Source organism: Thalia democratica, chromosome 5 (assembly GCF_965202585.1).
Source record: "Thalia democratica chromosome 5, ktThaDemo2.hap1.1, whole genome shotgun sequence".
NCBI classification, from domain to species: domain Eukaryota; kingdom Metazoa; phylum Chordata; class Thaliacea; order Salpida; family Salpidae; genus Thalia; species Thalia democratica.
In genome coordinates this window covers 10,707,197-10,779,285 of record NC_139169.1, presented here as the reverse complement: position 1 = coordinate 10,779,285, position 72,089 = coordinate 10,707,197, and positions in this window count along the sequence as shown.

The window sequence follows — 72,089 nt, the reverse complement described above, 5'->3', positions numbered from 1 at the left end:
CTAGTAAAATATCTATATCCAGTTTAAAAATTTAAGTTTTTATTTATAGAAAAAAGATAATAATGTTTAAATTAACAAAGATAATAATGCTTAAAACTAAAAGTTTGTAGTTGAAATACTTCAATAATCGCCACTTGTCTTTAAAAGTAAATGTTATTTCAAACAATTTTTTTTTAAACACTTTTAAATAACATCTCTAATTTTATTTAGTTAAATTATAGCAATTTGATGCTGTTGTCAAACTCAGCACCAAAAGTTCAATAATAAACTTCGTTTAAGGTAAAAGATTAACGAAAATAAGTTACATTAGAAGCTAATGCTTAACCTACAGAAGTCATGCTTTACTGTTCTGTATATTTTACATCTTTAGCACAACTTTATGACGCAAAAACCAGTTTATACTACCAGTGTTAGCATATTAAAAGCTAATCAATAACCTAAATACTTTTAATTTAAAACTAATTTAGTAATATTTTTAAAAATTTGTTTACTAAGCTTTGCTTCTTTATTAGGTTTGATTTGTTACGACAGAATTTAAAATTTTTATTTAAATCACACTCAGATACGTACGTTTTTTATAGCTGAATTGTTTGATATATCAATTTATTTAATTCTTTGGAAGTATCATAACTGAACATACAGCAGAAAAAACATAAATTTATAATAAGCTAACAAATAGCTTTATATTGTACCTTTTTAAACGTCAAAAATAAATCTATAAAGACTTTAAACAAGAAAGTATAAAGTTTTTCTGTACTTTTTAGTTAATAAGATAGTTTTACGTATGTATTTCAAATAACTATGTAAAAAATGTGTTCCGTTTTGTTTAACACTCATAAACTAACTAAAAATCACCTATAAATTCTATTTATTGTACTATTTTTAAAAAGGTCAATTATAGTTGTTTTATTCGCAATAAAATATTTCAAAAAATAAAAACAACCTTACTTAATATAAAGGTAAAACAAATAGTTTGTATAGTTTAGCTGTAAAACTTAAATCAAGTTAAACACAATAAACTTTTTTACTTTGATATGTATATTAGCAAATCAAAATAATTTCGATTTAATTTTTTTTCGAATATGTCATTGACGTAACAATGTTTTTCCAACAATATTATCTCTCTGAGTAATTTGTATAAATTTTATTATTAATAGTAACTAGAAGGTTGATACACTAACCTAATTTAAAGTCGCAACAAAGCGGTTAACTTCATACATATTTCATAAAACCAAAGCTAAATTTACAAATGTGTAATGTTTTTAATAAGTATTTTATAAACATTACGGAAAATACAACATTAGAATACTGTCATGACCTAAGTAAAAATCTTTATTAGTAAAAGAAAACTTAAATTCTATGTTTTGTTAACTAACAGAGATTTAAATTGTGTTTTTATAAACTTAAACTAAATTTTCTTTATCAAACATTATAACAAAAGTTAAAGTATTTTTAATTTTTACTCGTAAACATATTAAACTTAATTATGTACTACTACGTTCAAGATTTCAACGTTATTATTAGAAAACTTGATGTGAAAGTCGATTTGAGGCAACTAACATATCATTTTTTTTAAGGTAAAAGAAAAAATTTTCAAATTTATTTGAGTAATCATTCATTGTTCATACTCAAATGCACAAATATACAGTTATGTAAAACTTAAGTATAATTATAGACACGATGAAATTAAACTTATTTTAATTGATTGTTTTAAAAATTTCAGTAAAAATTATATTATTAGTTTAAATGACATTGTAAAAAATGATATTAACAAATCTTTTAAATTTCGGAAATACGACTAGTTTTCTTAATAGTATTTCTAAAACAAAAATTCCAATATCATTTTTCTATTTGATTTGCTCAGTAGTAATGCTTTTTAAACTAATTGTTTTTAAACTTCTAAAAATTAAAAAACACGTCACTCTGAGCATTTAGTTTTTAGTAAAAATAATCAAGCTCACAAACAAGCGTTGATCTTCTTAAGCGTTTTCATTACTAAGTTTTGTTAGATACAAAATATACAGGTTATCATCTAAGCATTAATCCAAAGTGTGTTTTTATGAGCTCATGGTAGCTGTAATAAATAAAACACCTAGCTCTTCTAGTAATTGAAACTAACTAAGCATAAAATGAACAGGTAATAATATTAACTATACAAGTAGTTTTTAAATAAAAAATTAATTTTTAATAGTAACTTATTTTTTTTAGTTATTAGCTTATATTATACTTTTTAGTTTGTCAAGAAACAAACTAGCTTGGTGATTAAATTTTTATTTTCTTTATGAATAACAATATACTTTATTTTAGACATATTTTTTACGTATCTATAAACCACTATAAATTTCTGCGAAGTGATAAGTTTTTATATATCATTTAAATTAAAAACGCATTTTTTTTAAATGTTTATGTGTTTTTAGAAAACAAACAGTTTTTTTAGTTTTAGTTATGTTATTATTTTTAAGACAATTTTACTTATTCTTCTTACATTTAGTTCTTAATTAACTTTATATTTGTTTTTTATAATTGTTTATAGTTCACTTAATTTTTGCACAGTAAACACACTTATTTTAAATTATAATTTTAAAAAATTTCTTAAAAAGTTAGACGGGTATTTATTGACTGATAAAATTTATAAAAATAGATAAAAAGCTAAAAGTTTTTAACTACATTTTTCTTCTGTTACAAAAGCTTTATTCAACTACAATGTAAGTTAGTGGCAATTTAAAAAGTTAAAGAAAAAATTTAAAAATTATAAATGGTACTAAGATAAACTTTCATATAATTTGCTAAAAAATATTTACGCTTTTCGCTTTTAGCAATTTTCTACATTTTAGAAGGTTTCTAGAATTTTTTTTTTAGTTTTAGTCGTTTTTATTTTTTAAAAGAAAAATTACCATTAAAGTTAAAGATAATTTTTAGAAAAACGTTTTTAATAACTATATTTGTTTATGTAAAGTAATATTGTTTGAAAATTTGTTAAAAAGTTAATGAGTTTTTAATTTCAATTTTCTACTATTTCTTTTTACTATTTAAACAATAAACAACAAAATTAAAACTGAATCTTTAAACATAAATTGTTTTTGACCAGATAAACCGGATAAACTAATAAAAATAATAATTATGTACTAATGCTTATAAATGCTTGTTTAAATTATTTAATTTGTTATTTAACTGATTAAAGATCAGGTCGAAACCACAAAAATTTTTTGAAAAAATCTTTACAACATTTCTTTTGAAAATATATACATAGTTGTGAAAAGAATAAATGATTATTAACATTTTAATGTTTATTAATGTTTTCAGTTACGCGCATTATGTATTAAACAGGCAAAAGTACGTTTAAATAGTTTTTATATTTATATCTCTCTACATTGACTGATTTGATTGTAGTTAAATTTACAGTAATATATATATATATATATATATATACCACAGATGTTCTTGTGTTTTAACTTTATTTCAACTAACGGCGTTTCACAGCTCTCAAATAAATTTAAGAACAGATCTACGGAGTCTATAGAATATTAACACACTTCAGAAAAAAAGCAGAAAAAGTATGTATAATTATGTATAGTGTTTATTATATATAGATCTGTTCCTAAATTTATTTGAGAGCAGTGATACGATGTTAGTTGAAATAAAGTTTTAACACAAAAAAATCTCTGGTATATATTCCGACAAGCTTAGCTTATCAGGATCTCCAGGATTTAACGCCTTTTAACTTACATCTTATATATATTTAAAACTATGAAATTTTACCTTTTCAATATAAAAAAATCTCTTATTTAGACAACAATATTATTACATTTCACCAATTTTACTCATTGCTCAAATTTTACTCAAGTTAGAATTAATACTCATTCAACATGCCTGATTTTTTTGCACTATTTAAAAAAAATTACTGTTAAAAATTTTTAAATAAGTGAATCTTAGTCGAAAAACTTCATAAGTTTTTTTTTGATTTTATGTTTTATTCTTCTTTTGTTTTGAATTTTTTGTAGTATTTTTTTGAAAATTAAAATTTAAGTGATTATCACTAATGATAACCTGATGATCGATAAATATCCTGTCGACTATTGTTTCGAGCTTTGGTTATTATTTCGTGTTCTAAAAACTTCTTCAATAACGACATTAACATATCGGTGTAAAAAAAAAGTAAATGAAGTTTTAAAATCTAAAAGCTAAAAAAAAAGTTTTAAAACATAGATAAATTATTTTGCAAACATTGTTTTTGACAAATTACTTTAGATCAGCCTTTTCCAGGGATAACATTTTAGCAATTATAAATTAAACGTTGTCCTCTATTATAAGAACGAATCAACTTAACATCAAAATATGTAAATGCACAACAACTATATAAAATATTTACTGTTACTGGTTTTCATTTTTTTTAAATACAAACAAGGTTAAAACCAATTTTTATTATAATATAACTTCTTGATTTAATAACATGTTTGTGGTTTTTCACAAATTATCTAAAATACTGTTGCTTATATGGAATACAAATAAATAATATTCATTTTTTATTAATTTGTTACTTTGTAAGCAGTTAATTTTTTAGCATAAACTTCTAATTTCTATTAGCGAGCTGGAAAACCAAACAGACTTAAATTAGATATTCTGAAATTTTATTTATGTATATCTTTTCAACTAATTTTTTATTAATTGGTTATTACATAAAAGCAACAATCATTAATTTGTCTAAGTACAGTGATTTTACGGTTTTTATAATGTAGATATAGTACAACTATAAACTTTTAAAAATGTATCAAAACATATTCACTAATTATAAAAGAAACTATATAAAATTTATTTTGTTAAAAGTTTCAAAAGATATGCATCATTTATTTAAATTAATTCTAGAGTAGTTCTACTATTTTCACATACATACTTGAGATTTAAAGAAAATTATAGTTATATAGTACAAATATTTAATTGAGACAATTAAATTGAGGTTGTTTTATTTAAAGTATATAGTTGATCTTAAATAACATAGACTTTGTTGTTGTTTGTTATAAGAGCTAGAGATAATTTGACTTTAATTATGTTTAACTCATAGTCTTAATTATAAAAATATACTTCACAAATTCAATTTTTTGACGAATAATTTTCAAGTTAGAATTTTCAATTGTATAATACAAAACTTAGATAATTTAATACTAAGATCATTACCTTTATGTTCCGATATATATTTTCGTTCGACGGAATATCTAATCATAATGTATCTAACATATATTTAAATGTAGAAAAGTTATTAAAGTTTTTTTTTATATACTGATATATTCCATAGACTAATTTTTTTAAGTTTAAGAAAAAATTATCAATTTAAAAAACAAAACATGATCTCGTACAAAACAAAAGTAAAGTTATCAAAAAAGCCACAAAAATATAGAACATAATTTTTTTATTTTTGAGTTTTTTGTATAATTATTTTTGAATATATTTCCATCAGAAATAAAACACTAACACCACATTGAAACATTACCACCAGATATATTTGTTTCTTGTATTTGTTTATTTTGTTTTTTGAATCGTTAAAAGCAGTAATGTATCGTTTTTAAAAATACTTTAAGCTCTTGTCTAAAAAGGGTTTTTGAATTAGTAAAATCTAATTAGTTTCTTTATTATTTACTAATTTTATGCAATTAAAAGTAAACTATTTTTTTTATTTATGAAAAAATTAAAGCTAATTAATTTACATCTCTTCCAAGCAGTTTAAAACTACAAATATCCGACTTAAATTTGCCACTGGTCGTTTATTTAGTGGTTTTTTACCATAATTGATTAAGAAACAGTTTTTTAATGAGTCTAAATTCTTTTTTAACTCTTATATCAGTTTTATTTAGTTTTTTAGTAACTTAAAGTTTACCTTTAGTATATTGTTAGTTTGAAATGAAAAAATAGTTTAATAAAAACATATTTTAATACAGTGTCTTTTAATTGTATGTTTTAGACTTAAGCTAGTGAATAATAATATATAAAAAAATATTCATTTTTAGTTGTAAATGGAAGAAATTATCTTAACGCTCAACATTTCTTTTATTAGATTTTTTTAATTATATTTTTGCAGATTTCCAATCCTTTATAAACTTTTTATTCTATACTAATACTTTTTTTTGTTTATAAGTTTTTATAACACTACTGGTTGCACCAGTGTTTTCCAAAAAGGATCATTTGAGCAAATTAGCCAAAAGCTGCTAAAGGGCCAAAGTAGGGTCGTGACTAATAAAGAGACCAAAAGGTTATAATTTGATATTTGAGAGGGTTTTGATGGTTAAAATAAAATAAAATAGTTTAGGCGCATTCGAGATTACTCTTATAACTTATATGAGATACTCTAGGAAGATTGAGTTTTTTTCCGAAAAACGTTAGAATTAATGAAAAAATAAGTAGGGTTTTAGTTGTATATGAAATTTGTGCTTTTGGAAATTTTATTGGTGGGGACTTATATAATTTCTTCGAAATATATTTTCTGATAAAAATATTTGGGATACCCTAGTGTTTATGATAGAACAAAGTTTTGAACCATCTACACAAACTAAAAACTCACTAAGTGTTTTTAATTTAAGTTATTCAAAATAATATAACATTTCAACTAAGATTTTAGATTATAATGTTTTCAAGTGTAAACAAGTTATTTAATTTTTTACCTTTATTTAAAGCATTTATTCAATATGGGTTATAATGTCGGTTTAGAGTACACTACAACCATACCAACAATGCTATGTAGGTTTTGCTTAATTAAAACATCGAGGTATAAGAATATGGTTAACGAGTCTAAAGTATAGAAAAAGCAATAAAGTGCTTATTTGAACTCTATTAAAAAATAAAAATAATATTAATAATAAAAGTGATCCTTTGTGCAACTTTATTTTCGTGCAATTTTGTGCCCTCGTACAAATTAGTCTTCGTGTAAAAGTATCTTCGTACAATTTTTTGCACTCATACTATTTTGTCCCCTCGTGAAATTCTGTACGCTTGTACAAAAAAGTTAGCTACCCCTTATTTTGTGTTTTAAAAAATTTTAAAAACTTACTAACTTATAAAAATATATTCTTTGTTTCTAAACTTTTTTTTAGTTATTGATTTAATATACTTTTTTTTTAAATACATAAATAAAACTTAAGACTACATAAATTTATTTAAAGATTTTGTTAGAATTGAAAAAACATGTTTTCGTGCATTCATTAGTTGCCAATGGTGTAGCGTGGTATTTTGGTCAGGGGGTGCGCAAATATTTTCTCTCGAAAAATCACTTAACTTAAGACTATTGTAATGAGCTTTATAAAGTTCTTTTTATAAGTAGTATAATTTAAATAAAATTAAAAAAGTTCAAAGTCACTGTTCTAAAAAATACTTCTACTACAAAATTAAACAGTTTGAAAAAATATATAAACTTTGAAAGAGTTACTTATACTTAAACAAATAAAAATTAACTAAACAAAATTAGTTTTTACTAGTTATAGTAAACTTTATATCTATAAAAATAATTACATTCATTTTTGAAAATATTTGTTTTATTTACGAAATAATATCAATTTTTTTATTATACAATACAACAAAGATAACAGCACCTCATTGGAAGTTACACATTTTTTTTTTAGCAAAAGAATGTGAAATGTAATAAATAAAATAGATTGCTTGCTTTTTTTATGTAATTTAGGTGTTAATGCTAATAAATTAAATTTGAGTTTTAACAAATTTAAAGCAAGAAGAAGTTAGCTTATTGCTTAATTTAAAACTTCAATAGAATACAAATCAAAAGTTGCCAAAAAAGACACATTAAATGAAAAATTTAAAAGACAAGACATAGTGAAAAACTGTTTTATGACAAATTTGAAACGTGAGACTTAATGACAGTAAAACTGAATATCTAAAAAACAAGAAAAAAATAACATTTTTATTTACAAATTAATAAGTTACAAAACTCTTTTATATTAAAAAAATATTTTATTGCAAGTGAAACGAAAAATAATACTGAAGCTATTGAAGTTTAAGTGCGAACTTTTTTTAATATAAATATATAAATATCATTAACGATAACAATAAAAATATTAGTCAGACAAAGCATAGAACTTGTAAAATGAACTACATTTGGTAAAAATAATTAATGAAAAACATATCATGTCTATATCTATAACATAGCATTTTTATCCTAAGATAAGGTAATTATAAGAAAAATTTTAGTTTTTTCTAGACCTAGTCGAAAACTTAAATGTTTTAATTTTTACCTTTGCATCCTTATCTCTTTAACACTCATAAACTCAGTTATCCTGAGAGTATGAAAACCCTGAAATACTATTTAAAATAATTTGTCACTACAATTTCTGACAATTAAAAATCTTTAATAACTACTAAGGGTTTACATTTCTAAAAACTCATTTAATTTTTAAACATACGAAACACTCATGTAGGTCTATATAAATAATAAATTATATTTTTTTCTCAGTTTATAACTACAATTTTATGTTATACATTTAAGTTAAATAAATGTTTATTTGTATAACTAATGACAATTAAAAAAGTTCAAAACTGTCAGAAAACTAAGTTACACAAATCAGTTTAGGTGAAATTTTATGTAAAAGTTTTTTAGAAACAATTACTCTTAAAAACAGGTTACTAAAAGTTAAAAAAAAAGGTAATAAAAGTTAAATATGCAATACACTTATTAATGAGCAAATGTATTTATCTTCTATAACAACGACGTTTTACGTTTTTAGTATATTTAGCACAATAGAAACTATTTCTCAAAAATTTTCGGTCATCAAAAAATTTTTTTAAGTCATATTGTCAAACCTTTTTGAATCGAGCTAGTTACAACTAATTTACTTTTTCTACTAAGAATTATCAATAAAGGAGAAAAAAGTTGTAAATTGTTTTATGTTACAACATTTAACAAAATTATTAATTCGGTAAATCATGTACATGATATGTGAAAAAATCTTGATGATTATTTGATTATAGAATTTTAATATTCTTAATTACTTCTGGTTTCTTTATTATATTGTAATTTAAACTGTTTTTCTTTAAAATTAGAACTAATTTAAAGCTTAAGTAATAATATTTTTCGTTTTTAATGTTCTAAAGCTAAAACCTAAACTCATTATGATTAGCCTACAAACATTGAAAAGACTTTTAATTTTAATGATGTCACAAGATGTTAAACACAAACATAATTTTCAAAAAATGGTTAATTATCTAACAGTTGAAAGCTTGTACATAGTTTTCTTCAACATAAAGTTTTAAGCTGCACCAAAGCAGCCAATATAAAATTGAAAAAATTTTTTGTGTATTTTTTTTTAATTTTTATCAAGAGGTAAGTCTAATTTACAGTCGTTTATTTTCTTTTTTTACTTATTGAAGCGTTTGTTTAGTTAATGCAGTTTATTACAAATAGAGAGTTTTTATAATAAATAATTAATATGAAAATTTTATAATTATATAAGTGTAAATTACCTACAACCATGAAGTTTTTTAACTATATAGTTCAAAATTATATGTTGTGATGGAAGTAACTAATACCCTTTTTAATTAATATTTCATTAATTTGTCTTATACTAAACGCGTGTTGATTGTAAATCTTGATTGTAGTATCAATTAATGATAGTTTGAACAAATAGTTTATATATGCTATTACACAAATTCTAAAATGCAAAAAATAGAAACAAACATAAATATAAAAATAGTTTAACAAAACAATCTTCTCACTATTTCTTTAATCTAAAACACTAAGGAAACGGGTCGAAATTGCACGAAGACAAAATTGCACAAGGGCACTAAATTACACAAAGACAATTTTTCACAAAGCTTTAATTTTATACGAGTGAAATTTTCGCTAGGAGGGTCATTTTTGCACAAGTGTAGGAAAAAACAGAAAAAAAAAGTTATAAAAAATACAGAAAAAAAAAATAGTTAATAAGAAAATACAAGGAGAAACAAAAAATTACAGACTGAGAGTAAGAGTTAGGGGTAAAATTAATAGTAAAAATAAAAATAAAACTAATAATAACTAACATAATAGTATATAATAACAAGTTAGTTAATAGAAACAAATTGACTGTTATGTTAACTTAAAACAAATTAATTTTAAAATCTTCAGCAACTTTGAGTTTTACTAATGTTTTGTTGACTCTTGGCTTAAAATTACAATCTTAGACAACTCTCTAGTTATAGTTTATTTATTTATAGTTTAGTTATAGGCTAGTTTTATCTTATTAAAACTAGTGTACTGCGTTTTTAACAGTTTTAAATTAAATGTTAAATTAAATAATACATTGATTTAAAACACTCAATTTTTAAATTTAGTATTGAAGCTAATGCTTGTGTGGAAATCAGTGACGTCATTAAAGACAAAAAAATACTTAAACAGGAATATAAACTGTACAAAAATGTTATTTCATAATACTTCATTAATACTACCTAGTCTATTGGTTTGAATAAAGTATTCTGTATAATCATGTATATAAGTTAGCATCTTTTGTTTGTAATACAAAATATAAAAAGAAATGTAATTTATAACTTTAAAAAATAAGTTTTAAATGATGTTGACAACATCTAATGTTTTTACTACTGTAACATAATTAGCTCATTTTAAGTATGTCGAAATAAATTTTAAAGGCTTAACTTTAAATAATTGAAAAAATGCTATCAAACCATGTGTTTACTTTTTCTAAGGTATTTTACAAAAAAAAATTACTTAAATTTTCTTAACTTTTTATTTTATAAATAGCCGAGCACTAGATTAATAACAATGATAAACCATATTACTATAAATTAATTAGATTTAGACTAGATGTACAAAATTAAATGACTCAGCTATAATGGAAGCTATTTCATTTCTTTTTTTATACAAAAACAGAATTGTGTAGATGAAATAAATTTCATTTTAAAGTGTCTTTGTTTAATAAAATTTTGACTAATATTGTGTTATTTGTATTATACTTAGATTAATAATTGCTGTTGCGTTGACTACTACTATAAACTTAAGTTTAAAATTTATTTTGTTATTATTATTGTTTATTATAAAGCTTGTTTTGTTATATTAGAACTAATGTACTGCTTTTTCAACAGTTTTAAATTTTTGGTTGACCGCATCCGTACATTGATGTAGGATACTCAATTTTTATATTTAGTTTTGAAGTTGATGTTTATGTGGAAATCAATGACGTCATTTCAGACAATAATATACTGAATCAGGATTATAAACTGTAAAAAAAATATTTTATAATAATTTATTAATACTACCTAGTCCATTTGTTTCAATAAAATATTCTATATAGTATGTGAATAAGTTAGCTTTTTCTGTTTGTAATACAAAATATAAACAGACATGTAAATTTAAAAGTTTAGAAAGTAAGTTTTAAATTATGTTGACAACATCTAATGTCTATTTTTTTTGTTTACTGCTGTAAAATAATTAGCTCACTTAAAGTAGTTAAATTAAATTTTCAAAGTTTTAATATTAAATCATAGAAAAAGTGCTTTTAAATCATTTGCTTTCTTATTCTTTGGTACTTTACAAAATACATTATTCACTAAACTTTAAAATAAATTATAAAGAACAACAATTATTGCTTAGTTTTACCTTTAACAATTAGTTTTGAGAGTTTTAAAGTAACTTTTACAAAACATGAACGGAGAAGTTAAAACAAAGTATCTTTAACTAGTATTGCTCAGAAAATTTACTTTATACTTTTGTTGTTTCGTTTAAATTAATAATTTTTAAACTTATAGTATCAAATCATAAACTTTAGTTGATTGTTTAATAGTTTATTTACAACCATCTGAATACTACTGTTAATTTTTTTACGATTCTTACCATAGAATAAAAAAAACAACTTTTAAATATTTCTAGAATTCTAACAAACATCTTAATTATTTTTTTTTTGTTCTAAATAACCGAGCTTAAAATGATAACAAGTATTACCCTTATTAGTGTACATTATTTAGAATTAGACCAAATGTACTAAATTTAATGACTTAGTTAGACTATAAGTTGTTTTACTTCTTTTTTTATCTTATTTATTTTATATGGTTTCTTTTTTTTATATAAATACAAAAATAAAACAATTTACATCATATTATAACAATTTTAGTAATAATCAGTTGTATAAATAACATCTACTATTTGAAATATTTGAACATTGTTTTTTAAAATTAAATGATAGAGTAGGAACTAAATTAGTATAAGTCATACTAAATTATTAGTAAAACAAAAGGCATTGAACATTAAACAAAGTAAAAATATTTTGATTCAGAAAAACTTCATACAATTAGAGAAAATCAAAAGTTGCTTAAAACTCAGTTCTAAGATTGGAGATCAAAAACAAATATCGTGTTTAAATAAACGCTGTGTTGTAAACAGTTTAAATTACTTCTTTAAATTCAATTTAAATAGACACCGAAGACATTTATAAAAAGGGTAAACTTAAATGTGTATTAATTGACATTAAGGAAAAGACTTACATTAAAATAAAAGCAATTACCAATGCTGCGATAACATCACCTATAGCCGAACATTACACTAATAACAAGTATTACCCTTTTTTTTATAAAATATTTAGATTAAGACTAAATTAGCTTATTTAAATGACTTAGCTAGAATAAAACCTTTTTCACTTCTTTTTTATATAAACTAGAATTGTGTAGATGAAATAAATTTGATATTAAAGTATCTTTATTTAATAAATTACCTGACTAATATTGTCTTTTTAGTATTGGACTTAGTTTAATAATTGTTGTTGCGTTGACTACTACTGTATACTTTATTTTAAAGTTTTTGTTGTTAAAACTTTCTTTTTAGATTTTAGCTTTTACCAAAATAGTTTATTAGTTAAAGCTAATTGACTTTTTTTGAACAAATGTACTGCGTTTTTAACAGTTTTAAATTTTAAATTGATCACTCCCCGTACATTGAAGTAGGATATTGAATTTTTATATTTAGTTTTAAACTCAATGTTTGTGTTGAAATCAATGACGTCATTAAAAGACAAAAATATATATAAACAGGATTATAAACTGTAGGAAATTTTACTGAATATAATTCTTTACTACTACCTTATCCATTGGTTTAACTAAAATAAGCTGTATAAACATGAATATAAGTTAGGATCTTTAGTTTATAACACATATTATAAACAGACAAGTAAGTTTATAATTGAAAAAAAAATTGAAGTTTTGTTGCCAACACTAGTGTATGATTATTTTAATTTACTTCTGTTAAATAATTAGCGTAGTTAAAGTATGTTGAATTAAGTTCAAAAGCTTTAAACTTTAAGTCATAGAGAAAATTGCTATCCTTTGTTTACATATTCTATTAAATGTATTTACAAGCTATATTATGTCATTAATTTCTTAATAAACTTTAAAAGTACAACAATGTGTTACTTACTTTTACTTTTAAGAATTAAAATCTAGAGTTTTAAAATAACTCTACAAAAAAAAACTTACGACGAAGATAAAACTTAGTTACTTTATTTAGATTTGATTAAATAAAAACAATCTTGGTTTATAATTTTGTTCTTTTATTTAACTCAACAAACTTTGAAGTTGTAATAACAACTCATACAACTTTAGTTGTAGTTGTTAGTTTAATATATTTTTTTAAAACTAGCCGGATAACACTGTTAAACTTTTTACTATTAACCATTATTAACCACAAATATACAAGTTATACTTCAAAATATATTTTAGAATTCTCTCAAACAACTTAGTTAATTATTTTTGATTAATTTTCAAATCTTAAACTAAAACACTGAGTAATTAACTTCTTAATACTTTGAAAATATAAACTGTAAAAGCCTTTTTTTTGATTCTATTAGTTTATGTACAGTTTGCATAAATTTTAAACTAAGTAAGAAGTTAGTTAACAAATTAAAACCTTACCGATTAATTATTTTTATTTCTTTAACTAAATGCTTTCACTTCTTAAACTCTTTGATTTAAAGAGCATCTTACAATTTTTTTATTATTATTTATGTTAACATTGTTAATCCAGTTATTATCTGAACAAATTAGTTTTGCTATCAAAACTTGCTAATACTAAATCTTTCTTCAAAAAGAAATTTTATGACCAGGTTAAAACATAAAAATTTTTTTTTTTTATAAATATAATAAAAAATATTTTTAATTTTATACCAAAACATAAACCTAAATTACTTTACAAAGAAAACTATTGAAAAGTTATGATAAAGTATATGTTTGTAGTCTAATTGTTAATTTTAAAATACTATTACAAAATCTATAACTATAAAAATGTATCTTTACTATTATTTTATTTAGTAGATGTACCAAAATAAAGTAAGTAAAAAAACAAGAATAACGTTAAATATCAAAAAGATATAACGTAGATACATAAAAAAATTTAATAAGTTTCAAAATTATATAGATTTCTTTCCCTCTAATTTATTGAGTCTTTTTTTATTTTGGAAAGGAAGTTAAATACAAAAGAAATCTGTGTTAAATAAATTTGGTATTTGTTAAATTACAAACGGACAAGACGTTCAATGGTATCCAAAAGGTGTTTTACTCGATAACCGTTAGGTTTTTTGTGCAATAGGTCCAAGAACCTAATACTTAAAGCGCTGTTTTTACTTTTTTAACACACAACTAAATAGCTTCAAAAGTATTGTATTAAAATAAAGTTAAATTTAATTTATAATTGTTATTGACAGCACTAAGAATTTTCAACTTAACTCTCAAATTGAAAATTTGTTTATTATTTAGTCGTTTGCTGTAGTTAATGAACCTTCTTTGGTAATTTATTTTTCAAACGCACAAACACGGCTAAACAAACTTTAATTGTTAAATATTAACTCCCACTAAACGTGCGGCAAATGTAATTCCCAAATTAAAGAAACTACTTTTATTACAAACATAATTTTTTTGCAACACTGTTATAGAGATAAGCTTTTTCTGTTAGAAACCTTGAAGTTTTTTTGTTAAGTTATATAGTTAATTTTCTGAACTTAAAACTTTGCTCAATAACAGTTAAGTAGATTTAAGTTTAATTAAAGAATAAAACCGAAACCTGGTAGTAATTAAAATATTCTTACTTGCACTTATTTACAAATAAACTGTACATTCTTGTGAATAAATATCAAATAAAAAAATAATAATAGTATTGTTGCGTTGCTTAGTCGCGACAGAGATTTTTTAAATAAGAACAATAGTCTAAACGATAATAGTATGAATATTTAATAGATATTGAATCTAATAAATGAATAATAGTTTAACAAATAAAAAAAGGACGGTAAAAAAGCTAAGAAAAAGTTTAAAAAGTATAGAATTAATAGTTAAATAAAACAGAAATATTTTAACTTACTATAAACAGCTTTAAAAACTTTGTGTTTAAAATGAGTCTTAACTATAATTTTAAGTATACTACTACTTAAGGCTTATTTTATATACGAGCTAAAAATACAGTTAATATTTCAAATTCAATTTAAATTAAATTTATAACTGTAGAAGATCGTTAAACAGTGTATTTTAAAAAATAGGACAATGCTAAACTTTATTTTAATTTTTTAACGTAAACTTTTGTTAACCTTTAATGTAAGTATCGATTGATATAATCTTATTTTTTTATTTAGTGAGTTTTATTTCGGTTTATTGGAATAATTAATTTTGCATTTAAAAAGATTATAACAATGATTTTATTCAAAAATGCTTTGTGTGATACAAGCTTTTAACTTAGTAATATAACTTTAGTTGTAGTGACGACTTGCGACAAAAAGTTTTACCACCTTTTTATTGATTCGTTTCTATAGTTTAAAATCTTTTTTTTTAATAACTCAAATTTATTTGTTTTTTTAAGTATTTTTTATTGCAACTCAAGTTTCATACTTGTATAGTAATCTTAATTTAATAGTATTAATTCTATTATTTAAATTAAATTCTTAACGACTTTCTAACTATTTAATAACTTCGTTTATAATTACTAAATTATTCTGCCACTTAATCAAGCTTATTTATTGTTGCTTTATCATTTAAAACTTTTGATATTTTATACTTATGTGTATTTAAATAAAAATCTTAAATGTTTTAAGAGATGTAAAAAACCTTGTTAAACACAAAAAAATTTATTATAGTTAAAAAAAAAAGTTTTGTGGGAAATTTTCAATGACGTCATTAACGCCTTTAGAAGATTACTGATTGTATTAAAACTTTTTTGATTGTTGGTTTTAGTAGATTAAATCTATTTTATAATAGTTTAAAAATAATAGAAACCCTAAGTGTGTAAATAGCTAGTGGGTGGGTATTAACACGAAAGATATTACCAATTTTATCAAAGTATTAAAAGCTATTAAACGAATTTAACAAAGATGAGTCAAACATGCACGAATATAATTTTGTTGAGATACACAAATAGTCCCTTTTGCACGAAGCGTAGTTTTAGAACGAGAATAATAAAAAAAAGAAAAAAACAAAATTATTGACCAGGGATAAAAATTAATCAGTTTTATACTTTATAACTAAACATAAATAGATATTGTTTCTATAACGTATATTTCAGCTCTAAATGTATTATTTAACAAAATATATTATAAAAAACGTTTTCTTTTTTTTTTTTATTAACAATAACAGCTTTAGAAATGTATAAAACTGAGATTGTTATTTAATACTAATATTTAAATTAGCCGCTTTAATGTGACTAAAACTTGTTTAACATGATTGAAATAATTGAAACAAAGTTTAAAATAATATAACACATATACTAAAATTATGCATCGTCGGAAAAGCGTTTCACGTCAACAAAAACTTTAAGTAAGGTTTTTTATCAATCTTGTTTTAAAATCATAATAATAACGTAAAACTTTTAACTATAATATTTGCAGTTTAACTTTAAAGCGATAGAAAAACGTAATCAAATTATATAATTTATTTTTCGTTCACTAGTTTAAGTTTTTAGAGTCGAAAAAACTCACTAAAAAAATTATAAAAGTTAATTAGAACAAAAACAAAAGGTCAGCTGTTTTGCTATTTTAAAATCATAAAAAATAAAAAGTATATTACTATACATTTTTATGTTTTTTTTTAAATACGTTTTAAATAGTTTTCAAACGTATATTTTTTTGAAAAGTATTTGAAAAAAGTTATTATAATAATAATAAAAAGTTAATCTTACATTAAATTTTTTTTTTTTTATGTAACTTTTACAAAAAAACTGTAAAACTTTGACCCTAGAAACGTTTTTAATGTTTTCAGATGAAACTAAGTATCGATTAAAGTACAAAGCAGTGAGTTAAAATTTTAACGTACAATGAAAATTAATTGTATTACAAATGTCATTGCTCATAAAAAAACGGCCAAATGGCAAAAAGTAGAAAATTACAATTTAAATAAGACTTTTAAGAACTAAAGTATAAATTTTCATTGTTTTAAGATTAAAAAAAGCATCATTTTTTTAATTAAGTTATTTTTTAATCTAAACTTATTGTTTTGTATCAGGTTTTATACATTATCTAAATATCTGAATATCAAATATTCAAATAACTTCTTGCTAATTACTTAGTGGTCAACACATATATAAGAAATAAGTCAAGTTGTTTTATTTTTATAACAGTATACTCAAACAATAAAAAAAGGAACATTTTAAACCAAAACAAAACAACTTAATAGAATTATTCTAATAACAACTTTCTATATGAATCTATTATAGGTTAAGTTCAACACTAAAACTTATTGAGGTGAACTTCAATGTCAGTGCAAATATTAATGAAGATTTACACTAAGATGATTAAAAATTCTCATTTTTTTTAAGGAAGTTGCGAAAAAAATGATAACAAAATTTAATTTTAGCTTTTACAATAAAAAACATAGTAGTTTACTACTTAATAATTTTTAAATATGGTAAACACAAATTTACAATATATTGAAATCAGAATCACCACCCACATCACCTTAATAACTACCAAAATGAGTAAAACGTTGATACAAGTGCCATTAAATACGCATATCAACACTTTTTCTTATACTAAATGCATTGTAAATTTTCCTTGCATTTTTACTTTGATCAACTTTACGACATTTAAAGTTTTACATACTTTCTGAAACAGCAAAAAGAAGGAATTTCCACAGAATCAATAATCGGACCACCGCCAACACATAACAAAAATGGCCAAAAAACTATTATACAACCAATAACAAAGGGCAAAGTTGATATATATTGAGATAAAGATTTTTTTTAATTGTTTTTTTAAGGCAAGTTTAACTAAAACTTAAAAAAAAATTGAGTTGTCCTAGTTGTCTTAAAAACGTGCCTGAAAAACATTCAATGTTAAAGTATTACTTTAATATGTAATACTATAATATCTCTTGGTAAAAATATTGATTCAATCTAAACCTAGTAACAAGCAAATCTAGGTTGACCAGCAATATTGCATCTTCCAAAAAATCATTAACTTTCTTTTTAATCGACACATTCATATTAGGTGTTTTCCCGCAACTTAGTAATTAAAAAAATCAGTTTTCAAAACCTAATATTTTACACTATAAAAACTGCATAGGTTTTCAAAAGTTGACAAAATTCGGTACAATTATGTGCAACTTCTGATAATTTTAATCTATAGTAAACATTTTAACTTGCCCTAAAATTGTAATAATCCTTGTAATGTTATATGTATAAAAATTAAAAATAAAGCAAATTCAGAAAATTAGCACCTTATAAATTTTTTTTTGATATATTCTAACCAAGTTTACCTTTGTTATATTTATTTAAATTAATAATCGAAAGGTAATTCTTAGATATTACACACAGCCGATAGATTTATACCCCTATATCATCATAAATGAACGTTCTACGTTCTTCAATTATTTTATATAACACTTCAATAGAATCTGCAGGCTAACTTCAAACTTTAAAATAAATTCAAAACAATCGATTACTTATTTTATTAAAAAAAAAATAATTTTTAATAAACTATAGAAAAAACGCTGTCAACCTTTAATTATAATTCTATATGAATAAGAATTTTGAAAATTTAAGCAAAATATCTCTAAATATGTTATTTTAATTTAAAAAAAAAACACTATTTTCTTTGGTTTTTTTTAAGAATTTCATTTTTAGGAGTATATCAAACTTTACAAAAAAGGCAGACTACCTAAAACTATTCATTGTTACCTTATTACATGCAATAGTTCTCATTGTTTTGTATATTTTTGCACTTTGAGCTTTAGAATGTAATGTTTTATCAACTTTTGAAGTCATGTTATATGTTTGTGTACACGTTATTATATAAATACTTACAGTGATACCATTTTTGCAGATGGCTACAAATTATTCCTAATTTTCAAAAATTTGAATAAAATGATTCTCTATCAAAAACTATACAGTTTTTAGTGTTAAATAAAACTGCACATGTCACAAAACTTTTTAGATGTAACTAAGAAAATTAATTTTAATTTAGTATGTATTTCATTTATTATTAAACTAAAAAAAAGACAATGACAACCGTTTTTTTAAATATAATATCTCGTCTCAGATACAGTTAAAAAAAAGACTCATGTATGTTGATAGTTTAGTTAGAATTCTTATGTTATGCAACGTATTTAAAACTCATTCTAATACAGTAATCTCTCGCTTATTTACGCACATTTTGTCCATCGAAAAAATGCTTAAAGATACGAGAGGTACCAAATATACTTACTTGAATGGCCTTTTTTTATATTGCTTCTAGTTAAAAGCAGACTGGTGACTTTCCCACTTTTAAGAATTTCTTAAATTTATTTATAAATATGAAAACAAAAGATGAAACTATACATGTATTAAAAAAAAGGATTTAAATCTATATTAAATAATTTTACTTGCAGGAAACTTTAGTAGTTTTGATGATAAGTATATTTTATCTTTATTTATATGTGACTTATTTAATACTTAACATATGTTTTATATTTTACTTAGCAAATTCAATTTATAATTAAGCATTTGTTTACACTTAAAAATGGTGTGGGGTCTATATTAAAACTTGTTTCTACAGCCTTTTACAAAAATACGCATTTGGTGCTGTAATGAATTTCTTCTTTTGAACAAAAAATATAAAATATGAGAAAAATATTTAATAAAAAATGTAATCAATTAGTCAAGGATCATAAGTTTACAAAGTCTAAAGTTATAGAGAGGTGAGTTAGCATTTAAAAACATATTTGAAATAAAGAATATACAACAAACCTAATTTGTGCACTATTAATAAAAAAATTATTTTTATTTTTTGAATTTATTAGAACTCTAAAATGCGTAACCAAACGAGAGTGTATAACTTCACGAGTGCGTAAAGATGCGAGAGGTTACTGTAATGCAAACTTCGCAATATTCACCTTTATAACGAAGGCAAGCAGGCAGAAATACATTAGATTAAATACCATCGCATTAGATGGTTACAAATTATTGTCTTTTTGTGATACATTTTTATTAGGCTAATGTTTTCAACAAATGTTAAGTGAATGCAAACTGAGAAAAAAATGTTTTAAAAACTTCGTTACGTCACTAATCATTTTAATCGCAAATAGGTTTATGAAAAAAAAATTCAACAAACTTCATGCAATAACAAGTTAACTGTTTACAACTTGTTTACAAAACACAACTAACAAAGCATAATTAAAAATGATAAATAACTAGCTCTGAAAAATAACTTTTGTAATAAATGTTTTAAAAATTTATTATAACAAGTAAAACAGTCAAAACAAACGTATTTTTAACTTTTTGTGTTACTTATGATCAACAGTTTTTATATTTTAAATCATTTAAATACCAAATACTTTGATTGGAAAAAGAAGATTACTTACTTAAAAGAATAAAACTTTAAAAACCCAATATTTCCAAACAAAAAGTTTACTTAGTAGCTAAGTAAGTTTGAACTTGTTTCAAAACAGACTCAAATTGGATTTATAAAAACAACCGTCTACCTAGATTTTTAAAGGAATCTTTTCAGATAAGAATTATTGAAAAAATCTTACGCGGGTTAGACTTGCTCACAAATATTCTTTGTGGACCGACTAACTTGGAAAAATTGTATTTATTTTTTTTAATCTCTCAAAGTAAAATTTGTAATAAGTGTTTAAATAGAACTACTTACTACTATAAACTAAGATAAATGCACATTTTAAGCAATTGTTATTAAAACCTTTAATTTTAATTGATTTGTACGATTTAAAATATGGTCGAAAATATAATTAGCATGAATCGGTTTAGTTGATTATATCTACCTGCTTTTGAATTGCACAAAAGAATCTTCACTTTAAAAAAGTTGTTTAAATATAATATGAGCATTAAAGGAAACATATCTTCCAGCATATGTTTCAGGAATAAGATGTATTTTTAACTTGGAAAAAGTTGTGGAAACTCGAAGATAAAGCTTTATTATAATAAATAAGATCAATTGTGCTAGTAACTTGTTTTTCAGTAAAGATTTTTATTTTAATACTTCGTTTAGAGCGCGTTTTAAATTGTATAGTAAACTTTTTTTAAACTACAGAGATCAAAAATTTTTTTTTTTTTTGCAAATCCAGTCCGCTACAAAAAAAAAGATTGAACTATTCCTTATATCTTAACAATGGTGGCTTTAATTATATTTATTATCTGAAAGAGGTTTCTTATTACGAAATATATGTGCTTATGTGTTGCAAAAGATGAAAACTATTAATACACTCTCATAAAAAAACAATTTTTAAAATGATATAGTTTTTTAATATTAAACAATGTTATGTAACTTATCAATTGAAATGCATATTCTTATTATTTTATCCTAAAAATTTTAAATTTTAAAATGCTAAGGAGATATAGTACAATTATGTCCAATTTCTAAATTCCTACCAACTTTAATAACACTTCTAATAAATATATAAACAAATGATAATGAAACAAACATGTATATCTAATTGGGAATGGATCAGAAAAGCACGATGTCACTTTTAGCACTGAGTGAAACAATAACACGCATTAACACTTTAGCATAAATTAACAATATAGCACGGTTTGACAATTTAGCACAAATTGACACTTTAGAACGGATAAAAATTTGTTTAATGTCACTGACTGTTCTGTGTTTGCATGTGTTACAAAATATGTCAAGTTATTCTTAATGTAATGGATGGAATTTTTTTTATAACAAATAAAAAGTAACCAACCAAATTTTTTTGGTATTCAGTACGTACATATGCTTAGAAAATCTAAAATAAATGCAAATTCTAAGAATCAACTATTGTATAAAAATTAAGTAAACATTTTAAAAGGGGCCGAATTCGAAGTTTTAGGTCTAAAACGCGTATTGGAACTTTTCTTATACTTTATTAGAATACGAAACTGAAAAAAATTATAGATTTTACACTTTTTTTTAATTTCAAGCACAAAAATGGAACACCAGCATAATATTTACGAAAGTACTTGTTTTTAGTTTTGATTATGTTTAATTTGCCGCTTTGCTGCAGCTTAAAACTACCATTTGCCAATCAACGGTTATGATTTAACACGAACTAACTAACTAAATTTTCAAAAATAAAATTATGGCGGAAATGTATAGTGACGTCAGTAACGAATTTAGAGTATAATATAAATTATTGTATGAGAAATTTATTGGATTTTTTGTTTCGGTATGTAAATCTTATTTTAAAACAAATTACTTTTAATTAAAGCACAAGTTTGAAAATTGTTAGTAGTAGCACTAACACAAAAGATGATAAGTACTTTTTTAAAGTTTTCAAAATTCAACAACTTTAATGGCGATTGGTTAAATATGCACGGAGAACCTTTTGTGGAAGTGCAAAATATACCCTAAGGATCGCTTTTGTACGAAGACTCATTTTATTACGAGAGAAAAAAAGAGAGGAAACAACAAAGTTATTAAAAAAAAGATAAGGGTAAGGGGTAACATTGATAAAAAAAAGGGTCTATTTAAATGTTTTTTGCAGAGTTACCTGGAATCCTGGACAAACCTGGAATTTGACAATTTAGGCAAAAAAACTGGAATTTAGGAAATTTTGAAAAAAACCTGGAATTTTGAACAAAATCTTAAAAAAAAAACTGGAAAAACTGAAGTTTTAACAATTTTTACTTGTTCAGTAGTAAAATTTCGATTTGAATCAAAAAATTTATCATCTAAGTAGAAAACTTTTGCCGTCAACAATTTTTTTTTAATTATAAAACTTTCAAAGTAGCTTTACAATATCTTTTCAATGTTTGTAGACTATTTTTCACAGTTTTTCTACCTTAAACTTAATTTTAAACTACAAATAGACCAAAAAGTGTGTATTTTCAAAAACCTGGAAGAAATTTGGAAATCCTAAAAAAATTAAAAATGAGTTGCAACCCTAATAGTTGCTAACACACTAGCTAAAATTTAATTACTAAATTAACATAAATAAAAACTAGTTTACATTTTAATAATTTAAATATGTTATTAAAATGATGTTTTGTTCATAATCTAGTTTAGGATTTGTCAAATTTGTCAACTTTTGTACTTTACAAACTAAAATAAATAAATATTGTTTTTACAATGTATATTTCAACTATAAGTTTGTTTTTGAATAAAAGATAATGTAAATGTTTTATTACAACAACTTTTAACAATTATAACGTTAGAATTTTACGCTGAGATTGTTTTTATTAGTATTATTTAAATTGGCCGCTTAGATGCCACTTAAAAGTTGTTTCAGATAATTGAAATGATTTAAATAAATTAAAAATTACATAATACATGTTATGAATTATGCTTTGTCAGAAAAGCGTTTTGACGTCAATTTATATTTTAAGTGATTTTTTTTTATCTTTAGCTGAATTCTTAACTTTAAAATTTTAAAGATTACACACAATCTTTAACTTTTAAATTCATTGAATATGTTTTATAACGAAAAAAAACTTTTTGTTTTTTCTTACACTTTTGACGATATAGACGAAATAATAAATTACTATTTGTTTAATTACTTAATTAGAGAAATCAAATTAATTTTTAAATTTAAGTTCTTAAGATAGTTCTAGTGTGTTTTCTTGCATATTTTATAAGTACTAATGAAAACTAACTACCTTTATATATACAGTTGTTTTTAATTATTACAAAAGTTGAATGAGAAAGTTTTTATGTGTATTTTTTTAATATTGTTTTTATTTAAAGTATTAAGTTTACTGAAAATTTAAACTTTCATAACTATTATTCAATTAGAAACTTAATTTTTTTTAAATCTAAACATGAACTTATTGTTTACATGTTGAAATGAAAAGTAAATTTCAAGAAACAATGATATTGTTGTAAATTGATTACTTAATTCTAATCTTAGATTAATAGCCTCCTTGTCACATTTCGATAAAATACTTCAGATTCTATTTGAATTTTAATCGACAATGTCTTTTAAATAAACGAAATAACTCTTGCTAAGTTTGTTTTTTTAAAAGAACTAAGCTAATTTTTAAACAGATAAAAACCAAATTAAATTTTGTTAAAGTGTTAAAAGCTTTTAACTTCTTAATAAGGCAGACTACTTGGACATCATTTATATAACCTTATACCTTATAATCTTTATTATTAGTTAGTATTCGAGCTAGGTTTGAACAACCATTAGCCCGTAAAAACTATCAATTAAACAATAGCCCAATAACTTGTTAGAAAAGCAAATTATTTGTTTAGGTTTTTAAACTTTGTTTAAGTCATTAATATATTGTTACTTCAATGCATTCCTTGCTTTTGTGATAACCTTTTTATTTACATTTATTTATCTTTACGAGCGCACTGTCAAAACAAGCAGTTATCAAGTTATACATTTTATTTAACCAACTTATACATGACTTTGACTTTATTTAAACTGTACTTATAAACTCGCGTAATCTATAAATAAACATTTATGTTATTTTTTTTATAGAAAGTCTTACATAAAATTCAAACTTTTTATATCCAGCCATTTAAATGTTCGTAGGCCGCAGTTATACCTTCGCCGGTCGTTACTTCACTTAATTAAATAAGTAATCAATCTGCTACTATTTTTAGTTTAATATTACATCCGTTAAAAACATTATGTTGCAATTTCTTTTGGATGTTAAATATTAATAATAACTTACAAAACAAGTTTAATGTTATGGAAACTAATTCATACAAAACTTACTTTAAAGTTTAAATATTAATGAATCTAATTAATTTGTTGACGTCAGTAAGAATTTCCAACAAGTTTATTATAGTTTAAAACTATATTCTTTCTTTTATAATCTGTATTTTACTACATAACTTTGTTTAAAAATTTAAAGTTGCGAAAAGCATTACAACTTTGAAGTGTTTTCAAAAAAAAAATCCCTTTTTTATGTTATTTCAACAAAATTAAAACAAATTTAATTGAAAAGTGTCATACGATTTTTTTAATAAATAAATTGAAGTACATAGTATGTTAATTACTAAAACTTACATTAAGCATTTTTAAGTAAATAGTAAGTTATATACATATTGTTTATTATATTATTTAATATATTTTAATGTCATGTTGCTTGAAAATTTTATAGTTTTCTATGCATGCTTTATTTTTAAGTTTAAGTAATTTATAGACCTACTTAAAACATTTTTTGCATATACTTTCGATGTTAGTTGTTAGGAATAGCTTAATATATATTAATAAGTAATAAAATTTCATAACTCTTTAACAAAAACAAATGTATTAAATACTTTAATCACAAAAAATTCAACTTAGAAGTTTTTGTCATAAGTGTAACAATTTGAATAGATTTTAGGAACTAACATTACCAATTTCAGTTAGTTTGAATATTACAACGTGTTATAATTTTGAGTAAAAGTACTGTGTTTTTAACAGTTTCTATCTCAATATATGTAATTTTTGACGTTAAACTCTAGTATGATGTATTTATATACTTAGGCTTAAAACTAATGTTTTTGTTGTACTTAATGACATCATTAAACATGAAAATACTTAATAGTATTCAGAAAATGTTTGGTTATGAAAAACAACCAAAGTAAAAGGTATATACGTATTTACCTAGCTTCAATTATGTTTTGTTATGCAGATTTTATTATTCTTATACTTAGCTCGTGAATAAACTTAACCAAGAAAGATCTTAATGAAATAAATCAACAATGCCAGTGATTAAATGCCTACTGGAGAGTTGCACATATGTAACACCAGTATCGATGTTTTTGTAGCTGCGTCTTTGCTTATCATACACAACAATTTCCACAACAATGCAAGCTGTTTTAAACCACATCTTGAAAAGATAGACAGTTTGTGAATTAGTATAAAAAGTAATGAAGAGGTATAGAACAAATTTCAGCAAAAAGACAGCACAAAAATTACAGCGTCAGGAAAACGTCGTCAATTGCACCAATGCTGTGATAAAAACTATACAATCTTTTCTAAAGGGTCATGTTAACGTAGTAAGTTCAAATGAGCTTTTAAGCATGATAAAGCATTTTGCAGTTATTCCAGCTTCAGTTGTTGTTCGACGATCAGACTTTCTTAGTGCGAGACAAAACTTGAATGAAAACACCAGATCATTTGCAGCCCGTTTGTAAGAAAAGCCAGTACATGCTCTTATACTTGCCAAAAACATCACTGTAACCAAATATTAGACTTCGTAGACATAATCCTACAAGATTTCAAGGACACAATCGGTTTAATTGAAATAAGGATTTTCTAGGAAACGCGTAAAGACTATAATGAGAAAAATGTTAGTTTATTTAACGGCATTTAACTAAGAAATGCTAGTAAACAGCAATTTATTTTTTAATAAGCAACCAAAATATTTTTTCCGGCGGACCTATAGATATTAATCTCTTTACTTCAGTCAAAAAAAAAAGAACTTCATGTGTCGCGGGCTAAATCTATATACAACTTTTATTGACTAAGTATAATTAAACAAATTTTATTAAAATATACATTTTTGATCACAACTAGTGTGTTTTGTCACTATTTACGTTGCATTTTTTAACTACAACTCTAATCGTGTCTAAGATATATAAGAGTTGTACAAAACAGCATACTTAATATTTCGTGACAAAAAATCACGATTTTTACATCAAGAATCCTGATGTATTGAAAAATATTATGGTAAGCCCACACTTACATGTTTATGGTACGACTACCATTTACCTGTGTTATATTACTTAAATTTTTTTAATATAGTTTACTTATAAGTTTTCCTTATGAACTTTTTTGACATATTTTTAGAAAAAGCTTCGATGTTGGTTGTTAAGAATAGCTTATTACATACCGATTAACAATAAATTTACTACAAATATAGTTCAATAAAAATATATAGATTAAATGGTTTAATCACAAAAAGGTTGAATTAGTAAAACAGATACACTTCACACTATTGTCAATTTTGTCGCTTGATAAACAAAAAGAAATAAAATCAAGTTTTGTTTTACAAAAATTAATCAAGGAATCTTATTATACTTATTTATTTATGTTTATTTTTTCTCAAGACAGTTCAAAAGGTTTAATTAAAATTAATAAAATTAATTTAGGTACAGTTGATCAGTATGATATTATTATTTTCTAAATCTAAAGTTTGTTAGAACTATTTGTTAGAATTGCTCAGGATATTATTACTTAAATCGCAAACATGTTTGATGAAATTTATAACATTAACAAAATAGGAAATAACTAATTTGATTAATACTGTTATCAATAGATTATATTAACAGACTATGTAAACGAGAAACTAAACAAAATAAGTAAATTGAAAAGACAAAAACACTTAAAACAAACAAATAAATGCTTATCTTATCATTTTACTTTAATTAATAGATAGCTCTTGAAAAAAAAAATAGTTACAGCTTAAACGGCTGATTAAATAATAAAAAAAATAATAACTTGGTTTTTATATCTTAAACTTTCAAATATTATCTACTTATTTCTAATACTATTAACTACTTTGATATTCATAGTTTTGAATATTACAAAAAATAAAACTATCAATTTTTGTAAATTTATTTTAAAATAAGTTAATTTTTTTTTGTTGTTTGTTAGATATATTAAGTTCGTTTTAAAGGCCAAACACTAGTTATATGTAAAGATTAGCATAACTATTTTTTATTTATAGTACTTTTATTTTTAGTTTTGCTAGTGTGTAATACGATCTTTTTTACTTTGAAACAATATTTTTAGTTGCCTACATCCAAGTGTATTTTAAATATCAGATTAAACGTAAATTGTTGCTAAATAAAACTTTAAATTTAAATTTTGTATTGAAAATTGTAAAGCAGCATACTATTAATTTAAAAAAAAAATTCTTTCAATTAAACATATCATGAATTAAAGTAACGATTAATTGTTTATCTGACGTCATTGAGTATCATACAAACACTTAATTCATATATATTTAATATTTTTAACAACAAAATGATTAAAATACCTTGTGGTTTTTTTCTAATTTTAATCCGTTGAAAGCACGGTACAATTCTTTAACTTTTACTTTTAAACAAATACATAGTTTATTTTTAAGATATAAGTTTGTTTTATTAAGACAACATAAAATTTTTAAATTTTTGTATAGGACAGTGTAAGTTTTTAATAATGATGCTTAGTTCAGATTTAAAATTAAATTATTTTAAAACAACAACAACAACAACAATTTAAATGGTTACAATATTCAAATTTCAAATAAGTCACTACTTTGAGCTAACCAATAAAAACAACAATAAAAGTATTTTTAAGGGGTTAAGTTTTATATTGTCATTTAAAATGTAAGTAAACGACTATTAATCTATGTTTTGTGTGTTGAACATACAATTGTTCTCAGACTTTTATAGAAAAACAATAATCTTTAAAAAACTTAGGTTTAGTTTTATTATGAGTTTCTAGCATTAAATTTAGTGCAAAATCGATGGTTATGCTGTAAAGACAGTGTCCTACTCCTATCTTTCATAAATTAAATAAACATTTGTCAATTTACCAACATCTGACAAATTTCACCTGTGTAAGTTAATTCAGTAAGTTGAAGTAAAGTAAACTTTTTTTTAGTACGTAGTTCAATAATTTCAACTTAATTGTAAAAAATAAATTTAAAAAGTCAGTGTTAATTAAAAATAAATTTAATGGTTTTTTTTTAACTTATCAGTTATGAAATAAAACCTGTATAACAATATTAGATATATTATTTTAATGCAAGTTAAGTTAAATATAGACACTTAGATAATGTGGAATTTAATAATGTAATATGAATTATAGTTTTTGTATTTAGAATAAACTGTTACTTTTATTTAAGCTATATAGATGAACAAATTTCAATAATCAACTTTTCGCTTTTTATAAACAGCTTAAACAATAATAATTTGTCTTATAAAGTTTTAGATTCTTTAATAGTTTAAGTAATTTGATAAATCATTCAACTTTAACATGTAAAATTTTTTTTGTTAGTTTCAAGGTAAAAAACAACTGTTTAGGGTATTTTAATTTTAAGATCATATCAGTATAATAAAAAAGTGAATAGCTATTTAAATTACTAAAACTTGTAAATACTTCATTATTTAACTACAGTTTGTCCAAAGTATACATAACAAAAATTAAAAAAATATTTATTAATGACTATTTATAGTCCAAAATTTTGCAAAGCTAATTGTTTTAAAATGTTTACTTTATTGGTTGTGTCATTTTTTTCGTACAAAAATGTGAATAATCATAATTTGTTAGTCACTTCAGTAAGAATTTTAGTGTATATCATAATTAAATGCCAAAAGATAATTACCCCAGAAAGTATCCTGAGAACTTGCAACTTAATTAAAATGTTAAATTTAATTATTTAACTCAAAAAATAGTAAATTACAATATATACTATAAATTTAAACGTGCCGTTTATTTTACCCTATACTAAAGTTTTTAAATAACTTAATTAAACTTCAATATAATAAGAAACAAAAATCTAAAAACATTAGACATATAAAAACTACATATAAAGAATATGTTTCAACATATAAACAAGACTTCTAAAAACTATTTTCATAATTTCAAAGGCAACATTGTTTATTTGGAGTAGTTTACTTCTTTCCAAGCGTATATGTCGTCGTTTATCTTTCAAATACGCGTTTGTAGTAAATTGTACTGCAAACTGTGTGTTTCTACGTTACGATGAAATCACGTTCGCCTGATCAACGCAAAAACAAGTTAAGTTCAATATTATAATCTACATCGAGGAAAGTATAATTTGTCTATTGGTGGACAATAAATAATAATTTGTCAAGCGACCAGAACACTTAGTTTACGTCTAAGAACATCGACTAAGCAAGTTTCTTAATCGAATATTTATTTTTACAAGATTGTAAGTATTTTTGCATGCGTTGTATTAAAATAGTTTATTTGTTAATTATCTAATAAAGTTTCTTTATTGAGTTTTAATAGTAATTATTTTATAACAAACTACTTGACATGAATACATAGTGTGTTTCATTCATTACTTAAGAATAATTTATTTCAAGTAAGAGAAATACTTGTAATATTAGTACTGTAAACTACTATTAAGTAAAGTAATCAGTTTAGCTAAGTACATGGAAACTAAATATTTAAGACCATAAAAATAAGTAGTTTATAAATAAATCTCTATCGATATAGTGGAGACCACTATATGTCTATCAAGAACCTAGAATTTTTTTAGTTAGGTATATTTAAGCTATGAACAGAAAAAATTCAATCGAACATCAATGACGATCTTAATCTTTATAATTTGTTCCATCAGGCAGAAATGATGGAAGATAATGTTGAATTTTAACCGTCAAATAATATTCGAACTCATTTTAAGAAATTGAGGCAATGTAAGCAGTAAACAAATAAAAATCAGTTAATAAAATTGCAAAGTAAAATTCAAAATTTGATTAATCAGTCTTGATCACCACATTACAAACGTGAGAAGCGCAACTTTTTTACGATGATTACAAAAAAGTAGTCAGAATAGTTTTTACTAATTTTACGACATATTTAAGAAACAAAGTCTAAATAAAAAAATTGAAAAGTTAGATAAAACGGTTGCACAAATGTGCAGAATTTAACTCTAAAAGTTAGAATGTGTATATCTGGTAGATGTATAAACAAGAAGAAGTTTTGTTCAAGAATTTTTGTAGTTTGTTTAAACTCTGACATTGTAGTACATTCTAAATGAATTTTATAAAAGTAATTCTTAACCTTGATTTATTGTAGAAGTGCGTAATTCAGACTATTTTGCTGATTGCTTAACTAAAATAATAGAAAAAAAATTAATAAATTGTCTCAAAACTTGTTGCTGAATTTTGCAGAGAAGGTTGTTTGATGAAAATAAATTTGAAGTTAATTCTTAAATGAAAGATTGTACAGATATGTTTTGTTTTATTGGAACTCACTGATCGTTGAAAGAGTTGATATTTAAGTTACTTAGTATAAAATTAAAACCAAGTTTGTTAAAATATTTCTCTTTTGAATCAAAATTAAGTTAATTAGTCTTATACTATTTTATTTTTTAGCTGTTAATCTATAAAAATTAGATAAAACTGTAGTTTTTGATCTTTTCGTTATGTGTTATTTATTTTAAGCGGCCCAGACTTTTATGTGTGGGTCTAGCGTAGGAAAAAAAAAACTTCAAAAAGCAATTAAAATGAAATATTAAATTCTATTAAAGCTATTTAAACATTAAGTTTTACTTTAAAAAAATAAACTAAATTTCGATAAAAAAAAACTTTGTTGAGATTATTGTGTTTTTAAAACAAGTCCTTACTTTAAGACAATAATACATAAACATATTAATACAGATCGGATTAATAACAGTCGGGTTAGAAACGATCGAGTTAAAAGTGATCGGGTTAGATATGATCGGGTTAGAAATGATCGGGATAGAAGTGATCGGGTTAGAAATGATAGCAAGTTAGAAATGATAGTAAACCATTTACAACAATTAATAGGTTGTTATGTTTGAGTCGTATTGACTTTTTACATATAAGTGTATCAAAAAAATACAATTGAAATCATTATGTTAGTTAAACGCAATTTTTTAAATGAAAAGTAAATAAAGCTTAGAAATTATAACTTCCTTAACAATCAACAAACTTTACCGTTTATATCCTTTTTCAAACTATTTATTGACTGCAATATATCTTAATTGTATAGTTTTTTGTTATTTTAAACAAAATTTTGTTTATTTTTCACTATTTTAGGTAATCTAGACAAATTATTCTTCAAACTCTAAACAGATGTTTTGTTTAGCCGCTAAGTAGCGACATTAAATTACTATCAGTAAATTATCTATAAGTTAAACAAATTTATCAATGGTACTAAAAACGCTTTAAAAGAGATTTAGTTCGCCAGTAATTGAAATATTTCTAGCTTTATAAAACAAATAAGTATTTAAAAAGATATATTTGATTTTGGCAAATCGAAAACGGTACAGTTTCTAATGAATAAGTAAAAGTCTAAAAATGTTTTAAATATTTTTTTAACTACAACTTTGAGTGATTTTGTTTCTATAACAAGGGTAACAATGATGATTGATTAAATAATTCAAGTAAAATGTAACATTAATTTTTACTATATAATAAAAAGTTTCTAAATGATTGCGACATATAATTATTGCTTTTTACCACTTTAAAAGGTTATTATAGTTAAGAAACGGAACAAAAATGTAGTTACTATTGTTATTTATCAGCTAATTTTTTAAACCAATAAAAAGTAAAGATTTTACGCATAAAGTCACTCTTCAATTTTTTATAATTTAAAATTAAATAAAACAAGGTTTATAAGTTCAGTTCAAAGTTAACACGTACAGATGTTAAGTATTTTTAACAAAAATAAGCAATAGATATTGTTTCACGGGTTGTCGTTTAAACGTTCATACACTAAGTTTAAACCTTATTAAGAGCTGATTTAATGTGGAACATGTTTTATATTTTGATTTGTTTTTTCTTAAAAGTAACAGTTTGAAACATCAAAAATGGGAACGGGTAAAATATGCACTAAAACAATTTTGCACGAAGAGTCGAATATGCACAAAGAGACACTTTTGCACGAAACCATTTTTTTTGAAACACTTTTGCAGGAAGGGTCACACAGAAAGTCATTTTTGCACGAAGTGTCATTTTTGTACGAGAGTGAAAACAATAATAAAAAAAAAAGTAAAAAAAAAAAAGAAAAAAAAAGTTACCTACTGAGGGTAAGAGTTAGAGCAAGGATCGGCAAGCTAAAGGTCCTCGCAGGCTAAACCTTAAGCATTAAACTTTTTGCATGCCACAGTTTTAGTTTTAGTCAGTTTTTATTTACTCAATTTTAGTTTTAATCACTTTTAGTTACACGTATAAGGCATATTTGAATTTTTGTGTAATTTTTCAATCTAATATTTATTATTAACTGAAATATTTTAGTCATTATACATAAAGTTTCGTTATCTTTGGACTTTTTAAACAAAATAACAAATTTTTATCATACTTAACTTTGTAAAATTTCTGCTTAAATCTTTTAAAATAATACTAGGCTATGATTTTTGTGTTTGAAAACAAAAAAGTACAAGATCAACAACAATTAAACTATAATAACAAACACAGTTATGCAAACAGTTACATCGAAAAAAAGAACTTTTTTGCTTTTGGTTTCACAAAGTGTACTATTTTTTCTTTCTTGGTCTAAATTTTAAATTATATTTAAACAAGCCTGTGAAAGCTATGTTGTCAGAGAGGCTCGACATTAACGCGGAACACTTTATAAATGAAAAGGTTTTTTAAATGTTTAAAATAATTTATCAGTCTCACTACTCACAAAAAGTATTTTTATTTACAAAATTTACAAAGAGACTACAGAAAACAAAAAAAAGGTAAATCAAATGCAATTGGACACTTAGTTATATCTCTAATATAAACTAATATGTTATCGATGGTTTGTTTTTTCTTCTATGTGTTTTTTCTTATATTTCATGAATGTTTTTTTTTGCTTATAAGTCTTGAAATACGACATAGAACTTAACATTCTAAATATAAGAAACAATATAAAGGTAATTTCAAATAAGAACACTTATGTATATTACTGTATAATGTGTATAAATTAACCTAATTTAAAAAGAAAAAATGTATTCTGAATAAAGAAATGTTTTACCTTGTGTCTTATTCTTTTTTCATACTTTATAAGTCTATGTGCACCCTTATAGCGATAAACTATCTAAATTTGAAAAAAAGTGATTTAATTAAACTTTACCTAATTTAAGTAGAAGTTTAAAATCTGAAAGTGAGCATCTGTGCACGTTTGTGTTAAATTTTAAAATCGAAATTTCTGTTCACTATTATAATAAACTGTAACTTATTGACGATCACATGAAATTTTACATTTCAATGTGTGAAACAGCTGTTTAAGTTATAGTTTTTATAAAATTAAGCAAATATATATATTTTTTTTTCTAATTATAACTTCATTAAAACAAAAGTGTTTTATTTATGTTTTTACTCGATAAATTAATGAATGTTTATACTTTATATTTTTTTTTTTATTACTTGTAAATGTAGAAACCACTACAATCATATAATAATATTATGGTCGAAGCTTTTTATGTCTATTTAATCAAAAACATAAAAAATACCTTATATGCCTAAAAAGAACACTCTTTTTTAGCTAAGCCTTTTACCGATTTAAAGTTTTTTACTTTAAGTTATTTACACATACTGTATGATTTATGTTTTTTTTATTTTTAAATACGTACAAAAATGTTAATAATAACTACTACTACTGTTATTTTTCCAAAGTCTATATACCGCTTTATCTACGGTTTTAAATAATCAATGAACAAGCCCAGACAACAGTTGAGGTTTTATTTTGTAAATATATTTAAGTTTAAATTTTATTTTTGTGTGTTAAATGATTATTTCAATAAAATTTATTTATTTGTGCTGTAATTTCATACTTTTTTGAAAAAATAAGATGCAGCTAGTTTAGTTATAAAAATAATATTTTAATAAACTATATTTTCAAAAGCTTAAACTCTGTTTGCAAAATGTTTATCTTTTTTATCATGAAGCTAAATCTTTTAAGAACTAACCATTATTTTGTAAATTGCATACTTTCAAAAACACTTTTAAAATGCAAGTATTTCAACATAACATTATATATAAAATTTTAATCTCAAGATATTTTCTTTTTATAAATTTTTGTTAAAAAATGTGTTAGATACTAATTACTAAAGTTAACTTATTATAGAAATATCTTTTAAAATTTTTAAAAAGTTTAAATAAAAAGAGATGGCAAAGTCATTTGAAAAAGTTTGAAGCATTTTGTTATATATATATTTTAATCGTTTAAACTATTCAAAAATCTTTTTTTTAAAACGAGTGTAGTTTTTACCTTAATTTATGACAACTTAACTTAATATATTTCTTAAGTTTAAAATTTTTAAATTTTTTTGGCAATACCATGTTTTTACATATTTTGGCAATACCATACAAAAATTAAAACTTTTAATCAACTTATAACCTAGAATCTTTTTTTTTTTAAATCATTTTTTCTATTTATTCAAGTAAGTTATACCAACTATAATTTACAAACCTTTAAAAATAAGTTTTGCAATGCATTGTATTTTAAACTCTAATACCACTAAAACTAAAAAGATATGTGTAAAATTTATAATATTTTTTTTGGTTTAAATCATAATTAGAAGTTAGCGGAAAATTTGCAAGGTTTTCATTTTTCAATGCATTTAAAGCAGCACTGTTTTCAACATATTTCTGACAGGTAAACTTTGTCGTTTCTATCACTCATGAGCAGAAAAGTACTGCTTTTATTCTTTATTTGCAATAAGATTTCAAAACCGGAAAAAATATTTTATAGGTGAACATATTGTATTCAATCTAAAATGTGGAACTTTTTTCAGAATTTTCTAGTTTAATGTTATTAAAAAATGTCAAAATGTTTAAAAACTAATCATACTAATAGCAATTTGAATATATATAAACTAAATCTAAGTTCTGTGACAAAAAGAAGCTTATTATACTTTAGCTTTTATAAGTTACAACTATAGCGTGTAAATTAAAAATTTACAATGTTATTATATTTTTTAAATATATTGTTTATGGTTATACAACTTACTTGATAAAATTTCTATTATTCGAAATTTGCTTCATAAGTAGAAGCGATATGATGAGGTATACTCAAATCTCAAATGTACTAAAAAGAATAATAATGAGTTTTCAATTAGTTAAAAAAAAATTCCAACTTGTAAAAACAGGTCAATTAAAAAAAAAAACACTGCATACATTGAGTAGGTTAGTTTTACATTGATTAAATTCAAATTTTATTTAACCACAAAATTTTGTTTCTTCTTAATTAAATTATTTTGCACAACTTATAAATAAAAAGTTCATACAATATTTTATCCTAAAATCAAAACAAACTTATGACTTAGTAATTTTTTTTAAATAACCTATCAATAGTATTTAATACTTATAAGTAAATATGCTGCTAAAGAGCATGATTTTTTGTAATTGTGAAAGTTTGTACTGCAATTAGCAGTTTATAATTGATTAAGTCTACAGTGAAAACTAGAGTAAAACTAAGTTTTTCAACAAACTTAAATATATTGCCTACTTTTAATTTCAAGTAACAATAAATTTTGTTATTAATAGGACATTGTGTTTCTTTAACTTAATTTAATAATTTACATATATACTTTTATTTTAGCTGAGATATTTTAACATTTTTTATTAGCAAATTGAATTAAAACAGTTAAAAATTTACATCAAATTATTTAACTAAATTAACTTAAATTTACAGAGAAAATATCTCACAAGTTTCTCTTCTTGTATTTATATAAATTAAGAAATTTAGTTGTTCAAAGTAGACCTAAATGTAAGATGTTTTACTGAAAAAAGTTTTACATTAGAGATTTTACTTTTTTTTTAATTTTTATTCTTTTGCAAAAAAAACTTTATTATAACTTAACGCTAATTTCAAACAAAGGAAAATCAATAACAAATCTAAAAATTATAAATACAAACATTTTACAACGATTGTAATTTTCTAACGCATTCAAAACTAAAATGATAATAAAAATTCGGCTGCTTCTACAACAGCTTAAAATTGTGCTTAATTTGTCGAAAGAACTTTTAGCTTCGCGAAATGATTACAAGCTATATCACATTAAACAAGCTTATATCTACAGAAATAAATATTTTTGGTAGAGGTAATTACCCATATTAAATGTTGATTTAAAAATATAAATTTGGTTAAATATTTGTAAAATATTTCTCTTTAGTTATGTTTATTTCAACGCTGATCTTAAAATTTTTACACTTCTACAGTATTTGAGTGTTTTATCGTATTTTAGAACTAAAAAATTTGAAAATATTGTTTTACTAAATCCTATGACACTTACTTTTACACTAATTTAATATAATGTTGTTATCATAGTAGCATATAATGATACAACAACTACAGTTTCTCTCATTACTAAAAATTATCCGGACAATAAAGAAAAAAAACTCTTTTAGCATGCATTTAGGCTTTCTTCGACTAAAACTATATTCTGAAACCTCTTCTCAAAACATGCTGCATTAAAAACTAACATGAACATATTTTCACAAAAAAAAATCTGTAACCTTTAAAAATTATGATTGTATATAAACTAATTGTTTGATCGTAAAATTATTTTTAATTTATAAAACTCTTAAAAATCAGATTTTAGTAGGAGTAAAAATTCTTAACTACTAAGTTAAACTTTAAAAGCTGAATCTATTATTTACACCTCTTCAAATGTCACGTAATCAAATGTTACCTGCATCGAAATTAATGTTAATAACTCATTATATTTGATAAATTTAACATATCATCGAAAATATAACACAATTTTTAAGTCGCAAAGTTTAAGATAAGTACAGAATTAAGAAATTTTTACAACTTAAACTCATGTGTAAAGTTAAAACTGTTTAAATAACAACTTTAAATTAAAAACTTGATTTACTACAATTTCGTTCATATTACGAAAAACAACTAAATAAAAAGATAAACATATATTTTCAAGAAATACTGTTTGAACTGTTGAAGTTTTAGTGTATGCACCATGGGCGTCGCGTGAGGTGTTGCACTGCCGCAACTACACCACCTTGAAATTTTGTAAGAAAAAAAAGTATCTGTGGCGTTTTCGTTATTTTTTGAACGAAATCTCTTTAAAAACTTCAATTTTGAAAACGACCATTTTGCCCACTTCACTGCCGCAAACTCTTAGCTGACTGCCGCAAATGATCTCAAAAAAGCAAAATTTCTTCAAGAATTACCGCAAAATCAATATCTTGCGGTAAGTAAACTAAATTTAAAATTCCCTAAAACAGGACATGCTTAAGTATCATCTACAAGCTATTGTAAACATAAAATAAAAACAAAGCTAAGCTACTGCAAAGGATTAAACTTGAGTTTATGTACCCACATGATTTTTTAACTTTAACAGATCACTTCTATTAAAACTGGACAGTAAAAGAACAAAACTTGTCATGAATGAAATATTTAAAAAAAAAGATAAGAACCTTAAATCACTAAAGTCTAAGAAATTGGATTTTTTATTTTAATTTGCATACATAAACTTAATTATAACTGATTATTTTTATCATAAAATTAATAAAATATTTAATTAAATTATTTTTAAATGTAAAATTAAAGTTCTGAAAAAAAAAGAAGTTTAATATAAACTTCTAGTTCACTCTTACAGAAAAATAATTTAGATTTATATTAAATGAAAATTAGTATTATTGAAAAAGTCACATATTTAAATAAAGTAAATAGCCTAAACTTAGAAACTTAGAGTAGTTTAACATTTTAGGAAAATTTAGTCTACTTTATATGACTTTTGGTTTAATTTTTTCATGAACAAAGCAAAAGTTTTAGATAAAATTGTTGAAACATGGTTGCCTTGCCTCATAATCAGGATAACTTAGAAATGTTAAAAACTCAAGATGACCCAAGACAATATAAAACAGACCAAACTATAAAAATATGAAGGCTGACTAAAGCAGTTTTAGTTTTTTACTCTGAAAATAACAAGCTTATTTAAAATTAAAAAATGAGTGTTTTACCCCTATGGCCACATGAAAACTAACTAACCAATTTTTTACTGCTATAAGGGTTACTTATTTAAAAATTATCTTTAAAATTCTTTAAAAATTCAAAAGCCTCACCAACTAAACTTTAAAAGTTGAGCTCCTGAGAAAAATACTGTCATCAAAATGAAAAACATATTAAAATTAAATAAAGAAAAGATACCCTCAACAACTTTTGAATTTTAAACCTCCAAAAAAAAGACATTAAATTTAGAAAAAAAGTTAATAAAAATCTTAATGTTTGTAAAAAAAAAAAGTGCAAAATAGTGAGGGGTAAGGGGGGGGGGGGAAGGTTTATAGGCACTTTTTTACATGTTGTTGATATTTTAACTTTTTCAAAAAGCTAATAGTTACTCTTTAATAAACTTGAAAGTTCTAATTAAACTTTTAGTTACAACCGGTCAAAGCCAGAGAGTACAATGATTTATTATACAAGGAGCAAATCAAAACAGCAAAAGAATACAATTTTACTAAAAACCTATATTCTCCATCATTCTTAAAGCAATTTTTATCAAACTTTTTCATCCTAAGTTTTATAAAATTTGTTTACTTTTGTTAAAAAGAAATTTAAATTTTTAACTATCAATATATATTTTTATATATATAAAAAAAAAACTTTTGTTATTTTTTTTTTAGTGTTTCAAATATCTATTTTAGCAATTTGTTTTTTTTATAAAAGAAACATCTAAAGATTTTGAGGCCAACTTATAAAAAAAAATATGGTTTTAGTGATTTGATTTATTTGTTGTTTGAGTTTATATTATATTAATAAGGATTCTTTTTTACCTCTGACTGTAAGTTACCATATCTCAAAAGTTAATATGAATTTTTTATATTTATAAAAGATGAGTTGTAGTAAAATTAAAACTTTATAAAATAATTTCTAACAATTAATTCTAAAGTAGATGTTAAAGAGGGGGGGGTAAAACATTTTTTTTAAGCGCTGAATTAGTTTGTGCCTCCCATAAGGAACCTTTTATTGCCTTTGACTTTGACCAGCTATATCTAAAAAAGTATATTGAATTTTTAAAATCTGTAAAAAGCGTCTTGTAGCTTTGTAAAAACTACATAAAATAAGATCAAATTGTGAAGAAAGTGTTTCTTTTTTTGTAGTGAAGAAATTTTTTTTTGTAGACTTTTTAATTTCCTTGCCAAGTCTGATAAGACATTTATTTTTTTGTTAAGTTAAATATTAATGAAATAACCATTCTTAGTATGATGTTTAATCAAATATTTTTTAAATAAAGTTGAGGCAAAATAAAAAAAAACTATTAAGTTGCTGTATTTTCATTATAATAACAATTTGTTTTGTCTAAATTTTTTCTACTGTTAGTTTTAACTTTAAAGCCTTCTTAAAAATCAATACTCATAAGTAAGCTAAAATTTTTTGAGTCTTTTAAATTAATTAATTTTTTTCTTAATATTCCTATATTTGCTTTAATTTTCAAAGTATTTACTTTTTCTTTTAAGTTGTTTTATTAAATAATTTTTTTTTTTGAAAAAATAAATGTTTTATTTTTAAACAAAATTTCCCAAGTTACATTAGCAATTTAATGTAATTGTTCTAGAAAAAAGTCTTTAATTAAGATAAAAAAAGAGTTTTAAAGTTAGGGATTTTTTTTTAAATTCTGCACCACCTAAAAAAAAAAACCAAACGACGCCACTGGTATGCACGTTTTAAAATAAAAAAAAAAGTTAATTATTTTAGTCTAATACTTACGTTTTAGCATCTTATCGCTGTTTTTTAGAAATGTAGTAGGTTAACTTTTTTTTATAAAAAGGTTTCGTTTTAATTGTTTTATTTATTTTTTTTTTACTGTTGAACGAAGAAAAATTACCTAGTTTTTATTGTTACAAAAATAAATAAACGATGGTTTACAAATCTAATAGTTTACTGCAACATTTTATTCAAAAATATTTCGGACAACAGTCCTTCATCAGTAAACTTTAAAACTATTTTATCTAGTTTTTATTTTCAATTAAGTACTTATAGTTATAATTTTTTTTTTTCATAAAAAACTTATTTAATGTATTAAGCTTTTTGTATAAATATTTTTTAAAAAAATAAAGAACTGTTATCGAACAGATAACTTTTAAGCAGGTAATTTTTAAATGTATATTTGTATTTAATAACTTAGCCGCTTTGTTGCGACTTAAAATTGAACACTTATTGTCCGTCACACTTAAAAGAAGTAACAACATATATTAACTTTCAAAACAAATAAAGATTTGTGAGGACAACTTAGTTACGTAAATGACAAAGTTTTATTCTATTAATGTTTTAATGTCATTTGGCTACTTGTTTTATTAGGTTAAACTAACTATTTCGGTCAAATTTTAGGTTTAGTGATAGTTTTTTAGTTTCTTTTGACTTAAAAAAACTGTTTTAATCCAGCATGTGTGAATTAAATTAATTCATATTGTTTATTTAATGTTTTCAAGTTTCAATTATGTTGTTATGATAAAACATAGTTTGATTTTTTTAATAAAAAAAAAAAGCTTTATCATATATTTAAACATAGTATATGAACAGAACTGCAATAACTAGTGTTTGTAAAATAAATAGCTTTTTAAAAGTTTGATGACAGTTTACAAAGTTAAAATAAATTAAAAGTATATTTCAATTTACTATTGATTCCAACTACTAATTTTATTTCTTATCAAGCTCTATGAAAGTATAATTATTAATATCTTGTTATATTTTTTTTTGTGTTTTATTAATTTTAAACTTTTAAAATATAATATTGAGAAAAGGTCATATTATAATTCATTGAAGCTATAATCAACAAACCTTACACAATTAGATGACAATAGAAGTAAATTACACAATTAGTATAAAAATGGACACTTTGATGCGACTTTAAAAAGTATTTTACACAGTAAGCACCGTTAAAGTTAAAAATATTAAATTCTTTTCAGAGGGTTGAAATTCCGGGGGAAAAACTTAATTACGTTATTTCTTAAAATTGCATAAACTTTTTATGCCATATTTTTTGGTAATGAGATAGTTAAAATTTATAAAAAAAAGTAATTGATTTAAAGACTGACTTATATTTTAATTGATTTTTTCTATAACAACAGTATTAAACTTTTAGTATTTGTGGGCTAGTAAACATAATTTACATTTATTAGTTTACGTTTATTCAAAAAATAACTCGTTACTATTTTATACTTGCAAACTTAAGTGATATAACCAGTTTTTCCAAATTTAAAAGACTGAATATATTGCTCACAAACTACAAGAACAAATAAAAGAAGAATGCGATGTGATTTCACTTATTCTATTTAGTAATAGTTTTATTAAACGATTATCAAAATACAATGTCTGACACAAATATTAGTACAGTATTTTTTTAATTGTAACCAAAATAATTTACAATTCTCTTCAAACTGTTTCATTTTTTTAACGGTCAACAATATACCACCATTAAGAAAAATTAACTTATAATTGTCAAAAGTTTATATGTATAACTAAATCTTCAAGTTAGTCAATGTTATTTTTAAGTGTTTAGTAGTAACAAATTTATAACTTAGTTTCAAGTTCACCGAGACTATGTTACTACAATGCAATTTTATAAAATATAATAAACATTCAATTAGTCAAATATAAGCATAATATAAATAAAGTAATATTCATTCTATACTAGAAAAAAAAAAGACAGATTAGTGAAAATAAAATAAAAATAACCATGAAGACACTTTTTTTTCTTACTCATGTTTATGAACTTAAACCTATTTGTTGTTCTCTAATAATGTTGTAAAAACGGTTTTTAACTTTTTAGTTAAAACAAAACGTAAGTTTTCACAGCTAACAATCTAACATCTTGAAAAATTTTCCTGTAATAACAATTTTACTGCGTTTACAACAACTAAAAATTTAAAACACAGTTAATTTTATTTTAAAAAACTGATTTATTATAATATTTCAGTTTTAATTAAATGTTTGTGTGGAAATAAATGACGTAATCAAAAAGAAAGTGCGATTTGATTGTAATACTTGTAACATTAAATTCAAAAAATTTAGTTAATGCCCCTAAAACATCACAAATTATAAGTAGTGATATAAGCCATTGATATGCTGGCTCCGTGGAAAGCTCCAGGTAGTGACGGCATACCAGCGGACTTGGTCCGCAATTGTAAGTCATGCTTGTTACCTCATTTACATGATATTTTAGCCAAATGTTGGAGAGAAGGTATGGTGCCACAAGACATGCGTGATGCTAAGATCATAGTCTTATATAAAAACAAGGGTTCCAGATCGGACTGCAATAGTTACAGGGGAATTTCTCTTCTTGCGATTGCTGGTAAAGTTTTTGCAAGAGTGGTTCTTCCTCGTATTCAAAAGCTGGCTGAAAGAGTATATCCTGAGTCTCAATGTGGATTTAGGTCTAAAAGATCTACCACCGACATGATTTTTTCTGTACGTCAGTTACAAGAGAAATGTAATGAGCAGAACATGCCTTTGTACATCGCTTTCATTGACCTCACTAAAGTCTTTGACTTGGTAAGTAGAGAAGGACTATATGCTATACTGCTGAAAATTGGATGTCCTCCAAAATTATTCAATATTGTGAAGTCTTTTCATACAAACACAAGGGCAACCATTCAATATGATGGTAGTGTATCTGATTCATTTGAAATCAAAAGTGGGGTAAAGCAAGGCTGCGTACTTGCTCCAACTTTGTTTGGAATCTTCTTTTCGATGCTATTAAAGCATGCTTTTAATTCATTAACTACTGGAATCAAGCTTCATACAAGAACTGACGGACACCTTTTCAACCCTTCAAATCTAAGAGCTAAGCGAAATCTAAAGATAGTCATCATACGTGATCTTTAATTTGCTGACGATGCTGCACTCGTGGCTCACTCTGCCCAAGACCTGCAGACATTGCTGAATCAGTTTTCTTCGGCATGCTCGGATTTCGGCCTTACTATAAGCCTTAAGAAGACTAAAATTCTAAGTCAAGGAACAAATATTTTACCATCAATCAAGATCAATTGTAAGGATATCGAGAATGTAGATAACTTTGTATACCTTGGCTCAAATGTTGCGTCAAACGCATCATTGGACAAAGAAATAAATAGTCGCATTGGCAAAGCATCAGGCACTTTCGCTCGCTTGACTGCAAGAATTTTGAATAACCAAAAGCTAAGCATTCGAACAAAGGCTAACGTTTACCGTTCCTGTGTCTGCAGTATTCTGCTTTACGGTAGCGAGACATGGACGTTACCTAGCGTACAGGAGAAGAAAATCAATACCTTCCACCTACGATGCCTTCGTCGCATCCTTGGAATTACATGGCAGCAAAAGATCACCAATGAGGAAGTATTGAGACGTACTGGTCTTACCACTATGTACTTTACCCTCAGTCAGCGCAGGCTTCGCTGGCTCGGTCATATCCTGAGAATAAATACTGAGCGGATCCCAAAGTTTCTATTGTATGGCGATTTGGTCGTTGGCAAACGAAACCGAGGACGTCCAAAATTACGTTTTAAGGATGTATGCAAGCGCGACCTAAAAAGCTTGAACATTGGAACTGATGATTGGGAGTTTCTTGCAAATGACCGTGCCAAATGGAGATCAACTATACACAAAAGACTGCAAGAAAGAGAAAAGGAATATTTTAGAAAAATGAAGAAGAAGATGAAGAAATAAGAAGCAGAATGATTTTAATTGTTTTTTTTTTAACATGTAATTTTTTTTTCTTCTCTGTGCACAACACGCATAGCCGATCTCGGCTGATAGCGGGCCTTATTAATATACTCAATTACTTTTTTTATAAGTTTGAAATGATGCAAATTATTATTATATAAAAAAATAATGTTCTGACGCTGAAAGTCTTTAGCAGCAAATTTTTGAAGCTCAGTTCTTTTTTAAAATTTTGTTTTAGTACTTATATTTGTGTAGATATAGTTTTAAAGTTTGTACCTCTTGGGTAGTAGGTTATTCTCACAGTTTAAAAGTAACTTTAACTTTAATTTTTACTTTTATAGAAACACAAAAGCATTCCATAGGTATACATAAGAAAGTTTATGTAACAAATTTATTGCTGATGCAATTATAAAACATATTTATTTTAAGCATAAATTAAATGAAAAAAATATGAATTTTTGTAATTTATAAAAATAAGGTATTTTAAGAAGCGCTTAGTGACCTAAATGATATTTTAAAATTTATTTAAGTTTAGTTTTGTTTTATTTTAGTTTGGTAGCTAAGAAATATATTATACTACTATGTAAGACATTACGTTTAAAGAAATTAAAAAAATTATTTGAGCTTTCATATGTGATAAAAAACAAATTATTTCATATTTGAATAAAAAAAATGTCTTTTGTTTTACCTTTACTAAAAAAAAGGTAAAGTTGTGATAACTTACGTCATTAACTTACACGTAAATATTTCACTCAAAATTAGTTATAAAATCTAAAACGATTATTTGTTAATAAAAAAGCGGGGTTACCGTATTTTAAAACCGTTCAAAACACGGTATACATATCAATATTGAAGCAGAAAATTACATTCAAACTTTTAATTGGTTGTTATTTGATATTAAGCTTTTATTTTTTTATTTAATATTTTAGTAATGTACAATTGCTACTACTTTCTTAAAATTATTTGGTTGCCACTTTTTATTTCCAAATAAGTTTGAAATGATGCAAACCATGAACAAATTACTTTTAGTTGTGTTAAATAAAGTTAACCTAACGTCAAAAATTCTTAGCAACAAACTTTAACAGTTTAATTCTAGTATATAATTTCGTTTCATTTTTTACTTGTGGGGATTGTAGTATATAAGTTTGTGCCTCTCGGAAAACAGGTTATTCTTACAGTTTAATAATTACTGATTTTGTATTTTACTTTTACACAAACATTAAAGTACTAAAAACAAAGTTTACAAGTTTATAACTGGTGCAACTTAAAATAATACTTTTGTTAGCACTAAGTGCATAAAAATTATGAACTTATATTATTTACAATAATAAAGTATTTTAAGCAAAGACTATTTAAATAAATGACATACTTTAAATAGGTTCAAGTTCAGTTATTTTTTAACTTCAAAAATATGAATTTATGTTATTTACAACAATAAAGTGATCTAGGGAATGCTTATTGAAGAAAATCACATGTTTGAAAAAAGTTTAAGACTATTTCTGTTTTATTTTTTATTTGGTAGCTAAGAAATATATTATGTTATTAATATAGGCTTTATGTCTAAAAATAAGTATTCCTGATTTTCTTTAGAAGAATTAAAAAAATTACGGCTTATAAAGAATTATTAGTTAAAGTAATGTTTTTCAATTTTTTTTTTTGAAAATAAATATTACTATACGGACTTTTGAAAGTAACTTTTAACAACAACTAAGTAGTTTACAATAAAATGTTTAATTGAAAATTAAGAAAAACATTGGGTTATACATAAACTTTCATATTGCTATTATATACTGCTATACATAAAAACAACGAAAAAAAAAGATGTTTAAGAATCATTAAAATTTACAGTAATAATAGAAACATGTATGATTTATTATTTATCAAAAACTACTGTAAAAATCATTTAAGTATGAACACTAAATCCAACAATAATTTGTCTTCTAAGTATTTTTTATATTAAACAAATTGGACTGAGTCAATAGACTTAGTCCTATAAAAAAAATATATGAGACTATGACTTTGCTTATGAAAATTACTTTTTAAACCACCATATAAATAGAGATTACTTTAGTAAAGAAAACTTTAAGGTTATAGTATACTTAAAACCAGACTATAAACCATTTTTAAAATTTAACCTAATTTAAATAATAAAAATCAACTTGGATCTACTTAATCTAATACATTTAAACTAGGCCTAACAAATTAGTGGTTTAGTTATTATTAAAGATCATAAAACGTTACACCACTTACAGTATAACGAACCAAAATAAATAAAATATTTTAAAACACCTACTTAGAATGTATTTATAAATGGAAATAAAACATTTATATCAAATGAAATCTAAGAGAATATTCTATAAGAATGTATAAATTAAATTAAGTACTAATTATTTTGAATCTAAATCAACAATTACTTGTGAATTTGTTTCAATAAGAAAGTTAATTAGACATTGAAATTAACAATAATTAAGCTTTCTTCTCAAACTGCATTTTGAAACTGGCACTAAATGAAAGGTGGCTGTCGACAGGCTGTCTTTTCATAAACTGCTCATTTTATATATATACATATATAGCTCTACAGTACATACCCTATCAAAAGTTACTGTAGATTCAAAATTCTTTTCAACCGTAATTTTATTTCGTTACATCAGACTTGTTACACGGCTGGTAGTTAGTTTATAGAAAAAACTTTTGATGTTTGCAAGTGCTTGTATGAAAAAGTTTCAAATATTTTTAAATTGTTCTTACTTGCCTTTACAATTATTTATTAAGACATCTCTTCTTCTACTAAAAACTTTGTGTAACATTAAAATGTTGGTAACTCGAAAAATTAGACTACTATACTAAAATAATTTCGTAACTCTCGTCTGAGTATTAACATAAAGTAAATTTATTTAAAGTTATAATGCAACAACTATCATATACAACCTAAAACAGTTGAAATGTTGCTTTTATTTGCTTGAATTGTAAGTAAATATTTATATTTTTATTATATTATTGGAAAGTATATTTTTAGCCGAACTCTAAAAGTGCTATCTGAGTCGCTCATTATAACTATTATCACCAAATACTAAGAATTATTTACTGGCGAAAATATATACAAAATTCTAACAATAACTGTGATCAAGTGTTTTATCAAACAAAAGCTATACAATATACAATAACTAAGTGTTTAAACAACTGATAACACAAATCAATAATCAAATAACAGTACACTTTAGCGCTAAATTTATGATAATTAGTATGTTGCACACTTTAATTATTACTTTTTATTGTACAAAGCTTAAATGTTCTACTATTGGTAAGCATCTAAAGATTGATTTTTATTTGATAAATACATTTTTAATAACTATAGTTAAATAGGTTTGTATACCGTTTTCAACTTGGAGAAAAATGTCGAACAAATTAAGTTGAAATTGCTTTCAATTAGGTAATGTATTTATTAATCTTTAGTTAAACGAAATTAATTAAAATTACTTGAATTTTTTAACGAGTGTGACCACAAAATTAGTACAATAATTAGACCTGAACAGTCGTTTGCAATACAATAAATTAGGTTGTCTTGCAGAAATTAAAAATTAAAAGTGAAAATTAATGTGTTAGCGATTAACTATTCCAAGATTTTTAGATATTATTGAAATTGAGATTTGTGAACTATGCTGTACTAAATAATATTTACATCAGTTCGTCAATGGACCACAAAAAACACGCCGAAATTAATTTGTTCTTTGTAAATAAAGATATTTTGCTTAACGAGTCGCACACCACGAATACCTTTTAACGTCTTGTACATGACGATAAAGGACCCTTATATAAGTTATAAATTTAAGCCTTAGCATATTAGAGAATTTAGTTAAATAGTTTTCTAATTATGATAAAACACTCTAGTGGTCGTTACAAATAAGTTAAAATCTAAGAATTAATTTTATTTTGTAAGAAAGTATACTGCGTTTTCAACAGTTTCAAACTATCAGCTTCGCTCGCTCAGAAAATGAAATTGACTAGTTTAGTTATGAATTCGTACTTTAGTTTATTGTTTGTGTTAATGGTATTTATGTCATTAAGATGGAAATAAAATCGATTGAAAACACTTTGTATAAATTTGATTATGATTATTGAACTCTATGAAAAATTTTGTTTTATTTTGTCTATTTCACTATAAAGAACAATGAAACATTTAATAAGTTTATTGTTAACCTTTAAATACAAACAAAGTTTTCTTTAGATTCTAACTTTTGTACTGTTGAAAAAATGTATTTCTTACGAAACTTAGAAATAAAGTTGAAATACATTTGGCAGTAGAAACGTATCAAACTCAAGTTTAAACTAAATTTTAGTTTAAAATTCTACTAAATTTATATCATACAAACCTAATATTCTTTTAGCTACAAAGTGTTGGTGAACTAATATCATTTTGATTTTTTAATTTTTCAATATCAACTAAGTTTTATTATCATTAGTTTCGTATATTTAACAAATCTTATAAAAACAATGTTTTTAATAAAAGTTGGTATTTTTTGTTGAAGAATCCTTAATTTTTTAAAATGTTAATGCCTTCTATCGAGAATAAATCTTAAGATCTATTTTTATAAAAAAATAATAAATCTTGGTTTGTTGAGTTTGCACTTTACGTTTGGTTCGTACTTTTTGTGAGCTCAATGGAAAATTGCCTGTACTAAAGCTAAATTTTAAAACAAATGAAGCGTCTTAATTTTTTTGAATATTATAGTAAAACTCAAACTATATTTTCAATTACTTTTGTATTGTTCATATAAATATATATATATATATATACAGAATTTGACTTAAAATTTAGAAAGTAATAGATACTTTTTGGTTTATGTTAAAACTCATTTTTATTTAAAAAAATGGTTAAAAATTATAGAACAAAATAAAACTACTAGACGAAGTTTTAAAACAGAAAATAATTATGTATAAAATTGAATGTGAAAAAGATATTAACATCAGTAAACGTTTTTCAAAAATTTAGTCTGATGCGAAAATTTACAAATTGAATTTACAAATGTTTATAAGTGTGTAATTGTTATAAGTTTAAAAATAAGTAAGTTACTTTAAGAAGCTTTCTTCTTTTTAATACAATGATGGTATTTTGTAAGTCTTATGTTATTATATAAGTGTTTAAAAAAGTAAAATGTTGAATAAGATTACGTTAATGTTTTTTAAAATTATAACTTTTATTTTTAGTGGATTTAAAATGTTACGTTTAAAATAAAATTTAAATAACAATCAGCAATAAAATGAAAACATTTAATAATTTTATTTTTCAGAAATAAATGTTTTTTTATTTATAAAAATGTATATAGAGAATATAAATCTTTAATTTTCCTACGATGATAATAAACACTATTCTAGCACTTGACTTTTTTACTTATTTATATAGTGTAAGTTTTTTTGCTAGTTTCCTAAAATAATCAAAACATTATACCTTTCGCTTTTGAACTTTTGTTAATTATGCTTGAACTGTATTTAAAATTATGCTTTATTTAATCTAAGTTATAACTAACGCAAATGCAAGTTTTATTTTTTTACAAGCATGCATAAACAATAAAAAGTAGAAAGAAAATAAGAAATTGTAAGAAAACTTAAAGTAAACGTTTAACATAAAAGTTATATTTAAACAAAATGACATCATAAAGTATTTCCGAAAGGCTGTTGTTTAAATATTCAAAATTAGACCATTAGAAAATAATAAAAAATGTTAGTAAAAAAATATCGACTTTCTAATTAGGGTAGAAATTATACTGCCCGAGAACCAGTCATTAGAGGTCACTGACTCGTAAAGTAACTTTCATATAAGAAAATATAGTTTGTAATTGAAAAGTGTATTTTAGTTGTTTCAAAGTTTTTTTAAGCTGTTTACTCTTTAGGTTAACGGTGGGCGACGTTTTTAATCGTTGCGTCGGATCGAGAAAACTCAATCTTTGACAGACTGGAAAAATTTAAACTATTATTCTACCCGATCCAGTAAACGGATCTGGACGGATTCTAACTAGAAATTATCAGTCCGATCTGATACTATTTTAAAAATAAGATCTGTGACGGACCTGATCCTAACTTGAAAAGTGACTCGGATCAGACCGGATACTAACTTTAGGGGTATGTTCGATTACTTTTAGAACGATTTAACATTCAAAAAAATTCTCAATTAGGAGATCTTAACTTAATGTTTATTAAGTATTCTGATTATATGTTTATTACAACCTCTTACAGATTTGACACTATTTTTATAACTACAATATTTAAATATCAGCAACTACTCGAGACAAACTTTTACTTTTTAGATTAACATAAATTTTATCAATTTCTTTAATTTTGAATTTTTTTTTGAAGGTATTGTCACACTGAAGCTCATCGACGCAACATACTCAATGTCAAGTGAAACTTCGATACAAATGCACTTTTCATTTAAATCAATGATTTTCTACATTTTCAAGTGTTGCAAAATACGTCAAGTCATTCTTACTGAGATGGTTAGAAAACAGTTTAAATTTTAACATTAATGAAATTAGTACAGAGTAAATTTCATGAGCAAAAGTAGCCTTCCCCACCAGTTTGGTATTGAGTTCGTTATATGCTTACAAAAATCTACTATGATTACGAATTCTAAGAACCAATTCTTGAATGAAGATTGATTAAAAATTCTAAATTTTTTTTCCATTTTAAAAGTTTCCGATTTTGAAGTTTTGAGTCTAAATCGCATCTTAAAACTTTTCTAAACTTTGTTAAAAGCACTATAGGTTTCACACATTTTCATTAAGTTTAAAGCATAAAAACTTTAAACTAGCATAATATCTACGAAAATACTTGACTTTTTATGATTTATATTAACCTTGCGGCTTTGATTCATTTTAAAATTACCTTCAACCTAAATAATCAATAATAATTAAAAACTAGCTAAGTAAATATATTTAAAAAATTAAATCTTTAAGGAAATGTTTGGAAATGTTAGCAAGGTGTTCAGAATATAATTTAAATTACTGTATTACATTTTTTTTTTTTCGTATTATTAAATAAATTTTATTTCAAAACCAGTTGATTTTTAATAAAACGAAACTTTGTAAAATGTTAATAGATGGCATTAACAGAAACATCGTTAACTATTTTTTGAAACATTTCAAAGTTCAACACTTTTAACTTGATGGGTCAAATATGCATTGAGACTTTTTGTCTAGGTGTAAAATCTACACGAAGGGTCGCTTTTTCACAAATACAAAGTTAACAGTGATAAAAAAAATGAAGCTACTTGTTTAATAATTGTTGCATAGCTGCTAACATACATTCGTAAATTTATTAACTAACTTGACATAAACAAAAAATAGTTCACATTTTAATAAATTAAATTTGATATCAAACCAATGTTTTGTTTATATTCTAGTCCAGGATTTGCCAAACTCGTCAACTTTTGTACTTTATAAACTAAAATAAATATGGTTAGTGTAATGTATACTTCAACTTTAAGTTTATTTTTCGATTAACGATAATGTAAATGTCTTATAACGATAATTTTTAACAATCAAAACGTAAGAATTGTACGGTGCTGAGATTGTTTTTATTATGTATATTCAAATTGGCCGCTTCGATGCGACTTAAAACTTGTTTAAAGTAATTAAAATCATTAAAATAAAACTAAAAATTATATAATACATTTTTAAAACTATGCTTTGTTAAAAAAACTGTCTTACGTCAACTAAAAATTTAAGTAACATTATTATTTTTTTGTTTAGCTTTATATTTTAAAGTTTTAAAAATTACAGGCAATCTTTAACTTTTAAGTTCATAAAATAAACTTTAAAACGAGATAAATAATGCATGGAGTTAATTTTACATCTTATTTTACATGTTTTGTTCACTTGTTTCAGTTTTATTATAGAAATAAAAAAAAGTTAATTTTAAAAATGAATAAAAATCACTGTTTTGTTTTTTTTTTGATTATCATCAACGAAAAAGTAAACCAGCATACTTTATTAAAATTTTATAAAACCACCATTTATACGTTATAATAAGTTTTTACATATATCTTAAAACCAATTGGCGACAAAACTGGTTGTAAAAAAATGTTGTTTTAGTTATACACTTAGTTTAATTTATACTAAAAAGAATTTCTTAGTACTCTAAGTTTTTAAAAAGGTATTCAGTAAATCTCTCTTGTAACTTAAAAAACATATTTCACTACAACTTTGATTAGTTAAATTATTTCTCTAGTTATAAAAAAAGGGTGCTACATATTTTCTTTCAGATCTTAAAGTTCAAAAATAAAATGAATTACAAACACATGTTGTAAATGATTGTTCTTTGTACTCAAAAACCATTTACTAATTGTAGATTAACTTAAAAACAACTGAACGTCACTATAAAACATTATATATGAATCTTTATATTTAGAATTTGATATTATTTTGATTTAAGAATACTAGATTTGCAATAATATGAAATTTATCTCTTTCGAATTAATTAAAGTTTAATAAACTACGCAAGCTTTAAAAAAATTGTGTTTACTTAAGTTTAAAACTATTTTTAAGTCTGTAAAATAAGCTTGTTACCCTAACTAAACCTTTTGATGTGTCAAAATTAAGTTTTATAGCTGTAATATTGTTTTTTATAAGTAAAAATTAAAATATAATTTCCTACGTAATCCTATTATTAAACGTATATTTCTAGAGTATGCGCGCTTTTTATTGTAGTCGCGTTTCTTACAGTTATAAAACGCTTGCCAATACAATAGGTTTTTCTTTAAATGACTAATCTATTAATTAATAATTTGACAAGTTTGTTAAATTAAAACATAATATTTGTGTTAAACTAAAAAATTCACAAATAAAAACATTTAACCTTTGTTTTTAATAAAATCAAGATGCGTACTGATGCAACTATTAAAAAAAATTAATAAGTACAAAAAAACAATTTATTTTATGTAGAATCTCAGCTTTTTTTTAAATAATATTCAATTGTTGCTTAGTGATTAAAACTTGTGTTACTCAAAATTTAAATATTATTATTAATTTTTAATCAATATAATTTATTAAAACTTTAAACGGTACTTTAAAGATTTTATCTAAAAAATAAAAATAAAAATGTAATGTCTGTTTAATAGTATAGGCGGTTTGAAAACAAATAAATAATCCTAAAACTAAAGAGAAAATAGTTAATAATGACTATTATTTATTTTATTAACACTTTTACTAAAAATTTTTTCCACTATTAAAGTTTAGAAAAAACATTTATTTTTTAATATTATACCTAAATGTATTAAATACTATTTATTTTTATTAAAGTAAACTAATACTTTATTTGTTTAGGGAAAACTTTACTTGCTTTTAGTTTCTAAGGTTAATAAACATATTTGTTGAATGTTTTCGTGACTTTTGATACAACTAAAGAAAAAAAATAGTAATAAATAATTAATGGCAGTTGATAGCACTGAAAGATATTTTTATTCTTTAAAAGAATATATTACTTAATGTACTAACATAACAATTTGTTTAATTTCTTAATTAGAGAAAGCAATTTGATTCCAAAATTTAAGATTTGGATATACTTTTAACTGTGTCTTCTTACATGTTTTGTAAGTAATAATTTATTAGTTACTTATATTTAATTTTGTGTTTGACATTGTTTTTTAAATAAACTAATGAAAAGTAAACACCTTTAAAAAGGTATATATTTTTTGGATTATTTCAAATATTGAATAAGAGACATTTTTTTAAGTTTTTTAATATTTTTTATTTATTTAAATTACAAAGTTTACTTAATATTAACACTATCATACTTGTTGTCTAACTAGCCGCTTCGCAGCAACTTAAAACTAAACCTGAATTTCTTGCTAACATGATAAAAAGAAAGGTATCTGTATAATTTTCAAGAAACAATGATATTGTTGGGTATGTCAGTAATATGCCTGAAGTTTGATCTAATTATAGATTAATAGCCTTTTCATAACATATTCGTATTTTTTTACAACAATATTGAACACTAAAACTCTAAATTTGTTTTAATTTCTTACAGAAAAAAAGTAAGTAATCTTAAAAAAAACTAAAATAACGGAAAACTAATATTAACTCTTAAAACAAAACAAATATTTATCATATATAAAATATTTTACGTTCATTATAAACAATCAATATGTTTTTTTTGTTAATATTAAACTAGCCGCTTTGATGCAGCTTAAAATTACCATTGACAATAAATTCCGGTGATAATTAAACACGAACCAATAAGTATACTTAAATTGATAAAATTTTGTTTGAAATAATTCAAAGTATTGGTAGCTAATTATTTTCTACAAAACAGATTACTTTTAATTAAAATACTAGTTTAATAATTGTTATTAAATGGCACTAACATAAAAAGTTTAACTATATTATAATAATATGTTTTAATAATTCAACACTTTTAGCTGGGATGTGTCAAATATGCACAGAGAAACTTTTATCAAACTGTAAAAAATACTTGAAAGGCCTCGTATCCACAGAGAATTTTAAACTCGATTAGGGGTAACACTGATATTAAAATAAATTGAAAACAAAACTATTATTTAAAGATTTTTTGCATAGTGTACTAAAAAGCTACCTTAAAATTAATAAACTGCTTAACAATAATAAAAACTAGTCAATTTAGATAATAAATATAATCTTGATATCAAACTAATTCCAAAAGACTTTTTTGTTGTTGTCATGAATTATAAAAGACAATATAAAGTGTAAATAAATAAATGTAATAAAGTTAGTTTAAATATGTGTTAATTTAAAAATTCAAGCTCATAAACTGTGCGAATTCTGTACGAGTTAATGATAATTAGTATCAATTCTAAGTCTTCAATGTACAATACATTATACGTAAAACTATTCTAGATTCTGTAATTTTTATTTAATAAATTTAGTTTCAGTAACTAAAATAAACTAAGTTTTTAATACAAAATTAAGGAGGTGTGTTAAGTACTTTTTAATGACTGTGACCAATTACGTGACCACAGGACCTGAGCACGTAAAAATTTTTAAACCTTAAAAACTACTCCAGTTGTATAATAAACATGAAAACAGTATACATGTTCTCAAAATTAAGATATTCTAGAAAAGTAACAATCTTTTTTTTTTTTTTTACTATAACGATTGCTAAATTTAATTGAATATACTCTGTTTTAGAAAATGTTTAAACAATAAAAAATATTATACATTGAAAAATAACACCGATTACAAAAAATAAATTAAAATAAATGTTGTAATTTACAAATAGTTAATATTAAAGTCTTAGTCCACGTCGCTATAAATAACTTAACTAGTTTATGTAAAATAAGTACTGATGAATTTTAAAACGCTTATTAATGAAGTTGTGCAGCTGAAGTGATTAATAGGCAACTATAAGTTACTGTAGGTAACTGTTATTAAAATTCAAGTTAATTTAATATAATTATTCTTATGCTTTGTCAAACATTTACAAATTATTCTCTCATTTCTAAGAAAATTTGTACCGCAAAAAGCGGCTTGATATTACTTTATAACTTTTATTTTTTGGTAGAAACTATGAAAATTACTTTATACTTATATAGTTTATTATTTGAAATTACTAAACTTTATTTTTTACTTAAAAAGTAGTAAATTCAGTTAAACTCTTAAAGATTTTTCTTTAATAAAACCTATAAGCTAAGTTAGTTAAAACATGTTTTTGATAAACTTAAAAATAAAAATATAAGTTAAATGAATTTTTTACGCTTACTTTTAAATTCAAACCAAAAGTATTAGCTTTAAGTTTTATTTCTTATAAACATTATAAACGTTCAAGCATATATTATTTGGAACAGAGAAAAAAATTTGAACAAGAATAATTAATAGAAATCTTATTTTTCTTTTAAAATTTAGATTTTTTAATCCATCAACCGCATGTTGTGTGGTATAACTTTCTATTGTTTTAAAAAAAAAAACAGTTTAAGACTAGTCAGCAATAGTTTCAAATATGCCTATCGATAAAAAATAGTTCAATAAAAATTTTTATTTAATAGAAAATATCAAAATCAAAAAAAAAAAGAAAAAATAGCTCAAAAATTATAGTCGAATCTTAATTTGATTATTTTATTTTCGTCACTAAAGATTTCCAACTCTACTTGATGTTTTAAAAATAGATTTAATTTCTGTATCATTGGTGTTATGTTACTTGTCTAAAAAAAATAATTGAAGTCGCTACACAGCTGGCATTTAGAAAGAAAAAATATTTGAGTTTGTATATGTGATAAAAATAAGCTGGTTTAAGTTTGAATTAAAAATTGCCTCTGATATTACCTTTAGAAAAATAAAGTTGAAAGGAAAAAATCGATATACATTTTTGATATAGTAAACAACGACTAGAATTTTTAGATGGTTTGTCATTGAAAAATAAATAATTATTAATTGTAAAAAAACGTTTAGTGTTTAAACATCAATTACATTCTATATTTTAAGTTACTGTATTTAAAACATTATAAGACTTAAAAAAAACACAACACTCAAAATTTCGATAGATTTTCCTTTAAAATTAATATTTTATTGATATTAAGTTTTCTTAATTCACGTACGAATTGTTATCTTTTTAGTATTACTTAATAACTTTTATTTATAAGTTTGAAATGATGAAATTACAAAGTTTAAAATTCAAAAAAATAATGATCTGACGTCAAAATATTTTAGCAGCTAACTTTAAACGCGTAAATATTTATTATTAGAATTTGTTTTATTTTATAGCATTATAGCATTCATTTTATAGAAACACAATAGCAAAAGCATTCCATAGGTACTAAATAAGAAAGTTTAAGTAACATATTTATTGCTGATGCAATTAAAAAACAAACTTATTTTAAACATAAATTATGTTGAAAAATATATGAATTTATGTTGTTCACAAAAACAAAGTATTTTAGAGAACGGTTAGTGATCTAAATGATATATTTAAAATTATTTAAGTTTAGTTCTGTTTTTTTACTTGGTAGCTAGGAAGTATATTATGTAATTAATTAGACGTTTCGTCAAGAAACAAAACAAGCTATTTGAGATTTTATATGTGATAAAAAAATTATTTGAATTTTAATTGTAAATGTCTTTTGTTTGACCTTCAATAAAAAAGGTAAACTTGTGATAGTTTACGTCATTAACTTACACGTAAATATTTCACTTAACGATACTTATAAAATCTAAACGATTATTAGCTAACGAAATTATCGGGGTGATCGTATTTTAAAACCGTTCAAAACACGGTATACATATCATTATTAAAGCAGAAAATTATATTAAAACGTTTGATTGATTCCGATTAAAACTAAGCTTTTAGTGAGTTTTTAATTTTTAAGTAATGTACAATTGATACCTCTCTCTTAACATTATTTGGTTGCCAAATAAGTTTAAAATGTTGCAAACCATGAACAAATTACTTTTAGTTTTATGAAATTAAATTAACTTGACGTCAAAAGTTCTTAGCAGCAAACTTTATAAACATATTTGAATTTTTTAACGTCTGTGACCAAGAACTAATACAATAAATAGACCTGAACAGTAGTTTGCAATACTAGAATTTAGGTTGTGGAAGTAAAAAATAAAAAAAATAAATGCATGTGTGACTGATTAGTTATTCCAAAATTATTAGATGTTATTGGTGTTGATATTTGCAAACCATGCTGTACTTAAAAATTATTTACTTAAGTTAATCAATGAGCCACAAAAAAAACACGCCTAATTAATAGGTCATATTAAATAGTGTATGAAGAACATTTCGGTTATCGAATCGCACACCACAGATACATTTAAACGTCTTCTCCAAGATAATGATGTACTAGCTGTTAAATAAGTTATAATTTATCTTATAGGCTTAGCATCTTATAGAAAATGGTTAAATGATCTATAAATTATAATAATAATTATAGTGATTTCAAAAAAATTAAAAGTTAGAACTAATTTAGTTTTGTAGGAATAGTATACTGCGTTTTCAACAGTTTCAAAATAAAGTCATTCCATGGTATCAGAATGATATTGACTAGTTTATTTATGAACTTATACTTTAATTTAATTTTTGTGTGAATGTTAACAATGTCATTAAGATGGAAACAAAATTTAATGTAAAAAACTATGTATAAATTTATTTATGATTTTAAACTATATGTACTATTTTTGATTTTCATTTTTTTATGTAATATGAAGGAAAAAAATAATTTATTAGTTTATTAGTAATTTTTAAGCACAAAATAGTTTTCTTTACATTATAACTTTTGTTTGGTTAATAATATATATTTAGTAAATAAACTTAAAAATAATGTTGGAAAACTTTTAACTTTAGAAACGTCTCAAACATAATATTAAATATATAAATTATCAAAATATATTACAGTAGAAATCTTACAACTCTTATTGTAAAGATTATGATAATGAGTAACATAAAAAATAGTTTAAAATTAAGCTTAACGTAAAATGTTTGTATTAATTCACTTCATACAATCAAATTTTGCTTCTAATTGTTTTTTTTTTCACTTTTTCACACCGAGTAATATAAAATTGTTTACAAAGATTTTAGCTATGGAAAATCTTTTCCTCGCATTTCTGTAAATATTTTTAAGATTTTTTTTCCCAAACCAATAATTGACAGGTGCCAATGCGTATTATCTCGTAAAACAGTAAGAACAGTCGAAGTAAATAGAATTGCGATAACAACAGTTCTGCTTTATATGCAGTATATAGATAAAGAAAACATTTAATTAAATTCTAACTACAACTTAATTAAAAAAATATTAAACATTTTGTTAGACTATACAGATTAACACAAACTATTGTAAGCTTTTGTAGTACTATAATAAACAAAAGTAAAACATTGTATGGAAAAAACTATTTTTTAAGGTTTTTTATTATAGTTGATGTAATCTATATTAAATAAATAAATGAAAAACACATTGTCTGTAACATTAAAAACGAAAAATTACAATGAAAATTTGAAAAAAAAAAGAATATGTTTATCTAGGTACACAAACTATGTTAAAGAGGTTGAAGTTTTTGCTAAAAAAATTTTGTTAAAAAGTTCAATATATACTTAATAACAACTTCTAAAAATTTAATATTTTACTGAACTACAAGTTCAAATAGAGAGGTTTTACAATAAAAGCAACTTCCTTGCGCTTTTAAAACCAAAAGGTATTTAAAATACATACAGCTTATTAAATAGTTTAAATTTTTGGAAAGTTTATGGAAATAAAATTTATCTATGCAAAATTTTTACAAAGTAAGATTCATAAACATAAATCCGTTTAAATCTATTTACTTTAAAATTTTCGCTAGAGGTATTTACTCATATAAAATTCTTTACTAAAAGTATTAATTTAGTATATAAGTTGTAAAACGTTTCTTTATTATATTTTTATATCACTTTCTTCTTAAAATATATACCTTTGTACTGTCTTTAAGCATTTTGTCTTTTTCTAGGAAAAAATATTTTTAAATTATTTTTTTTAGATTAAGGTTAAGATGCAAATTTTAAATACAAACAACACAATTTATATATTAATAATTTTTTGGTATACTAGCATTTATTTTAAAACTCACTTAATATGGCATTGTTTACCTAGGAGCTTATAACAAATCAGTAATCACTGTTTCTCTCAGTACTAAAAATTAAGCGTGTGAAAAATGATTTAAGCCTATTAACAAGCAGTTAGGCTTTCGTTTACTAAAAATATGTCAAACATTTTTTTTGCTAAGTTTTTTATGGTGACTTAAAGTTTTATGCAAAAAGTGTAAATAATATGGTTTAAATTTTGTACAACAATTTAAATGATTTCGTTACATAGTTCTATTTATTGTTACAGCATTAATTGATTAAAAATAAGCAATTCTACTAAAAAAAGCTAACTTTTAATGTATAGGTTTGATATTATTAGACTTTTGTAGTTAGAAAACTTCATAATGTGTAAAAGTATAATGTTAAATTGTACAAAAAAATGTTTTTGTGACAAATTTATACTAACATGAGATCAACAAACGGATTATTCTGTAACTAGTAATATCTATAATCAGGATCTACACTATATGATTATGTAAATGATAAAGTTTTATACATTTAAAAAAAATTTAAAACTGTATAAATTCTTTTAGAAACTAATTTTATTTTACGTTAAATTTGTCACATACGTCACTTAGCATTTCCAACAAAAACTAGTTTAATTAAATTTTTCTTAAAACTTTTATTTAAAATGTGATTACTTTGGTTATAAAAGTTCAATTTTAAGTCGCATCAAAGCGGCCAATTAAAAACTTATCTTATCAATTTAAAGATATTTTCTGAGTACAGTGCAATTCAAATTATTTATTCAAGTTTCAATAACAGATTATTTGAAATCATTTAAATTTTTTCTTAAGGAAATTTTATATCAAAAAGACTTCAAACTTTAAACTAATATAAGTAAACAAAAGCATGAACTACATTACTTTTATAAAGTTAGTTTAAAACAAAAAAAAAGTACTAAATGTATGCACTAGTATTTCATCTTGCTAATTTAAATTATAAAATTATAAAGAATATTTTTACATCGTTATGAGAGTTGTAAGAATTTTAGAAATAAGTTAAACGTTTAATAAATTTTGTGTTTATTAGAATAATAAACTTGAAGATATCCCAAGATTAATATTTAATTTCAGAGCATTTTTTTTATAACTTGTATAAAATGAAAAAGTTTAAAGGTTTTGATGAGTTTTGTGAAACATAAGTCACAAAATAAATTAAAATAGTAACAACATAGTGGTGTGACATTAAATAATCTAAAGAACTCAATACTTAAAAACTTAGTTGTCTTGTTGCACTTATTTTAATAAAAAAATTATAATAAAACTACTATAATTTTTAAGAAACTATGTTTGGTATAAAATTTGGAGATCAATTGTATTTTAACCTCATTAAAAATAGGATATAAGTAGTTTAATTACAATTAAAAAGATAAAATAAACATAACTTATAATGATTAATTAGTTTAATATGTACTGTTTATCATACAAAAACTGTATTTTTTTTTAATTTGAGAATTTCAACCATATAAAAGTGTCGTAGTTCTAAATTAATTTAACATAAAATTTAAACTAAATGTCATGCTCAAGAACTTACACTATTCTAAATTTAGAGTTTTTTTTACTCTAAGATCTTTTGTATGAAAGTATAAACTTTACTCAAAGTACGAAAAATAAATTGCTAAATAAATTTATTTTTGATAACTAAGCTTCAAAACTGCCTTAATTAACTATTAAACAAAGTTCAGCTTCGTTTTAGATTCTGGTTAACAATAAAAAAAAGATTTGATTTTTAAACAAACATTTTAGTATGTTTGTAGTACATTTTATTATTTTGAAAAATTAATCATTTCACGACTTATTGGAAATAATTTTACAAATATATTCAATGTTTACTTAATAATGTTTTAAACTAGTTTTTATTGTGTTTAGTATTGTTTCATTAGACATTTTGGCAAAATAGATATATAGCTGTAGTCAAAAAATAAGAATAAACAGTGACTACAGTTAAATGTTCTTATGTTAAAATAAGGTATATAAAAGTAAAATATGTAAGCATTAAATAATAGATTTTTTTGAAGAAGCATTAGTTGTAATTTATTTACTTTTGACACTAACATAATAAAAGTGCAATTTATAATGAAAAATACATAAATTACTTCAATATTAACATCGAAAAAAGTCAGCAGAGCCGAAGCCTGGTTTTTCGTTTACCCTTGAGAAAGCTTAAGTTTACCAAAAGGTTAATCAATTCGATCATTAGTCTACAAGCTTTTGGTAGACTGAGACCAATTTCGTCCTTATTACGACTCATCATTCAGTCACAACCGAAAAATTTGCAATCGTCAACCTACAAGCGGTTTATCATATTTTCACATGAAAAATTTCGCGATCATATGCAACCTATATTACGTAATAACATCTTAAAATTAGATTAAATCAAAATTATTTTAGTTTAATAATATAAGTATCAAATATTGTGTTTAGTTTGTTTTTAGTTAGACAGTAAATAATACAAGCTTTTTTCTAATTAGTAAGGTTCTTTTTAATATTGGGAAACTTTTATTGCTTATATAACAAGAATATTTGACTTTTTAAAATTTAGAACAATAAATAGAATTTTTAGGTTTTTATTAGTCTATTTATGAATGTAATGCAAAACAAAACATGATTTTTTATATTGTTTTTTATCTCACATACGTGAAACTAGTCAAAATCTTATAAAACAAAAGCATCAAATATCTTAAAACATACAAAAATCCTCTGAATTTTTTGTTTAAAACTTTTGTGGATCTATTTTTGAAGTTTAAAAAAATATAACATAAAGCTACCTACTTTAAATGAGCTATTTATGTTACAGAAAACAAAAAATTTTAACATTAGATATGGTCAGCAAAATTTAAAATTTGTTTTTCAAACTAATGTATTTACTTTCCTGTTTAAATAACGTATTATAAACAAAAGAAACTAAATTATGTTCAAGTTAATACAACTTAATTTACTTAAAACAATGGACTTTGTAGTATCAATGAATTAATTTAACTTTTGTTAAATTTATAATCCTCTTGATATTATAAATTATAAATAATTACTTTTTTGTCTTCAGTGGTGTGACTGATTTTCACACAAGCATTAAATTTAAAGCTAAATATAAAAATTGAGTATCCTACACAAAAGTAAAAAGATCGCTAACTTGCGAGTTTAAAACTTTTTAAAGTAAGTAAACTAATTCAGTACACTTGTAATAAAATAAAACTAGCTTTAATTACTAAATTACCTTTATTGATAGCTCTAATGTTTAATAATAATTTAAAAATCTCCACTATAATTCATTCTTAATTTAATTTTTATAACGTTACTAAATTAAATCTAATCATTTTTATACTTACTTACTTTGAGAGATATAATATGTTATTTGTTATCATTAAATATGCTAACACTAGTATTTTAAACTAGTTTATGTTTAAGAAAGTTATGCTAAAGCTGTAAATAATAACAGAACAAATAAACATTTTTCTGTAAAATAAGCAATAATTTCTGTGGTGATTAATTTTTATTAATTTTTACCTAATATTAGTTTCATCATAGTTTAAGTTGTTTGTTTTTGCTGGTTTTACGACAGCATCAAATTGCTATCATTTAACGGAATGAAATTTGAGATGATTATTAAAAGTCTCTAGTAAAAAAATATTAAGATTTAAAACTAGTTTATAATAATATTTACTCTTAATTATTAGTGGCAATTATTTAAGTATTGTTTTTTATGAGCACAAATTAAAATTTTGGGATTGAGATATTTTACTATCTAACTTTTTTACAACTTTTTAAAACTCTTTTATTTAATTTTAATGGTTTTTAACTTGTCTTTTATGACGTCACTGATTTCCACACAAGCATCAACTTCAAAACTAAAAATAAAAATCGAGTATCCTATGTCAAAGTGTAGAGAGCAGTGACTTTCAAATTTAGAACTGTTTAAAACGCAGTATATTTATTCTAATAAAATAAAACTAGTTTAAACTACTAAAGTTTATAGAGTTTTTTTTACCTTTTTTAGAGTTGGGGCGATTTGTGATAAAACATGGTGTAGAGCATGGTGTAGATTTTATGTAAAAAATTATGTAAAACCAACTGCAATAAATAGTGTATTTATTAATATATCAAATATTGCTCTACACCATGTTTTATTATAAATTGCCCAAACTCTAAAAAAATCAATAATTTTTAAAAGGTATATTGATAACATAGTTTTCATTTCACAGACTAAAGAAACAACTAATAAAATTACAGAAAAACTTAAAAATGTATTCATAAATTATTATTTAAAACCTATCGTTAGAGAAATCTCATTACATAGTTTTATAAAAAAAATAGAGTTTTTGGATGTTAATCACATTATAAATGAAGGAGAAAAAGGTGGATTTTATGTAAAAAAATATGTAAAACCAACTGCAATAGATATAGTATACATCAACGGAAGGTCTTATCACCCACGCTCTATATTCAAGTCAATTGTATTTAGCGAGTCGATACGATTGAGAAGGCTTTGTGAACGTGATGACGATTATTTAAATGCTTTAAATGTTTTAAAGGTTAAATGTTTAAACTCGTATTTTTCAAAGATTTAGTCATCGATATGATAGAAATTACAAAACAATGGAAAGAACGCTTTGGACCACCTAAAAACAACAGAAAACAAAGTATCATTAAAGAAAACATTAGCATATGGATAACAAATTTTCCTAACTTATTTAAACTAACTAAAAAAGAAAAACAACTTAACCCAAAAACAATGATCACATATAAACGACTAAACACATTAGCAACGTTACTTATCAATTATACAATGATTGCTCATCAACCTAATGCTGATAAAAGTATTTCTTACCCATGTGGGAAATGTATGCTGTGCGATCGAAATGGTGATAAAGGAATGGTTAAACTCACTGATAGTTTGAAATTAAAAACCGGAAAAATAATTAAATTAAAAAAAAAATTAAATTGTAAAAATTTTGGGATCTATGCGGCAGAATGCATGGAATGTAATGAATATTATGTTGGACAGACGATAACATCCTTTTTGCAAAGGTGGTGCTCGCATAGATATAATTGGAAAAACATGGATAAGAACGAGGTTAACGATCGAGCTGCACTTAAACTTCATTATAACAAAAATCATCCAACTATATTTAAAGAATTTGAAAATGCTTTCACAATAAATTTTTGGACAGCTCAGATGATCAAACAGAACTAGATTTTTTATATAGGAAATGGACAAATAAACTACAAGTTAAAATTAATATAAACAAAACAATAATACCTTTTTACAGATAAACAATCAAACTAAAAAAAAACTTTTATATTTTTTTAATATACTTAAACTTATTTTTGTATATTAATGTTTGTACCTTAATCATTTCAAAATAATTTGAGTACTCATTTTTTATTTAAACCTTACTTTTATAATTTCAATTAGTACGTAAAAAAGTTACTTTATCTCAAGAAAACTAATTCAAGTGGTATAAAACGTTATAATTTTTTACTTAAAATTAAAGATGAATGTTACGTCACTATACTGTATGTTTTTACTTTCTTATACTAAACTAAAAATTCTCTGTTCATAATTCTTATATCTACTTGAAAATATTTTTTGAAACTAGTCGTAGATTTTTTTAAGCAAAAATATTGCAGATTTCTTTAAAAAAAATTTTGAAGTACAACTTCCTAAATATTTAACTACGATCAAGAACAAAGGAAATCCAATAAAGAAAAGTATACTGTGCTGAAAAGATTTAAGGTAATTTTAAAATAAATTTTTATTCCATAAATGTTTACAAGATAAAATCTTACGTAGAAGAATTTTTATAATCTTGTAGCTTGTCCACTTTTGTGTACCTGTAATATGTTGTCACCGTATGGTGGTCATAAGAAACAAATTGAGTCACCTAGAAGAAATGTAAATCTCTCACAGCATTACTCTCTTTTTCATGCAATGTTTTTAGGTTTTGGTTGAAAGTAAAGATGTGGAGATTACAATGTGTTTTACTTTGTCTCAACAAGAGTGTCTCTAGTAACGAACAATAATTATATTACAAAAGTTGGAAAAGCAGGTATAATAACTAGTCTAAAGAACGCATCAAATATACGCGGCTGGTTTAGTCTAATATTTCAAGTATCGAACCATTCAAAATTTATAAAATTAAGCTTATTTTAGAGACTTTCTCAGTCTAAAACACATATTCATTATGACAGAAAATTTGAACTAAGCCTAATTTGAATAAAGAATTTATTGTTAATGCATCAATTGCGGTGTACAAAATTTTTATTTAAGTAATCTGATATGTCTAATACCTAACTATTAAAAGAAAGGCTTTTCTACTTTCTCAAGCAGAAACACTGCAAATGCAATAGCCAGTTACCAAATTGCTGCACTACTGTATGGAAGGTTATACTTGAAACAAAAAAAATTAGTCGGAAAAAATGCAACTGCAAAAAAAAAAGAAAAGAATGTCCATTAAAAAACAATGAATATAGAAAAGAAAATGTCATACATGAAGCAAAAGTAGAGTATATAAACGATGTGGGCTACCGATGTTGGTACACTTAAGTTATTATTACTACCCATCATAATTAAACCCTGCCTTATTTATCTATTATCTAATAAATACTAAATTATAATTGAATGAAACTTTATTTAATTAGACACAACAGTTTTAAGTGATGAATCTTTTATATAAAACACAACAAGAAATACTAGCATATACAAAACTATAAATTACTATGACAAACTTTTTAGAAACTATAAGCTGTTTAAATCTATATAAAAGACTTTAAACTATAAACTAAAAATTAAATAAAACTTTTAGTAAAGAAGAAACTGTAAAAGAATAAACTATTAACTACAAACCTGGCTTAAATATTTAAACAATTAAATACCAGTTGAAATATTCACTTTTAAAACAATACTAACAATAACATTCACAAATCAGTTCAAGGTAGTTGTTGCTTCCAGCTGCACACCAAACTAACCAACTGCTTACAAATAAACTGCCCGTCCGTTCTGATGTTTAGTTGCATCAGAATTAGTTTTAAACACGTCAGATGATTCTCATTGGCTAGTGCAATGAAGCGTATCTAACTCAAAATATTCTCTGAGCTCAACTTTGAATAATGAATAATGCACGTATTCATTACAACGACAACAAAGTATATATAATTCTTAAAAAAGGCAATCAATAAAAGAAACGTAGTGCTTATAACTATATTTAAGATTTACTTAGATCAAAAGAACAATTAAAAAAAAAAAACTCAACTGAACCATCTATAGATACCTACAAATTAAAATAAATAGCTAAGATTATGAGGGAAACTATTAGGAAGTTTTCATTAGGAAAATATTCAAACAAATCCGAAAATTAGACAACGAAAAGCCACATACTGACGATGTATAACAGACGTCCTAACAACTTTAGAGAAGAAAAAAAATTTATTCACAGAAGAAACTAACTTATGGACCGTGTAGACATCAGCAAAATATCTGCTTTTAAACTGGAAAGAAATAAGTAAAGAACTCAATATAATTTGTAATGTCTGTTGTACTTTTTTTATGTATTTGTACTAAGAATCCCTACTTTTAAACTAAAATATGTTTTCCGCTAAATTTTTCATACACTAAGACAATACCATGAAATTTTATTTACTTATACGTAGTTAACCAAAAGTAATATAACTTCACTTCAAAACAACTGACACGTCCAATTAGTTTTAATTTTTAATTGAAGTATAGCAACATGTAGTGATTTTGCAAGTATATTTAAAAACAAGATTAAAAAACATGCAATTTTTTTTAAGACTGAAAAGCACTGGTAGTTATACATTGTGCAATAATTTATTTCTTAAATAAACTTAGACACACTAAATCGGTTATACTATTTTTTAAATGCAAAGAATCTTAAATGTAAACATGGCTATGTAGCTTAACTTACTTTAACTAATAGTATAGGTAGTAGTAACAATTACTTTAAGATTGAACTTTTTTACAGTTTATAATTGTGTTTGCTTATTTTTTGTTTTTAATTACACTATCGATTTCCACACAAATATTAACTTTAAAATAAAATATGTAAATTAAATATGGCATATTAAAGTATTAAGAGCTACTTTCAAAACTTTAAACCTATAGGAAACGCAGTACACATATTTAAATAAAATGATTTTTAAAGGTAATTGGAAGAAAAAGGAGTATAACGTTTTAACTTTATAATTTAGCAATATTCAAATACTTGGGGTAATTTTTAAAATCAAATAAAAAAGTTTCAAAGTTACTATTATCACGACCTATTCAAAAACAGAAATTCACAAGTCAAGACACTTGTACTACTTGACAGTAAGTATATATTATTTTTTGATAATAATTTTGTATTTTTTAAAACCTTTCTATGCTACTTTTATTGGTTAAACATGTAACAATAAACTTGTGCTAAAAATTCTACTATAGGTGTAGTTTTGAAATACAATTGTGATATGAAATTTTTATTGTCTGTATCATCAAATAAAAGTTTTTTAGACTTTTTTTATGTAACTCCTGTGTACAAGAAAAACATTATACTTCTTTATACTCAATATACGTATAATATGTTATATACAAATAAAAAACTATGGTTAGTTGAAAATTTAAATGGTTTATTTAATCTCAACATACTTTTTTACAAACTTGTTTTTTATAATTCTATTTTGTTTTATTAGTTGATCTAATCTATGTGAAAGTTATACTTTTTGTTTAAAAGTTTTTTTTACTAAAATGTACTAATTTAAGTTTAAAAATAAACTTCATTTAAGGTACTGAAAAAAAATTGTCAAAAAAAAAAAAAACGTTAATATTTAAATTTAAGTTACTTAAATTAACTTTATATAAAGTTAAACTTCTTTTTATTAGCAAGTCAATAACTAAAAAAAGTGTGATATTTTAAGAAACGCTTTAGTAAAATTATAGTACTTTATATTATATTGATAAATTAACCAATTCACCTCTAATTGATAATATTTTTACAAACATGTCTGATGTATACTTAATAAAGTTCCAAACTTATTTCTATTTTATAAAGTGCTGTTTTATCAAAATTTTTTGTGATCAAGGTATAAAGTTGGCGTAAAAAAGCAAGAATAAATGGTGACTACATTTAAAGGTTTATAAGCCAATAATATCTATTGTTTAAATTGGTTAATAACTTTAATGGTTGTACTACATGTAGCTGCAAATATATTGTTGTACTATTTGTAGCTTTAGTAATGTAGCTGCAAAAAAAAAATAATTAAATTTTAACGAGTAGACATCAGAACAAGTATTAATTTAGCAATAGTAAGTACGAACTCAAATTTAAACTGAATATAAACATGTTAAACTTTTATTTTACTAAAACTAAAAGTTACTAATGAGTTTTATCATGTTTTAGTACTGACTTTTAAAGAACTGTGAGTAATGAAGGCATATAATTGACGTCATAAAACTAATAACAAACTCTGAACTCAACATAAGGTTTATGAATAAGTAGAATCTAAATGAATTATGTATTTTCAGCTGTTAAGTTTGTACCGCATAGTGCGGCAAAATACATACTAAATAAACTTGGAAAAAAAAGACATCTTTGAAAATTTAAATTGACTTACAAAGCTTGTTTACATTAACTAATTTATTAAAAATATTTTAATCAATTATATGTTTTGCAAAAGAATTTTTTAAACGTTACGACTTTAATGAAAAAGAGTAATAACCTTGAATACTTGTAAACCTGTAAACCTTACCAAAAGCATTAAAATAAAAACTTTTGTAAAAAATAAACCTTAAAATATAAATTATCTAATTTGTTAAGTAACCAATAAAAATGAATTAGTTGAACATTTAAAGTTCTAATTTTTAATGGAAGATTTATAAATTAAAATAAGTAAACATTTTTTAATATTTTGTCCTGGACAAAACATTAAATGTATCCCTGGTGTGCGACTCATTTAACTGTTATCCGTGCACTAGGTCCTAAGACTAAATGTTTTGAACGCATTTTTTGTCTCTTATAAAAATATATTTTATAATACCCGTTGTTAGTGATTAAAGTAGTAACGATTCATGTCCCGAAAATAATCCCATTACATCATAAAACTAAACCTTTTAAGCTAAGTTTATTAAAGCTTGTACAATTTTTAATTATATGTGTATAAAGTAATATAACTGTATTAACAAACTAAATTATAAGCAATAATCTTACCAAAATACATCAATAACTGCAGCTACGTCTGTTATGTGATAATGTATATACCGCGTTTTTAACGGTTACAAATTTGACCACCGGATACAAAGTATCAGCAATATTATGATTTTTTTTTGAAAGTTAAATTGAAGTTTGATGTTTGTGTAGAAATCCATGACGTCATTAAAATTCAATTTCAAAGTTTTTAATTATAAAAATATATATTCATTAAAAAAAACAATAACATACTAACAAGAAGTACTTTGAATATATTTTTGGCTTTTTTTAATCTCTGTGTTTTCGAAACTTTACTTATCATTGAACTTTTCGTTATATTAGCGCTATAGTTAAATATTTATCACTCTTAGTAAATAATTTCATTTTGTAAATTTTAAATTTACGATCATTTTAAAATTGATGTTGGGCCAAAGTATATTCAGGTTTAAAGATTTATTCTCAAGTTCTTGTAGGTTTAAACATCATAATTTTATGTTACGTATCAATTTATTATAAAATGTAATACATTTTTAACTAATACTTTAATATAAAAAAGTATCTTGCAGCAAACTCTTTTTTAATAAAATTGACGTTATTAGTGCTTCAATGTAATATAAGTTGCTATAGCTTATTATGTTTATAAAGGAAAACCTTTAACTTTAATAATAAGTTATGAAATAACTTATTTAAGAAATATCAAACTTTTAAGAACCTACAGACTACAAAATGTATAATTTTTTAAGTAAACACTTGTCAAATAAAATTTAAAAGTAATTGTTTAAAACAAGCACGCATCAGTGTAAAACATTTTGTTTTTAAAAAAAGGCAAACTTAATGAAATTACAGCTAAAAGTTATTTAAAATGATAAGGTGAATAAAAGTAAAACTTTTCTCTAGTGTGACTAAAACTAAAAGATTGTTCAAACGCACTAAAACTAAAACTGCGGCCCGCGAAGACTTTGTAAACTTGAAATTTGGGCCGCGACCACCAACTGCCTGCCGACCCCTGATCTAATCGAACAATTGTCAAGTAAAATTTACATAAAGTAGTTGTTAAAAACATTAGCGTGAAACATTTTGTAAGGGCGAACTTAATGAAAGTACAGTAATATATAATATAATTATTAACAAGTGTCGTCTATAGAGCAACGGTAATATATTTGAGAATAGTAAGCAGTATGTTAGGTCAACGGGTTTATCGTTTAAAAGGAGGCACATACTGCATAAACGTTCTTTTAATAACAGTATACACAGACTAAAAATTGTGCTTCTGAAATGTAATTGGGATTTTAGAGATAAAAATGAAGATATTAGCATTAACTGGACACTTTTTAGAGTAAACAAAACGTTCAATTTAGAACATAGCTGCATCGTCTGCAAAAAAAAAAAAACGAGATGTGAAAATTAAACGACAACAGTTTGTTAACGTGTTTTACTTAAATTTTAACGAGCATACAAAATTGTAAAAAAAATATTATTTTTAAATTGTTTTTTTTTTTCAAATAGTATATTTTTTAATCATTTGTTTATATATTTTTTACTATCACTGTTACCCCTAGCCTTTACCCTCGGTCGGTATTTTTTTTCTAATTATTTTTTTTTCTTTTTTTAGTATTTGTTAATACTTGTTTTCTTACTTTTATTCGTACTGTTACTGTTACCCGTAACCCTTACCCTCAGT